The sequence below is a fragment of the Chenopodium quinoa genome, unplaced genomic scaffold (assembly GCF_001683475.1).
Source record: "Chenopodium quinoa cultivar QQ74 unplaced genomic scaffold, ASM168347v1, whole genome shotgun sequence".
NCBI classification, from domain to species: domain Eukaryota; kingdom Viridiplantae; phylum Streptophyta; class Magnoliopsida; order Caryophyllales; family Amaranthaceae; genus Chenopodium; species Chenopodium quinoa.
Genome location: NW_018743722.1, coordinates 1,688,442 through 1,760,530, shown reverse-complemented (window position 1 = coordinate 1,760,530; position 72,089 = coordinate 1,688,442). Strand labels below are relative to the sequence as shown.

The window sequence follows — 72,089 nt, the reverse complement described above, 5'->3', positions numbered from 1 at the left end:
TTTCTTGATTCTTCGACCCTCTTTTTTCCTTACAAATAGAGGTTATATCTACCCTTTTTCAATCATCAACAAGCTTGATCATCAAATCATTCTCTTCTTCCTCTTTAGCCTAAACACTAGCCTCCCTATTCTCTCAAAATACATCCCCTAAGCACTCCAAGGAGTCCATACAGTACCCAAAGTTCTATACTTTAACCAAGGCGTGAAAGGTATAATTAACTGAATTGTATTCATGCGATTGTCACATAGGCATATGCTTTTTAGGTTACTTATTTTGCCACAATAGTACGTGTTCTACGTATGTGGCTAGCCCGGGGGATTTAAGTTATATCAACCCGAAAACGCTCATGGCAATAAGGGTTCATCCGAGTTCGATTTCATCACGAAATTGCAGAGCCGCCCATTGGCATACACCCTCAAGGGAGGCTTCCTTGCTAACGCGTCCAAACTCTTAACCATGGTAACCTTTGACACCCAAATAAGCTTGACCATAGTCAAACATAGAACTTAACTTTAGGTTGCGAACTTCATTGCATCATGCGTGACAATGTGCTTATGTGTGCATTTATTTTTACTTTTCATTTATTTATTTATATTTTTCTCGTATCAAAGTCCATTTTTTTATTAGAGTCGAGCCATAGTTTTTTTTTTTTTTTTTTTTTTCGAGTCACCCGGATTTTTATTCCCGTGTACTGCACAAGAGTCAACTTGTTTTTGTCATATCCAGAGTTCTAGAATAAGTTACATGTCGTTCAACCTATGGATCTGTAGCCCCGAGTTTTATCTTTCATTTGGAGTTGGTTTCGTCCCAATCAGGATCATAGATAAAACGTTATAGCCGATATACTACAGCCTGTCCACTTTAGGTGTCTTTTTAGCGTCAACTTTCTTTTTTAAAATTTTTTTTTATATCTTTTCGTGTCAAGCTAGTCTTAGCCAAGTCCTTTAATCTGTTTCAACTCATATAACATAGGATTGTAGATTTTTATTTATTTATTTTTTTTTTATATAAACATGAGTCCTAACTGTTCTAGAGTTTTAGTCCTCTTCCTAGTTTCTTGTGATCGATTCTTGTGCTAACTTTAACATGTGTTCTTTGTCTTTGATTGTGGATGATCTTATTTATGACTAACGATTGCCAATACACCGTATTCACCTAGTAAATAGCATAAACATTAAAATTGGACAAAATTAATCAAGTTAGTTTGTCTTTTAGTCTTCCGTGCTACTTGGTCATTGGGTCTTTTGTTTTTCACAACTTCCTCATGTCTAGCCATGCGATCATACCACGAGTCTTAATCAACTCACCTTATCACACATATTGAGTCATTTCACACACTTTGTCTTTGAGTAATCCACTATATTGTTTATGATCGTATACTAGGACCATGCATGCATCGCTTTCCGTCGTAATAGGAATGAGTGGAGTATTTCCCATCAGTTTTCAAAATTGTTTCATACACTCTTCCTTTCCAATCCGAGTATTGAGCCAATGTATTAGATGAGTTCATCATTACACAGTACTTGAGTCTAAAATCACTAGGCAATAGTTGGAAGAATATGGGGAATGTCACTCCTTCCTTCTTTCCTTCCAATCAAAGCATCAACAACAATAAACATTTTTCCTCAGCAGGCGGCAAGAAGTAACTCATAAACAGCCATGAAGACAAAGCACGATGCAAGCTTCTCACTAAGATTTCATGTTTTCTTCTTCTTTTGTTTTAAACCCTTTCCCCTAAAAAGTCTAGCATAGGTTCTCCTTATATCCATGTGTCTATGTGTCACATTTCTTACCTTCTTCATAAATGAGCATCTCTATCTTACATATGATTAGAAAAAAAAAACAATTACCGAACTAAACACAAGGTACACCAATTACATGAGGCACCTTTGCAACCCTGTCATTCCTTGTTAACCATTCAATCACATATCCCATTCTTCATCAACCACTTTGAGCCTCGTCTAACGTTTGGCCTTCATTTCTTCAACCCACATTTACTTAACCCTGGGATTGGAAGATGTGTAATTGTATAACATTCAAAAATCAAGTAAAAAAAAGCAGCAAAGCAACAATAAAACAATGTCTAAAGGCAAGTATTCCAATATCTTTGATACGAACACGTCTCGAATTGCGTCTCTCATCGAGTGCTTGGTACCGTGCCTAAGAAACATGAATGCTAAGTGAGTGATGGACCGTATGATCTGAGATTTCCTGCATTGATTCAAAAGAATAAAAAAAATTAAAAAAAAAAACCAAAAAAAAAAAAGGAAAATAAACTTGCAAAATTAAAAATTTTCAAATTCACAATTACACATCTTGGGGATTCCCTCGGGTCTTGAGCCTTGTACCCTTTTCTTCTTTAAACCATCAAATTAACCATATTACAACCCTTGAAAGACCTCTTTGAGGTGTACATACACTTGTGCAAAGTTTGGTTAGAGCTACCTTCGGCCTGATTCCTAACGGATACGTAGGCACATTAAGGTGCGGCCACATTCATATTCATATCCATGCTTGATCGAGTCAAAGAATATCCAATGCTTATCCCTACACATTTAGAGCTAGACTTAGGGGCCTGAACCCACATCATTTAGCCTACCCAGCCTAATGAGTCATCATCTTTGACTCTTCTCACATCTCTTTCCATCACCATAACCCTTGCAGCCAGCCTTAGTATCACATTCACACACTTCACTCACACATCCATATCCATATCAATCATCCTTCCCTTTAAGAGCCCTTTATCATGAATTAGAAGAAACATTGTATACTTGCTTAGCTTCCTGGCCTGAGAAATATTCATTATTTCATGCATCGCATAATGTGCTGAGAACATTTATATATCAATGATTTTTAATCATACAAAGCATATCGTGCTTATCCCCTTGACCTAAGCAGCGTTAATTATGCAATAATCACTTCATCTGTATACGTGCTTAGCTTCAAGACCTAAGTGACGTTAAAGATCGTTTCTTTACACCATATATGATGCTTAGCTCCATGACCTAAGTTCATTCATCTATCGTGTCACATGATGTAATTGTCCTTAGCCTCCTGGCCTAGGAACATGCATCATGCATACATTATTTTAGGACAAGCAATTCAATCCATACGATTCATTTCGTATTGCTTAAGGAGGAAGTTCAAAACTTCTTCCCTTTTTCATTATTTTCTTTGGGGAAGTTCAAAAACTTTTTCAAAATTTTTATCGAGGGAAGTTCGAAAACAAAACTTCATTTTTCACGTCTTTCTTTTTCGGGATAAAGTCAGTACCTTCCACTCGTCTCATGACAAAAATGACGGAAAATTTTTGCTTTTGCATTTTCTGTTGCTTGTGTTTGCACACACACAACCACAAGTTATACACATGTCATGTCATTTCATGTCAGGCTTGGTCAATTTAGTTGGTCAAGTCAATCATAGTCTATACGAGTCCCTTGGCAAATTTTTTTTTGCAGGTCACAATTACAACCCACGTCCGGGAACAAGCGGACCATCTACAGCCCACGTTCGGGGATAAGCGAACCATTTACAGCCTACGTTCGGGGATAAGAGAACCATTTACATCCCATGTCCGGGGACAAGCGGACCATCTACAGCCCACGTTCGAGGACAAGCGAATCATTTACAGCCCACGTTCGAGGACAAGCAGACCATCTACAGCCCACGTCCGGGGACAAGCGGACCATCTACATCCCACGTCCGGGGACAAGCGGACCATTTACAGCCCACATTCGGGGATAAGAGAACCAACTACAACCCACGTTCGGGGACAATCGAACCACCATCATTTCATGACGCAATCTCATCATATGTCGACTTTCCTCAAGCATGGAAAGCATTATCGGTGGATTTCTTCAAGCATAGAAAAACGCCAAAATCATATGTCGACTTTCCTCAAGCATGGAAAGTGTCATCCGGTAGGTTTCTTCAGGCTTAGAAAGCTACTAAACTCATCTGTCGGTTGTCCTCAAGCATGGAAAGCATTTCAACAAACGTCGTCCGGTGGATTCCTTCAAGCATAGGAAGCAACCAAACTCATTTGTCACTAATACACTGGTGTCAGATAAGCGTTTGATCCCTTTACTCTTTTATCTGTAGAACTAATATTTTTCTACAGGTATCGGCGTATACAGAGTGATTTAGGATCGCAGAAAGTCTTAAATCATTCTCCATCCCTATCGACTGCTTTGACTATCGTTTTTGAAACTAACGTTTCTACAAACTCAGTCAAAGTGGGGGCTTCTGTAAACACCTAAAAATATCTCCCCAAAATCAAACCCGATGATGAATAATCTTTCACCGGCATTATTGGTCGGGTTGAGTATTTAATCTTGGAGTGCTTAAATCCATATTTCCATTTCATAAACCAACCCAACTTCTGGCCCATTTCCTCAAACCATAAATATTTTTCCTCTTTTCGTGCCTTTAAACCCAAAATAATTCATTTCGTGTCCCTTAAAATCATTCATTTCATGTTCTTTTTATAAAAACATTTAATCTAGTAGATTTTGGTTCATAATATGGGTCCAATGAATTTATAATTGGTTGGGGTTTGAAAAGATCTTTCCAACGATGTATTATAAGCCCAAATCCGAGTTATAACGAATAAGTTATGACCAAAATATTAAACTAAGCTCAAACCGAACCTAAGCTCACCTTACCTACGACCCAATGATCATGTGGAGAGTCCAAATTATTTAATCCCATTCCCAAATAAATTAGTATTAATTGGAAGCTTCTAAAATTTTCTAAAATATCTTAATTATCCTTTTTGAAAAGATAAGATTAAAGAGTTTGAAATTGAGTAAAACTTTTCTTTTTGAAAACCCTATTTCTATCCGAATTGAAACACGTTCAAAGATAGACAGCTATTATTTTCGTGCCTCATATTTTTTATCCAAATATTTTATGTTTGGATATCCTTTGAAATTATATTTTCTAATGATATATTATAATATCAATTCCGAGCTATAACGGGAAAGATATGAATAAAATGTCAAACTCTATCCAAAACTGACACTGTCTCACTATTTTGGCCATATATTTTATTCTATAAAATATTTTAATCTGATTCCAATTGGTTAAAAAATTATATTTCAAGATATTTCCAACGACATATTATTAATCTTATTCCGATTTCCGGATCAAAAGATATGATAAAAAAAAAACCGCAAAAATTGTTGTCTATCGCAAGAGTTTTATCCGATTCGAATTCTTATCTTTTCTTGATTCTTCGACCCTTTTTTTTCCTTATAAATAGAGGTCATATCTCCCCTTTTTCAATCATCAACAAGCTTGATCATCAAATCATTCTCTTCTTCCTCTTTAGCCTAAACACTAGCCTCCCTATTCTCTAAAAATACTTCCCTAAGCACTCCAAAGATTTCATACAATACCCAAAGTTCTATCCTTTAAGCAAGGCGTGAAAGGTATAATTAACTGAGGGTTTGGACCAAATCAAATCTACATTTATTTAATTTAATTTCCATTTGATTTACATTTTTATTGAAGTTACTAACAGTTTATTCATGATGTAGCAATTCAAGGAAACGCGGAAAGTGAGTAATTGATTCACTTAATTACTCTTATTTTTATTCTTATTGCTAGTATCATGATTAGGTTTATTATTTGATTTGAGATTCGCCTAATAGAAAGAATCACTTTTTCACTATAAGAATCGAGTACAGGCCAATACGGGCGAATATGACTCCTTCACTTACTTCGTACCATCATCCCCGATCCTCCTTTCGTGGTTCCAAACCATATGGAGTTAGTAATCTCATGGATTATGAATGGGGTGTAACCTTCACGGGTCAATCGTTGTTGCCTATCGTTGTTCCTTTATCGTGGTTGCCTTTTATGATCCGTGAACGGTTTACAAGTTCCTTACAAACTTGTTGGCGGCTCCTTACTTTCCTTGTCCCTAATCGTATTATGTCAATTCCCACTTCCTATGAGTGCCAAGCATATACACTACATTCTTAACGTAGGTGCACTTCGAACGATGCCTACAATAAGCATTCTCCACTTCAATCTAACACGAAGATGGTTTTATTTATCATCATTGCACTTCTTGTCGGGACAGGAGGCTAAAAGTAGATGTCTAAAAGTTAGCGTCACTAGCCTTAGATACGGGTGTTTGCACATCTTCCTCTCCAGCCATGGTGATTTATTAACTAGTCCCTTGCTTAGCTGGTGAACCTCAGGTTAGATGATCCTTCTCCTCCTTCTAGCGCCAATTGTTCCAAGTGTGGATCCTAGGGTTCTCCTGGCACGAGCTGGGTCCCGTTGATGACCTGCGTAACGTAACACACGTGAACTACCCTTGGGGGTGTCTCTAGGATCCCCCCTCCGATGCTTAAGTTAGAATGTATTTTAGAGAGAGAAATTGTACTTAGAGAGATATAGAGAGTGTAATAACTTGTGTGTCTAACCTCTTTTCCGTTGTACTTTTTCCTCTATTTATAGGTGTACGATCTCCTTTGTGGAGAGTCTAACTAGGTCACTCCTGCAGGCTGACTCTACTGAGCTGGTGAGCCCCTCTAATTGTTCTTTCATTGATGAGTGCGCACCCTTGGAGCCGGATAATAGTTCAGCGAAAGCTACCCTATACAGTTATGTATGGTCGTTAGATAAGTGGCCGAACGACGTATCAGTTTGCCAAATTTTTGGCATTTGTCACATTTGTTTACCAAAGCCATAGCATCTTCCTCAAGAGTGGGCCAGAAGTAGTCCTCCCGCCTTGCCCTTTCTGTTAGAGACCTGCGGCCTATATGTGAGTCACAGAATCCCCATGAAAATCCTCCAGAATCTAATGCCCCCTGTTCTGAGGTGGTGCATTTCAAGAGAGTTTGTAGAAACCCTTTCTCAAAAAGCTCTCCCTTGTGAATCTCAAAGTTGTCTGCACGTTTTTTCAATGCGGCTACTTTGGGAGCTAAATTTGGCAGCGTTTCGTCTAGCACATATCCCCAGATGTTATCCATCAAGGTAAAGGTTCGGTCAAGTACTCCAATGGAATCTTTTTCAAGATTATCCTTTCCATAAGTTCCCAGAAGACAGACCGGGGTGTATCACATGAGGTGGATGATGTCAGCTTAGAAAAAGCATCTGCCTGATTATTTATAGACCGGGGCACTAGACACAGATTGAGTTCTTCAGGTGTCCCGGCCTCAACTTTGACCGCCTGAAGATATTTGATCATAGCCAAATGGATGGCCTCATAGTCACCATGGTATTGGCTAACGACCAACAGAGAATTAAAGAAGGCATCAATTTTATTTGCCTTTGCCGCCTTGCACATGCGGATACCGGGTAGCAGGGCTTCATATTCTACCTCATTTTTTTAGGCTTGGAACTTAAACTGTAATGCATACTTGTAATTATCTCCTTCGGTAGACTGATATATAACCCCTACACCATAGTCGTTCATAGTGGAGATCCCGTCCATATACACTTTCCAAACCTGATCAGTGTTTTCCAGCACAGCGGCCTTGTCATTTTGACAATAAAGTCGGCCAATGCCTGTCCCTTTATTGTCTTCCTTGGTTCATAAGTGATTTCCAGACTTTGAATTTCAATGGCCCATTTGAGCATTCGGCCCGATGTTTCCAGGGTTGTCATTGGCCGCTTGATCGGTTAGTTAGTATAGACCACTACCGGATGTGACAAGAAGTAGGGTTTCAATTTTTTAACAGCCATAAAAAGAGCGAGGCGAAATTTTTCAACCATGGTGTACCGAAGCTCCGCATTTCTAAGAACATGGCTAATTAAATAGACAGGGATCTGGGTGCTGTCTCTTTTGGCAAGGACAACAGAACTGAGGGCATGATTTAAGACAGCCAAGTACATATAGAGCGTCTCTTTATGCAGAGGCTGACTAGCCTTGGCAAATAGTGAAAATGTTTCTTTAACCTTTGGAAGGCCACCTTTGCATCATCCTCCCATTCAAGCATAGTCTTCTTCCATATTTCTTAGAAGAAGTAAAGGCATTTGTCGCCTGACCGGCTGAGGAATCTCCTTAGGGCCTCTAGGCAACTTGTTAATTTCTGCACTTCTTTAACATTGCGGGATGACTTCATGTCAATTACCGCCTGTATTTTTTCAAGGTTGGCCTCTATCCCCCTCTTGTTAATTAGGAATCCGAGAAACTTCCCAGACTCAACACCAAAGACGCACTTCTTAGGATTGAGCATGACCTTGTGCCGCTTGAGTGTGGTGAATGTTTCTCGTAGGTCAGATCGGTGATCCGCCTGCTGCTTGGATTTGACTATCATGTCACTGATGTATGCCTCTACATTCCTCCTAATCTAATTAATGAAGATTGTATTAATTATACATTGGAAAGTAGAATTCGCATTCTTCAAGCCAAACGGCATCATAGTATAACAGTATAACCCCTGATCAATGACGAATGTCATCTTCTCTTGATCCTTTTTTCACAGGGGAATATGATGAAATCCTGAGTAGGCGTCCATGAAACTCATTAGATCATGTCTGGCTGTAGATTTAACCAAACTGTCAATCTATAAAGCGGATAACTGTCCTTCGAACATGCTCTGTTAAGTTAGTGTAATCAACACACATGCGCCACGTACCATTCGGCTTCTTTACGAGCACAACGTTCGCAACCCAATCAGGGAAGTTACATGGCCAAATAAACCTGGCGTCTAACAGCTTTTTAACCTCGGCAGCTGCCGACTGACTTCTCTCCTTGCCGTGATTTATTTTCTTTTGCCGGATGGGCTTCTTTTTTGGATCCATGGCGAGTTTGTGGACAGCAAGATCCAGGCTGATGCCTGGCATCTCTTCCACTTCAAAGTAAAAATTGTCCTTGAATTCCATCAGCAAAAGGTATAAGTCTGCACCCAACTTTACAAAAGCACCCGTCCCCACCTTTATAGTACACTCTGGACGGTTGTCGTCTAGGGCAATATCAATGTGGTCTCCAGCTAACTGGGGACAGAGGTTGTTTGACCGTTCCGCGTATTGTGATTGCTATTGCTTTTTCTTTTTAACCACCACTTGCTGATCAGTTTTTCTTTTCTTTGCGGCTGGTGGGGCCGGATCAGGATCTGTGACATCGTCAAGGTCTATTGGCTCCTTCTCCGGTACAGCTGATGTGGCCGTGGGTTTAACATATGAGAGATAGTACTCTGTAGTCGTCTTCTAATCCCCATTTAGGGAGCCAATAAAGCCATCATCCCTTTCATATTTCCACAACATGAGAGCTCGGATGATGACGGCCTTGCACTTATTTTGAGTAGTGGAGCGACTTAGTGTAAGTTTATAGGCGGTCAGCTCTTCAACCACCAAAAACCAGACAAGCTTATGGCTCCCAATCTGTTAGTTGAGACGATTAATATAAGAGGGGGGTGAATTGTATTGAGTTCCTAATGACTACTTTTTGCGGATTAATAAACAATGCATATAGGAACTTGCTAGAACACACAGATTTTAGGAGGAAACCTTCCAGGGCCCAACTGGAAGTAAAACCTCGACCCTGCCTTAGGGATTTCAAACACACAAACTTCACTATAATAGGGCAAGCACCAAGTTACAACCTATAAGACACGGACCTTTATTTACACAAGATCCTCACTGTACTTGCTACTTGATAGGACCCTATCCTACCCAATCTAAGCACCACACTTAGATTCACTCGTACCACCAAAGTAGTACACGTACTGCCAAATTACAACTACTTGTACCACCTAAGTTCAAAACTCTCAGCCTCATCTAGAAGCTAACAAAACTGTATTTAAAACAAACAATAAACTCACCCAAATAACCCAACCCAATACAAGTGTACGACACATAGTATGATAGGTAAGCAATGCACGAAATCCGAAACTAATATGACAAGTTAGAAGCTTGGTAAACTTACACAATTATAGCACAGTGATTTCTCCATGCATAAATTCACAAAAACCTAAAACCATTTTGCTCTCTACTATTTATACAAGTATCACTCGTATAGAAAGTAGGTTTTCTAAAAGATAAATAAGTTAACATAACTTATCTTTAAACACGGTTTTATGTAAATCAAGTGGAATAAAATCTTTTCCGGAAAATAAGATTAAAAAGATATTTGTTAAAAAAATTTATCTTTTTAACAAACTGATTTAAAGAAAATAATATTTTTAGAAAATCTTTTCCTAAAATCTATATTTTATAATTTTCCGTATTATTTTATTTACCAAGCCAACTTGTCATGCTTCTAATAAATTACGTGCAATAACCTACTTATCATATTAACAATAATCTAGAAGATAAAAACCTTAACTAAATATAATTGCTGCGCCGCGCTTTTAATCAGGTAGATTACTTGGGCTCCAAGCTTATTAAGTTCCACTAAAGAACTTAAGCTCGTTGTCTTCAAGTTTCTGTTAGGGAACTCAGTTCTTGTTAGAGAACTCTTCTTCTGATTTGTTTAACTTCTTCAATAAAGATCTTTTCATGTCTTCTTAGTTCCAGCTACTTCTTCCATCACCACGATCAACTTCACCTAAACTAATCAAACACTTGAAAACCTTTATTAGTTGAGTTTGATTTAGTTTAAGTTCCTCATCATCAAAACCTTTATGCTTCAACAATTTCCCCCTTTTTGATGATGACAAACTTAAGCAAACTCTATAAACAAGTTAAACAAAATAGAAGGTCGTATTTTTGTGTTTTTTGTTTATTGACTGAAAGTAAACACACACTGAAATAAAAACAGAAAGCAAACAAAACAGAAATAAACTAAACTACTACAGCATCATATCAGAGAAATTTCTAATACTTTCTCAACTAGAACGCAAAACAACTTTAGCCTCCAAGTTTGCTTCTTCTTTTACCCCTTTTGGCATTATCAAAAAGTCTTGTTTTTCAAGTTATTGAGCATCTAGCCACAGCCCCACAAGCAATTCATCGAGTGTGGAAAACTGAAGGCAGCGCTGCTAAGTTACCTTAAGCAAGTTTAACTTTCCTGCATAAGTGTTCATTACATACATATACACACAAGTATAAGCAAAGTTCCAATTATTCATTAAAACCAAAAGATTTATCATCCTGTTGAACAATTTTAGAAAATTTACAACCAAAATCAATTGTTCAAACACTAAAACAGAAATTAAAATTGTTCATGACTGAGATAGAGAAACAGAAAATAGGCTAGGCTTGGATATAGGCTGGAAAGGGTATAATAGGCTAGGTTTCAAGGAACTCCAGAATTTTCTTGTAGTCCTCCTTTGTTTGTTGTGAAGAAGCTTCCAGGTTATCTTCAAGACTCTTGAGTTTCAGAAGAAACTCCTCCTTTTGTTCCTATAGAGCCTTGTCATGTTCTTGCTGAAACTTCTTTTGCTCTTGAAGTTCCTTGTCCTGTTTCAGCACCAACTTCTTGGGCTCTTTTAACTCCTTTCCTTGCTCCTGCACTAGCTTTTACAGAGTTAACAGCTGAAGTTTTCTAGCAGAATTCTTCATTTGCTTCTCAACCCTTTCCATCCTGTCCACCAATTCTGCAACTTGCCCTTTGAGGATACCCTCCTCAACATCCAACTCTAGAGGTTGTTCCATGCTTGTCTAAGGAACAGAACTGGCAGAGATCCTCCTGCTCTTCCATACAGGTTGCTCAGACACCTCTTTCTCTTTTCTCTTCCCTGTCACCTTTTCTTTCTTTTTCTCTCCCTACTCTATTCTTTGAATTTTTCCTTTTACTACCTCCAAACTCAGTCCAGCTAGTGTTTCCTCATTTAGCACATTCTCTGGTTTCTCATCCAGAGCACCATACCTACCCTTCAGAACCACTCCAGCATTTTCAAACACAGTTGACAAAATGGCTCCATAGCCCACTATTGTCCTACTTAGAACACAATGTGCTAAATGCTGATACATCAACGCAGGGAAATTAACTTTAATTTTCTTAGACAGACAGAAAATTACAGCCATATCCATCAAGCATGCCTCTCCCTTCTTTGCAGTTCTTGGCAAGATGGTTTTCTTAACTAAGTTGAACTACAACTTGTTGAACGGGTTCAAATCATTGTGACTCATGATCTTCTTCCCTCTTTGACCACCTAAGGATTCAACAATGTCACCAGTCAAATAATTTCCTACTTTAACACTAGCTTTTCCCATAATGTTTGTTTCATACCCCTCAGTCGGAGTTTTCAGAATTTTACCTAGGGTTTCAACATTTAATTCAATTTTTACACCATCAACTACACTAGAAATTACCCCCAATTTTGCTTGAAAATTTTGACAGAACTCGGTCATAGCAATTGGATACAAATAGTTTGCTGAAACTTTTGATAACAAGTATTCCCAGCCTTGAAACTTAATCAAATCAAGAAACTCTAGGAATCTAGCTTTCCTACACCAATCTAGATCAATACGATGTCCTACAACATACCTCCCTGCCTATGACTCAAGTTCGGCCTGATCAGTTACCTCCTCTTCTTCATCTTCCTTCTCTGATTCTTCCTTTTCTGAAATGTTGGGATCTTCTTTGTCTTCCTCTCCCTCATTCATCTCTCCTCCTTCTTCGTCATCTTATTTGGTCTCTTCTAAATGTTTCTCTTGAGCAAACTCGTGAACTTCTTCAATTTGCTCCTCAAGAGACTTCTCTCTTTGTTTCTTTTCTTTCCACTCTTTCAGCCTTTGAAGGACACTTGAAACAGATGACTCTTCTTGATCATTCTTACTTTCAACTTCTTTAGGTTTTGGAGATGAGGTTTTAGGATTCTCAGGGGTTTTGGTTGAAGTTGAGGAAGTTTTGTAGTTCACCATGGCTAAAGGCGATGTTTCCTCTTGAATGGTGTTTTCGAAGCTTTGAGAGTTTTCTGATGAGACGATTTCAGCAATGATGACCATTGTTGTTCTAGAGATGATTTTAAAATTCAAGAGGAATTTTTACTAGAAAGGGGTTAATTGATTTGACAGTGAGGTGAAAGAGGTAGGTGAAATCAGCTTTTATAATTAATGAAGCGGTGTGAGGGATTTTAAAAGATTTCACTATTCAGTCATTAATTGAACAAATTCAATTAATTTTTCCAATTTTAAATTCACGGGATGAATTTGCCAAAATACTTTTCTTTCCAAATTCATTTAATTTAAAAGAAACTTTCTATAAATACACAATTGGAACACGCTTTTTACATATGTGCAATGTACATATTTAATAACTTACACAGTTAAGCAATTTAATGAACTTACCTTTAGTAATTAACAACGGTGACACTTCAGCTATGTTTAGCACAGCATAATTGTGCTAAATGCTCTTTTTGCTCTATTTCCATTATTTTCGACTTTGCCATATCTTGGAACTTCAGAAGCAATCAATTCAGCTTGATCATCCCAAGTTCCAGTCTCAATTTCTCAAATCTTTCTCTGTTCAAGGGTTTGGTCAAAATATCTGCAAGTTGATATTCCGTATTACAAAATTCCAATTTAATATTCCCTTGTTCCACATTATCTTTTAAAAAGTGATGCCTAATGTGGATGTGTTTTACCTTAGAGTGCTGAACTGGATCCTTAGACATACATATAGCACTTGTGTTATCACAGTAAATGGGAACACATTCAAAAATAAGACCAAAATCTCTAACATGTTGCTTTATCTAGAGTACCTGTGAACAACATGATGCGGCTGCCACGTACTCAGCTTCAGCTGTAGATAATGCAACTGTGTTTTGCTTCTTGGAACCCTAAGAAACTAAACAAGGTCCTAAAAACTGTACCATACCTGAAGTGCTTTTCCTATTGACCAAATCACCTGCATAGTCAGCATCAGTAAAGCCATTTAAATCAAACGAGTCACTTCTAGGATAGAAGAGACACAAGTCATCAGTTCCTTTCAAGTATCTAAGGATTCTCTTTACTGCTTTCAGGTGAGACTCCTTTGGGTTTACTTGGAACCTAGCACACAAACCTACACTAAAAGATATGTCAGGTCTACTAGCTGTTAGGTAAAGTAAGGATCCTATCACACCTCGATACATAGGTTGATCAACACAAGTTCTAGATGGATCTTCATCCAATCTGGTTGCTATACCCATTGGAGTATTATTGGTCTTAGCATTTTCAAGCTTGTATTTCTTGATCAGTTCCTTGATATACTTTTGTTGATGGATCATGATTCCTTTTTCAGGTTTCTTGATTTGCAATCCGAGGAAGAAATTTAATTCTCCCATCATGCTCATTTCAAACTCTCCACTCATAAGGTCAGCAAAATACTTGCACAAATATTCATTAGTTGCACCAAATAAAATATCATCAACATAAATTTGTACAACTAAGATGTCAATTCCATTTGAGTTTAAAAACAAAGTTTTATCTATTTTACCACGTTTAAAACCATTTTGTAATAGGAACTTTGACAGTCTTTCATCCCATGCTCTAGGAGCTTGCTTTAGCCCATACAGAGCTTTGTCAAGCTTGTAGACATGGTTTGGGAACTCTAGATTTTCAAATCCAGGAGGTTGTTCCACATAGAACTCTTCACTTAGAAATCCATTTAAAATTGCACATTTAACATCCCTCTGGAACAACATGAATCCCATATAAGCAGCAAAAGCAATAAGTAAACGAATAACCTGTAACCTGGCTACTGGAGAAAATGTTTCTTCATAGTCTATACCTTCTTGTTGATTGAAACCTTGTACAACAAGTTTTGCTTTGTTTCTGACAATAATCCCATGCTCATCTAGCTTATTTCTGAACACCCACTTCAAACCTATAGTCTTCTTATTCTTGGGTCTAGGTTCCAGATGCCAGACTTTATTTCTTTCAAACTCATTTAGTTCAGCTTGCATAGCATTAATCCAGTCTGCGTCAGTTAAAGCTTCAACATAGTTCTTTGGTTCCATAGAACAGAGGAAATGCATATAATGCACAGAAGTTTCTAAGCTGAGATCTGATCTGAGTTCCTTTTGAGATATCACTCATAATTGTATCTACAGGATGTGACTTCTGATATTTCCATCGCTTAGGTGTAAAGTCCTTTACTAGATACAATCTTTCCTGATCATTGTTGACTGGTTCTTTTGTCGGAACTCGTTCTTGAGTCTCAGTTGGAACTTCAACATGATCTTCCTCATTCTGATTTTGATTTTGTTCTTGAGGAGGATTTCCTGGTGCATTCTCAATTTCTTGATCTTCATTTGCTTTAGGATTCGTTTACTCAGCAATTTTAACTTGCTGCTTCTGCAATGATGTTGATTCTTATTCTGGATCTGTCTTGCGTACAAGTCCAATTTCAAAATCATCATCACAATCTTGTACATCATTCAATTGTTCAGTCTCATCGAATATGATATGTACATATTCCTCAACACACATTGTCCTTTTATGTAACACCCTAGAAATTCCTTTATTTTAAAATACCTGTTTTTCCCTGTATAAAACTTCGAATAGGAATATCTAAGACATTACCGCCACCGTGAAAACGGTTAAGGAAAATATCAAAGATACACAACGGAAGACTAAATTTAAAAACCTTTCCAAAACAAACCAGCTTGAAAAGCTAACCAAACGAAAGTAAAGTTAAAACCAAAATGAGCAAAGTAAAATGAAAATCAACCTACAACTTGGAACCATTAAAGGCCCTTATTAAAAACCAAACCAAATCCAAACTTGATGTTAGCTTCACATATAAATATTAGCATAAATAATTAAAGTAGAAACACATTGTAACTAATATAAACTAGCATGATTCGCTCTTCACTCGTGCCCCATCATGAATATGCCTCATCACCTGAAAACCTCCTCTCTACTTGTCCCCACTACTCGCCATTAGAAAATCGGTCGTCGTAGGGCCAAAGTAAAGACATGGCCAAACACACAAACACACACAATCAGCAAAGCTGAGTACATAAGGGTAATTAAACACACTAACATGCTTTCACCTATCAACACACACTTACCTCATTGCACCTGTTCATAAACACAACAATCAACACAACAAAATGACTAGACCCTAATTAATTCATTTTGCATTGATTACGCATCGAACGGGTTTCCACCTATTAACCTCCCCCAAATAAATTTGAGGTTAACTGGCACGGGAGCTAACCGTGCCAGCGACAAGCCACACAAAGGTGGCGGAATTCCTGCGCATAATAAATAATAAAAAGGAATATACAGCGTCCTGTACTCCATTGGAAGTTATGGTTAAATATAAAACCCCATAACCCCCCCCCCCATTGTTCATACTTAAGGTATATACGTTCCAAGAGTTTTGGTGCGTAATCTCTTTCACTTTACGTTATTTACATATTATTAGACTTGGTGATGACTCTCAAAGTATAATAAATCAATCAACAATAATTATTCAATCAAACAAACATACCAATTTAATTCTTGAATAATTAGTGACCACATATTATTTAATGTTGAACCCTTTTTAATTCTACCTCAGTGTCAAAGACACCTTAAACGCATAATGCGCCAAAAATCCTATCCCTCGATGTTAAAAACACCTTAAGTGCACAAAGGCACCAACATACAATTTATTCCTTGTGTACCTAGACACTTATATAGCTCCTTCCTCAGGCTTAAGGCATCAATAAAAATTATTTGAACCATAATAAAAATTCATTTTCAATATTCCAAACATAATTAAACATGTAGTTTAATTAATCATGCCTTCTAACATGCCATAAATAAAAATGTGGTTCAAACACAACATGCCAAAATACAATTTTCCAATCCATAAATCATCACAAATAATTCATGCTTCACCATTCAATCACAAACACCATAAACTCACAATTCAATACATAAACCTTAGCATGATTCTACTTATAATCAATTACAAACAAACCTAGCATGATTCTACATCACCAAATTATGCTAAGTACGCGTACGTACCTCAAATAAGCTCTTAAAATAACCGAGTACTCTACAACAATTCTCGAACCAAGTCTCCTACATAAAGGGACAGTAATACTATATTAATTACCCTTGTATACAAAATTTCAAGCAACTTAAACTCACCTTAAATAACTTATAATAATCTGAAACTTATTTAAAAACCCCTAATTAAACTCCTTTATAATGGATAATCACACCCTTTTATTAAAATCACAATTATACTACTTTAAATAAAATTCCAACATTTTAAACTAATCAAAAATCCTTTAAAACTTCATCAAAATACATCTTTATACTTAAATTATCCATAGAAACATTAAATTATCTCTTACCCCTTTTAAACTCAAAGATAAAATTTAAAGCATAAAAAAAAACTTCGTTAAAAATCAAAAAACGCCCGAAATTCATATTTATAAGCTGAATTTGGCCACGAGAGGGTGGTTCTTACTACCAAAGGCAGTAAGTCTTTCTTAAAACGTTGTTTACACTCGAAAAACACTACTTTTTTTATCAAAATCGGAGGAGTTTAGAACCTGATCGGGATTAAAACGAGATTAATATTAACGAACGGAAATCTAATTATTAAAACATGAATTTGCGAGTTCAAAAATCTGAAATTAAGTTAAACTAATAAGTAGTTGTAATCACCAAAATTTCAAAACATCATTACTATAAAAAGCCCTAAATCAATTATTCATAAAAACCCTAAAAATCAACACTTTAATAATTAAAACCCTAACTTATAATTTTATGAAATCTGAAAATAAAACACTTTATTATTTAAAATTTACAATCTTTAATCATCAAAACATAATTATAATACTAATCAACATACTTTGAATAATTAAAACCAAAACCCATAAATAAAATCATCAAAATAGCTAGAATGAAAAGAGGAGAGAAAAGGGAAGAAAGAGGTGACCCGTGGTGGTGGTCGGCTGGTCGCCGGCGGCTGCTTGGCGGCCGAAGGTGGCTGACGGCGGCTAGGGTCGGTGCCGGCAAGGTGGTGGCAGCAAGTGGCTGAAACTTGGGTGGGTTTATGTCACCCAAAACCCACGTAAATGCAAGAATAAAAGAAAGAATAAGAAAAGGAAAAAGGAAAAGAAGAAAGAAAGAAAGAATAAAAATAAAAAGAAAATAGCTTACCTTGACCATTTGACCTTTTTGGGTGGTAAAATTTTGGGGATTAGTAGAGTTATTATAGTGTAGAGTAGGTTAGGGTAGGTTTGGGCTTCATAATGATAATGGACTTAAATGATGAAGTAGGTGGCCCAAAAGTAAAAATAAGATGATTGGGTTCAATAAAGATGGGCTACGTTTGGATTGAATACTTATTGACCCAAATATAAATACTTGCTTTATTTATAATTCAATAATTAAAATATTTTGACCCAAAATATATTTTATAATTAAATAAATAATTTATAAAATACATTAAAAATACAGGGTATTACAGTCTACCCCCCTTAAGAGAAGTTTCGTCCCCGAAACTTTGGTACGGAAACAAGAAAAAGCTTGCTTGAAAACGAATAAATGTTTGTAAAATCTGAAAATTTCCTTAATATTTTTAGTTGTTGTACTTTTGTGATACTTCCTTTCTACCTCATATATTCATTCACACACAAACTAGTGTGTAAAGTAACCAACTTGCTGACCTTCTTACACAAAATAATGTGTAAGATAACAACTTTACTAACAAACTTACCCAAAATAATGTGTAAACTATTAGACTCTTTAACAAACTCACACTAACATTAGTGTAAGAATCAACTTTGGTAATAAACTTACACATCTTAGTGTGTGAAATAATCAAACTTATCAACTAAAACAGTGTAAAACTGACGAAAAAGCACTTTAAAATGCCAAAATTAAGGAAAAAGCGCGTAATTCTATCGCACTCTACCCCCCTTAAAGAAAACGAGTTACGCCCCCGTAACTCCACTTAACTCAACTTTAGAATCATGTTGATCTTTTCTCATTCCATCTTTGGTAAGGTCATAACACTTCTCTGTATGCATTCTTTGTTGCGAACAAAAATTCTTATTAATTCCTTACTCATTATACCAAAAACAATCAATTTCCATCTATACTATCTTTCACCCATCCTCTAGTAAAAGTATGAAGCACTTTGATATTCGAAACTTTGATTTGTCCAGCTTTTTCATGATCAAATTGGCCGAACTCAATAGATCTCTTTGCAACTCATACCTTTAGTTAATGTTCTTTCACAATGACTTATGAAAATTGTCTTATACTTTACCAAGATCCGATAATATGCCAAGTTATTTGCCACTTTACCAATTCTATGCAAATTCATATATATTTCTATATACTTTGGCTCAAATTTCTTTCTTACCAAAATTCATCTTTTGTCTTATGGGTTACACTTTCAATAACACTTGTGCCTTGTCCGTTGTTTAACTTGCACTACTCAGATCAAATCCATTCATGTATGCTTTTCTTGCTTCGGTCACTAATGTTTCCCAACATAGTGAACTTTCATGGTTCTTTTATTCCAACCTCAAAATGTTGTCATATCAATGCTGGCTTGTATGGTGACTTGTTACATCCTTTTTTGAAATTGAATACGCTTTTTTTCTGCATAAATTCCCCTGTCAAATACTATTTCGCTATTATACCAATGGGTGGAGGTTGTAATCGTCTCCAATGTATTACCAAAGTTCTCCTGTATACCTCCTTCTAGGATTTTGAAAGAAACTAGGAATTTTTATTTGACATGATATTTTCAGGAACTCCATGTAATCTCACAACGAATTTGATGTAAGCCTTTGCAAGTTGCTCCATCTTTGAAGTCTCCTTCATCGGGTTTTAAACATTGCGGATTTAGAAAATCTATCCACCACAATCCGAATAAATTTATCACTTTGAACCCTCAATACACCTTTACAAAATCATTTTTGTAGCTTGTCCTTTCCTGGTTGTATTACGTTTCCTTCCGTTATATTTCCTTTAAACTTCTTACTCTTACAAAGTATACTCAAGCGTTTATCTCCATGAATATTAAAGTGACATATCCTCTTATAAATTTGATCAAATTCACACTCTCTACTTGATTTTTTTTTTCTTCATTACCTCGAATATTTTTGGTCTCATGTTGTCGTTACCCCAACATTTTTTTTAGCTTTCCTTTTTCCAACACTTTCGAGGAGATTAATGTCCTTATTCCCCCTTAACTTTAACATTATTAGCAACGCATTTTCCCAATACATTGCTTCCCTTTCAATGACATTGAATGCCTCTTCCACGGTCCTTTATCAACTCCAATAATTTATTGTGACATTTTTAAATCCTTATGTGAGAGAGTCTATCTCAAACTTTAAACTTTAAAATTCATTCGCAAATAATCATTAATTTATACAAAGTTATTTCACACTGATTACTTTCCATGAACTTCCAATTACTCTTCGCCAGGGCATTCACTGGTTAATAATCCTTTCGAATCTATCAAAATCTTCCACACCGTTGTCCAACTTAAACCTCAACTACAATTGTTTTATCACGGAGTCCATAATTCACCGCTTCTATCCCTGTGACATCAACTTTTCCTCTTATTGCGAGGTTTCCCAAAATGGTCCTTTCTCAATCACAACTCACACTCGAGAAAAACTTGCGTGCATTTTCTTCTCTCGAAGAATCAACACGTTTTATTACAGATGTTCACATCGTTCTTTCCTTTCCATTCGTAGAATTCACAAAAATACTTTCAACGAAAATACTGAATTTCATAAGTCCATGGAAATTTTTTTATAATCCCAAAAGGCAAAAATGTAAACTCGAATCGTCCAAACCTTGTCATAAGCGCCAAATTCTAAATATCCTTTTTCGAATATTTTTACTTAGTAGTTCTATCCTCAAGTCTAACCTCGAAATTATATGTGCTCCTTTCATTTGATCAAACAAATCGTCGCTTTAAGGCAAAGGATAATTATACTTCTTTTGCACATTGATCAATCCCCCATAGGCACTTTACAAACACTTCCATCCCTTTCTTAACAATTACATGCGCTCTCCAGGGTGATGTAACCTTCTTTCAATGACTTCAATAGTATCTTTCAACCCCCTTTAAGCAATGCAACATTAACCCTTTCTCCACACGCAAATATGTTCATATAATACCTCCAACTTCACTTAACCTTTATATCCTTGCTTATATTTCCCATGCTTAAATCTTTCCTCCAATTAAACCCATAATCTTTCTTCTAGCATCCCTTGAATAAATCTCGTGACCCCTAAATAATCTCAACTTCAATCACCTCATATACAATCCTTACTCAAGTTATTTCAACACACCTCAATCAAATTCATAAATCTTGTCATAAACTCTTTCTCCTTTATGACATTTTTATATCCTTAGTTCAATATTCTCGACACTTTCAAGTATACAGCGTCTTCATAATTCAAATTCCTTAAGTTTCAAGAGTTATATAAAACTTATCTTTATTTTTTATCTCACCTTTCATTTAGCTAATAAATGAATTGATTATTTATAATTCAATTCAATCAAACTCCCAAAGACTTTATGTCTTGAAAACCACTCTTAAAGTCATAGTTCGCCATCCTACAACTCATTCCCTTAAGTTTAAAGCAACATCATTTCCTTGAATACCGAGAGGTCTTAACAACTTGGAGTACTTCTCGAAACCAAGTAATCTTTTCATTTCCACTTAATTAAACCTCATTATCTTTTCTTTCTATCTGCATGAAAAACTGGTAAAACTTATTTCGGGTTTGTTATCTCAAACATCTCCAAGTAAGATCGGATGTATTCACAACTTGTTCGTTCCCACTGACATGGTAAAAAAAATCAACTCTCTCCAGTACTTACCATACAAACTTTTATTCACTCTCAAATTCTCAAGACACAAATTGTTTTTAAACAACTTGTATAACTCTTTAACTCAACCGTCAAAACTTCAGGAATTGATCTCCCTTTGGTATATATATAGTTTTCACTTCTTAACACCATCTTGTTTCACCCTTTTCCCACTATGGGATTGTTGGTGGTTATATCCTCCTTGCCTCCTTGGCAATCTGTTAAGCTTGCCTGACTACCTTGTTCAAATAATTCCATTATTAAAATTGCTTCTTGTTACCATACTTTCTTGATGATAAAACTGGTTGTTATATAGGTTGGGTTGAAACACTTAGCTTCCTCCTATTCTAATCAACTAACACCAACCACTAAATTAAACTCAATCAAGAAACAATTATCATTTAATTCGAATTAAGGTTTGAGGTAAAAAAAAAAAATTATGTCCTCATTCCCAATAATTCAAATACATAAAATCTTGATTGATAAACAACCAAAATTCATATACTTAAACAAACAATCATAAATAATAAAAAAAAAATATCCCCACTAACTGCTACTCACAAAAGGAAGAAAAGAAATGAGTAGCACTTGGAAAACAAAATAAATCATAAGGTTGTTGAACAACTCTACAAGATTAGGTGAATAAATTCAAGAATTTTCTCCAAAATGATAGCATTGCTACCCATAATGACTCCTTGAAGTAAAATAATTATCCTCATATCCCAAATGAAAGAATAAATACTCATAACTCCTAAATAACATATGTCAATATTCTCAAGGTTGAACATGTGACAATGTATTTAAGGTCCAACATAACAAGAGTCCTCAATTTTCCAACAAGATCATAACTTCTCAAAACTCCAACCATATATTAAAATATATATGCTCAATTCTCCATCCCAAATTAAATAACTTTAATCATAAGAAATGATAAGTCACTAAGCATAAAATGTCAAACTTCAATTGATTCGCATTGAGTATCCCTCAACTCGTATAATAACTTTCATCATTACTCATCTCTAATCAATTCCTATGCTCATCTCATTTGGGCTCTTGTTCAATTTCGATTCCAATTCAAACTCATACTCAAAGACAAAACATATTCCTCAAAATAGATAATATCCCAAATGATTTCATCCTTAAGCTCCTTAACCATATGCATTAAAATCAATCTCTTTATCCTTATAACTTGGTGTCTCCATACACAAGTGTACAAAACTCAAATTACTCATATTTAATACCTAGAAAACGTATCTTATCAACAAATTATCCCAAAAACAATACTCACATTCATGTGATGAGGTGCATCCAAAATTTCTTCAAAAATACATCTCAAATAAGGCCATTGAAGCGAACCATCCTAACATAAGCAATTGAAATCCCAAAATCCTTAACATTCCTCAAAATTCTCATCATAGAAACTCACAGGGTAGAGGTTTAGGGATCCTACAAGAAAACGGGATTAACTACCAATAGCAAACCCTTCCTATAATCATATAATACAGTTCTTGCAGAAAACTAAGTTCGATGTTCAATCAAACAATCTTGATAGCTCACATATAATGATTCACATATTACATGTTGTCATCAATAAACATTTAGTCATACAACATGCTTGAACACCTCTAAAAAAATACCTATATATATGCACATAGGAAAAAAATTAAATTCAAGCCTATATTCCCTTTCTTCTCCTACCCAAGTTCACCAACATGGTTATAAAGGCTTTTAACACATATTTCTTACCTCGATCCTTACTTTCCTGCAACATGAACAAACTAAAACTATTTTTGACTCCTTTTTTTTGTTTTTTTTTAAAGAAATTCAAAAATAAGCTTTGAAAAAGACTGAAAAATTTTCGGCTTTCTTAAAAAAAAATCGTACATCCTTAATAAAAAAAAATTCGGATGTTCTTCATAAAAAAAAATTTGGTCATTCCAAAAATAAAACAAAAATAAAATTCAAAACAATTTAGTTTAGGAAAAATTCATGGGAATAATCCCACCTTTGGGCCGTTTGTTTTTAATAATCCCACCTTTGGATTATTTTTTAATAATCCGACCTTTACCCCCTATTCTTTTTTAATGGTCCCAACCGGTCATGTAACCTGTTATAACAGGTTACATGACACGTGGCGGCCTATGATTGGTCAAAAAAAAATTTAAAAAAATCAAATTTATTTAAAGAAAAAATAATAATGAAAAAAAATAAATTACAAACCCACCCACCAGTTCAGCCACCACCCTTTCCAGCCGGAAACCACCATCTCCTTCCCCTACCCGACTGAAAACCGCCGAACAACCACCACAGCTCCATCCCCTTCATATGAAACCACCGCAACCCCACTCTCCCTTCACCTGAAACCACCCCCTTTTCCTCTTTCTTCTTCCCTTCTTTAACCCACCATAACTTCCAGCCAATTAACCCACCAGCCACCCACCTACGTCAAAACACAACAACACAAATCAATGTAATAAAACGATACAACAACATCAAAACAAACCCACATTTCACTAAAAAACGAATCTGAAAATCAAAATAAATGAAAAAAAACCTTAGGATCTCTGACATGAGAATTCTTTCAGATCTGAAAAGCAATGGTGGAGCGAAGCTGAGAGATGGTGGCAACATCGTCGAGATTGTAGATATCCATGACAGTAGGAAGTGCTCGGCAGGCCAATTTGAAGAAGTCAAAAACTCTTTTACGAGCTTCTTCGAGATTCGCTGAGTTTGGGGTATCTTTGCTCTCCAAATCGCCGCCATTTTTGGAGCTTGAAAACAACAATGTCGGAGGAGAGAGAAAGAGAGAGAAGAAGAAGAAATGGCTTGAGGAGGTTGCGAGTTACAGCGATCAAACCCTTGCGGAGACCGTCTGGTGGGCTGGTGGTGGGATGGGGGAGGGGAGCTGCGTCAAGGGGAGGAGAGGGAATGGTGGCAGCCTGGCATTGGTGGTGGGGATTATTTTTTTCTGTTTTTTTTTCATTTTTTTTTAAAATTATCAAAATTTAAAAATTAAAAAAAAAAATTTCTTTTTTTAATTTAAAATTTAGACAAATTGCATAGTGACACGTGTATTTAAAACAAAAAAAAAACAAAATTTGACCGGTTTAACCGGTTTCTAGTCAAATGGGACCATTAAAAAAGAATAGGGGGTAAAGGTCGGATTATTAAAAAATAATCCAAAGGTGGGATTATTTAAAACGAACGGCGAAAAGGTGGGATTATTCCCATGAATTTTTCCTTTTGTTTAACGCCGTTTAATTAAATAAGCACTTGACAAGTTTTAAAAACAAAACACTTTAAAATACAATTTTTTTTTTTTGTTTTAGTGGTAATAAAATCTCAACCGGGCTCTAATACCACTTTGTAACACCCTAGAAATTCCTTTATTTTAAAATACCTGTTTTGCCCTGTATAAAACTTCGAATAGGAATATCTAAGACATTACCGCCACCGTGAAAACGGTTAAGGTAAATATCAAAGATACACAGCGGAAGACTAAATTAAAAAACCTTTCCAAAACAAACCAACTTGAAAAGCTAACCAAACGAAAATAAAGTTAAAACCAAAATGAGCGAAGTAAAATGAAAATCAACCTACAACTCGGAACCATTAAAAGCCCTTATTAAAAACCAAACCAAATCCAAACTTAATGTTAGCTTCACATATAAATATTAGCATAAATAATTAAAGTAGAAACATATTGTAACTAATATAAACTAGCATGATTCGCTCTTCACTCGTGCCCCATCATGAATATGCCTCATCACCTGAAAACCTCCTCTCTACTTGTCCCCACTACTCGCCATTAGAAAATGGGTCGTCGTAGGGCCAAAGTAAAGACATGGCCAAACACACAAACACACACAATCAGCAAAGCAGAGTACATAAGCGTAATTAAACACACTAACATGCTTTCACCTATCAACACACACTTACCTCATTGCACCTGTTCACAAACACACCAATCAACACAACAAAATGACTAGACCCTAATTAATTCATTTTGCATTGATTACGCATCGAACGGGTTTCCACCTATTAACCTCCCCCAAATAAATTTGAGGTTAACTAGCACGGGAGCTAACCGTGCCAGCAACAATCCACACAAAGGTGGCGGAATTCCTACGCATAATAAATAATAAAAAGGAATATACAGCGTCCTGTACTCCATTGGAAGTTATGGTTAAATATAAAACCCCATAACCCCCCCCCATTGTTCATACTTAAGGTATATACGTTCCAAGAGTTTTGGTGCGTAATCTCTTTCACTTTACGTTATTTACATATTATTAGACTTGGTGATGACTCTCAAAGTATAATAAATCAATCAACAATAATTATTCAATCAAACAAACATACCAATTTAATTCTTGAATAATTAGTGACCACATATTATTTAATGTTGAACCCTTTTTAATTCTACCTCAGTGACAAAGACACCTTAAACGCATAATGCGCCAAAAATCCTATCCCTCGGTGTTAAAAACACCTTAAGTGCACAAAGGCACCAACATACAATTTATTCCTTGTGTACCTAGACACTTATATAGCTCCTTCCTCATGCTTAAAGCATCAATAAAAATTATTTGAACCATAATAAAATTCTTTTTCAATATTCCAAACATAATTAAACATGTACTTTAATTAATCATGCCTTCTAACATGCCATAAATAAAAATGTGGTTCAAATAAAACATGCCAAAAATACAATTTTCCAATCCATAAACCATCACAAATAATTCATGCTTCACCATTCAATCACAAACACCATAAACTCACAATTTCATACATAAACCTTAGCATGATTCTACTTATAATCAATTACAAACAAACCTAGCATGATTCTACATCACCAAATTATGCTAAGTACGCGTACGTACCTCAAATAAGCTCTTAAAATAACCGAGTACTCTACAACAATTCTCGAACCAAGTCTCCTACATAAAGGGACAATAATACTACTATTATTAACACATTTCAAACTAAACACTTTAAATAACTTATAATAATCTGAAAATTATTTAAAAACCCCTAATTAAACTCCTTTTTAATGGATAATCACACCCTTTTATTAAAATCACAATTATACTACTTTAAATAAAATTCCAATATTTTAAACTAATCAAAAATCCTTTAAAACTTCATCAAAATACATCTTTATACTTAAATTATCCATAGAAACATTAAATTATCTCTTACCCCTTTTAAACTCAAAGATAAAATTTAAAGCATAAAAAAAAACTTCGTTAAAAATCAAAAACCGCCCGAAATTCATATTTATAAGCTGAATTTGGCCACGAGGGAGTGGTTCTTACTACCAAAGGTAGTAAGTCTTTCTTAAAACGTTGTTTACACTCGAAAAACACTACTTTTTTATCAAAATCGGAGGCGTTTAGAACCTGATCGGGATTAAAACGAGATTAATATTAACGAACGGAAATCTAATTATTAAAACATGAATTTGCGAGTTCAAAAATCTGAAATTAAGTTAAACTAATAAGTAGTTGTAATCACCAAAATTTCAAAACATCATTACTATAAAAAGCCCTAAATCAATTATTCATAAAAACCCTAAAAATCAACACTTTAATAATTAAAACCCTAACTTATAATTTTATGAAATCTGAAAATAAAACACTTTATTATTTAAAATTTACAATCTTTAATCATCAAAACATAATTATAATACTAATCAACATACTTTGAATAATTAAAACCAAAACCCATAAATAAAATCATCAAAATAGCTAGAATGAAAAGAGGAGAGAAAAGGGAAGAAGGAGGTGACCCGTAGTGGTGGTCGGCTGGTCGCCGGCGGCTGCTGGGCGGCCGGAGTGGCTGACGGCGGCTGGGGTCGGTGCCGGCAAGGTGGTGGCAACAAGTGGCTGAAACTTGGGTGGGTTTATGTCACCCAAAACCCACGTAAATGCAAGAATAAAAGAAAGAATAAGAAAAGGAAAAAGGAAAAGAAGAAAGAAAGAATAAAAATAAAAAGAAAATAGCTTACCTTGACCATTTGACCTTTTTGGGTGGTAAAATTTTGGGGATTAGTAGAGTATTTATAGTGTAGAGTAGGTTAGGGTAGGTTTGGGCTTCATAAAGATAATGGACTTAAATGATGAAGTAGGTGGCCCAAAAGTAAAAATAAGATGATTGGGTTCAATAAAGATGGGCTACGTTTGGATTGAATACTTATTGACCAAAATATAAATACTTGCTTTATTTATAATTCAATAATTAAAATAGTTTGACCCAAAATATATTTTATAATTAAATAAATAATTTATAAAATACATTAAAAATACGGGGTATTACATTTTATTATAAACTCTATATGCTTTACTATTAGAGGCATATCCTAAGAATACTGCCTCATCACTACATTCATCAAGCTTTCCTAAGTTTCTTTTACCATTGTTATGAACAAAGCATTTACAACCAAAAGATCTAAAGTAAGAAATATTAGGATTTCTCCCTTTGATTAGCTCATAAGGAGTTTTTTTGGTGATGGCTTTAACTGATACTCTATTAAAATTTTGCATGTTGTATTCACTGCTTCTGCCTAGAAGTTCCTAGGCAAATTGCTTGAGATCAGCATTGTTCTAGCCATGTCTTCAAGGCTTCTGTTCTTGCGTTCCACACTCCATTTTGTTGTGGGGTTCTTGGGGCAGAGAAGTTGTGATCCATTCCATGCTTAGTGCAAAATTCATCAAATTTTGAATTTTCAAATTCAGTTCCATGATCTGATCTGAGGTGAATCAGTGGATTACCTGTTCTTCTCTGTTCTTTCTTTACAAAAGCTAAAAATTCATCAAACGTTTCATATTTATTAACAAGAAAGAAAAGCCAAATAAACCTTGAAAAGTCATCAACAATAACCATAACATATCTCTTACCACTTCTGCTTTGGATTCTCATAGGATCACATAGATCCATATGAACAACTTCCAAAGGTATTTTGGTGCTTACCGTTTTCTTAGATTTAAAAGAAACTCGAGTCTGTTTTCCTCTAACACAAGCATCACACACTTTGTCATACAGGAACTTAATGCAAGGAAGTCCTTCCATTAGTTCCTTAGATCTCAATTTATCAAGTAAAGTAAAGCTTGCATGGCCAAATCTCTTGTGCCATAATAGAGTATCATTCTCAATGACACTAAAACAAGCTAAACTGCTATTAGGAACCTCGTTAAGATCCACAACATATGTGTTCTCTTTCCGAGTTCCTTCCAAAATAATGTTCCCAGTGTCATTGTGAATGATTCTACACTTATTGGAAGTAAAGCTTACAGAGTTACCTTTGTCACAAAATTGTGAAATGCTTAACAAGTTGTGCTTGTAGCCCTCGACAAAAAATACAATATCAATTGCATGGGAACTTGACCTTCCTACTTTGCCAATAGAAACTATTTCTCCTGTCATGTTATCACCAAAGGTCATAGTTCCCCCATAGTAGGCGTCCAGTGAGAGAAATCTAGATTTGTCTCCAGTCATGTGCTTAGAACAACCACTGTTGAGGTACCAACTGTTGTTCCCCTCACTGGAACCTGCTTGAGAAATCAAATGTTAGTTTCAGGAACCCAGGTTTCCTTGGGTCCTGTGTAACAGCAGCAGGTTCATCATTCTTCTTGATCCAAATCTATTCTACATGTTTTTCATTTTTCTGTGTACTCTTTTCTTTCTTAGGACACTTAACCTGTTTGTGTCCAGAATTGCCACAGAAATAACAAACAATACTACTAGGCAGGTTAACATACTTATTTTCCTTTTGGAACTTCTTTTTGAAAACCAAACCTACTGTTCTTTTGGTTTGAGCTTTGGTGATCCAATATGGAACTCTGTATTCTACAGGTTGTTTTCCTTTCCTGGATTTCTCAAGTTCCCCCTCAAGTCTTGCCTTATCCGCTTTTATATCTTCCAAATCAGATTTTAGTTTTTCAAAATTCGGATATTGAGCAAGTGGAGGAACTTCAGAATCAGGAGTATCAAGACAGAGTTTCATTAAGGATAGTTCCACATTTAACATTATGTTATCATGTTTCAACCTGTCTACAATTTCTTTCAAATAATTATTATCATCAAATAGACTAAAGAATCTATATTGAATATCAAATTTCATATTATCAACCCACTCACTGTTTTCTTTAAAAGTTACCAAAGCTTCATCACTTTGTTGTTTAGCTCTATGCAATTATTTCAATTCTTCTTGAATATCTAAAACAGCAAATATTAAGTTTTCTTTAGAGAAATGTCTAAGTTCTTTTTAAGAAAACCATACCTCAGATTCAAGTTCCTTTAGTTTTGCTTTTTCATCAGTTTTTTCCATCAAGCATAGATGCGCAGTTTCCTCTAACAGTTGATCTTCCTCTTCTTCTGAATCCAAATCTGCCCAAGCAGCTAGCATGGCTTTCTTCACATTGTCCTTGGTGAAGTAAGGCTTATAGAATCTTGACTCTTTGGATTGCTCCTTGCCCTTTGTCTTTCCTTTCTCACCATCTGGTAATGGACAATCTTTGATGAAGTGATCTTTAGACCCACATTTAAAACAAATTGTATTTCTGGAACTTGCATACTTCTCGTTCCTATCAGCCTTCTAGTAGTTCATCATCCTTTTGAACTTTCTAACTAGCATTGCCATTTCTTCCTCATCAGCTTCCGATTCCTCTGAGCCTTGAGCCTTAAGAGCAAGACTCTTGCTCTTGGAACTTTCAGTATTGGAACTCAGATGAAGTTCATGAGTCATCAATGATCCAGCTAGTTGTTCCATGTTAAACTTCGTGAAGTCCTTGGCTTCTTGCATGGCAGTAACCTTAGATCTCCATCGCTCATCTTGTGGTAGGCTCCTTAAGATCTTTCTTGCCTGTTCATCAATAGGAATGTGTCTGCCAAGGGAATTCAATTCATTAATAATATCATTGAACCTAGTAAACATTTCCTCTATATATTCCTTTGATTGCATATCAAACCTTTCATATCTAGACATAAATAAATCAATCTTAGAACATTTTACCTCATTAGTACCTTCATGAGTTACCTCTAGTAGATCTCAAATCTGTTTAGCAGACTTGCATCCCATGATATGATTATGTTCATGAGGTCCAAGTCCACAGTGCAAATACTTTATAGCTAAAGCATTTAATTCAAGTTTCTGATAATCTTCCTTATCATAATCAGAAATAATATTAGGAACTACTTGTTCTTATCATTGTTGCAGTTATTTCAAAATCACCAGTTTCAATAACACGCCAAACCTGGTAATTTTCAGCCTTGATAAAGGTCTCCATCCTGTTCTTCCAGTAGGTGTAAAACTTACCATTGAACATGGGTGGACGTTGGGTGGAATACCCTTCTTCAAGTTTCTCCTTGTACTTCATCTCTCCAGGAACTTACTCAACAAAGTTATCTGCTTACACGTGAGAACCTCGCTCTGATACCAATTATGAGTTGAGACGATTAATACAAGAGGGGGGTGAATTGTATTGGTTTCCTAATGACTACTTTTTGCGGATTAACAAACAATGCATATAGGAACTTGCTAGAACACACAGATTTTACGAGGAAACCTTCCAGGACCCAACTGGAAGTAAAACCTCGACCCTGCCTTAGGGATTTCAAACACCCAAACTTCACTATAATAGGGCAAACACCAAGTTACAACCTATTAGACACGGACCTTTATTTTCACAAGATCCTCACTGGACTTGCTACTTGATAGGACCCTATCCTACCAAATCTAAGCACCACACTTAGATTCACTCGTACCACCAAAGTACTACACGTACTGCCAAAGTACAACTACTTGTACCACCTAAGTACAAAATTCTCAGCCTCACCTAGAAGCTTACAAAACTGTATGTAAAACAAACAATAAACTCACCCAAATAACCAACCCAATACAAGTGTACGACACCTAGTATGATAGGCAAACTTAAACAATTATAGCACAGTGATTTTTCTCCACGCATAAACTCACAGAAACCTAAAACCATTTTGCTCTCTACTATTTATACAAGTATCACTCGTATAGAAATTAGGTTTTCTAAAAGATAAATAAGTTAACTTAACTTATCTTTAAACACGGTTTTATGTAAATCAAGTGGAATAAAATATTTTCCAGAAAATAAGATTAAAAAGATATTTGTTAAAAAGATTTATCTTTTTAACAAACTGATTTAAAGAAAATATTCTTTTTAGAAAATCTCTTCCTAAAATCTATCTTTTATAATTTTCCGTATTATTTTATTTACCAAGCCAACTTGTCACGCTTCTAATAAATTTCGTGCACTAACCTACTTATCATATTAACAATAATCTAGAAGATAAAAACCTTAACTAAATATAATTGCTGCGCCGCGCTTTTAATCAGGTAGATTACTTGGGCTCCAAGCTTATTAAGTTCCACCAAAGAACTTAAGCTTGTTGTCTTCAAGTTCCTGTTAGGGAACGTTCCTGTTAGGGAACTTAGTTCTTGTTAGAGAACTAATTCTTGTTAGAGAATTCTTCTTCTGATTTGTTTAACTTCTTTAATAAAGATCTTTTCATGTCTTCTTAGTTCCAGCTACTTCTTCCATCACCACGATCAACTTCACCTAAACTAATCAAACACTTAAAAACCTTTGTTAGTTGAGTTTACTTTAGTTTAAGTTCCTCATCATCAAAACCTTTATGCTTCAACATTTTCCCTTTCTCCCTCAGCCTGATGGGCAGGTCAATTTGCCTGACTGGGTACACGATTCCTCTCCCAAAACCAACGAGAGGGTGGGAGACGATGCCAACCAGTTGGTTGGCGACCTTACATTCAATAACCACTGGATCGTCGTGTGGCGACAGACCTTTCCCCCACCTCGTTCGGTGATGACGACCTATTGGAAGGTTCTGTTGGCAGACGCCTGCTCCTCATCAACAGCATTGAATGTAAGGTAGTGCAGGCGGCCTGTATAATGGCTAGGACGCAAACTGAGCCGAATTAATTACATTAGGACCCGTGTGGAAGGAAGGACCGCTTGACGGAGTTCCATGTATAGATTGTGAATTCCTTACTAAGGTATTCTTGAAGCTATGTGGGTAAGTCAATGTAGAAGCCTACTTGGACAGTTGTTGATTCTTCTTTTTCTCGATGTAAACCCTCGAGCATCAGACAAAGTCTTTTTACAGTCGCCTGGCTAAACATGCCGGATGGCTTTTCTCTTTGTCGTTTTGGGGAAACAGAACATAGAAAGATCAATCGAGGTTTGAGCCTTCTCCTTGTTTGTACGGTAGGGAGTAGGCTGTCGATCTTAAACTAACTAAGCTCTCTCAGATTGAGCTGGTTTTTTTGCCAACTGCTCTTTACTAGGAGCAAGCGTCTTTTTGGTGATCAAGTCCTTGATTTCACCCTTGAAACTAGTCAACAATTTCATGATCTCATCTCGGGTGACTAGGGCAGATCCTGTCGTCTAAGTCTGAACAGACGGCTATCCAGGGGGCTTGTTGGTACCCACCTGGTCATTGTTGCGTTCTAATTTGTCCTTGGGACAACTGCATTAAGAGATGAGTGACCCATCAGGAGCCACATAGGATTTGACTACCTAATTGTTGTTAGAGTCATGGTCTATAAAGACCTCTCCATCAACCGGAGGCCAATTGGTTTTTGGAGGTGGTAAAGGTTCATGTGAAACCATCTTTGAGGTACTCTCCCCCATAGACGACGCTAAATGTTTTGGGGTTTTTTATGTCCCTTGGGAGAGTTACACCTCACAGACTAGATCCAAGCCGCCTGTACTTACAAAACAACGGAACTTTGGGTGTTCGGAGGTGTGCCTCCGACGGTTAAGTTAATACATAATCGGAGTCAAAACGTGCAGAAAATATTTATCCACTCGGATTCCGAGATCAGTTGTTTTCTCTATTTTTGAGAATAATAAATGTTGTAATGATTATAAAAGTTAGGTGCCCCAATAATTGGGATAATCTCCCTATTTATAGGGTCCTAGAAAGGTGTGCCATGCTCTAGGGTTTGATGACCTAGGAATTTGGGCTACGCCATTTTGCGGCTACCTCGGGAATTAGGCCTTAAAGGCTGCCAATTCCTAAGGGCTTAGCTTCTTGACACATGTTATTCCATGTGAGGTCAACTTGGAGACCTTTTCTACTAACACAAGTCGAGCTCTCATTGGGCCATGTGGCGGGGTAGAAATACCCAAATCACCTTGTGCTTAGTCTGGCGTGGAATTTTTTTTTATGCAATGTAAAGATCATATGCAAGGAAATAAATACTCATTTTTTTAAAGGGAAAAAAGAAAAACCTATGGAATAAATCTAAGAAAGGCAAAGGATGCCTATGCTAGACTTATTAAGGGGAGGGGAAATCAAAATGGAAAAGGGAGAAAAAATATCATGGAATCTTATCGTTGAAGCCCACCTCGTGTCTTGCACTTATTATCACTTTGTCTTCTTGCCAGTTGGAGGGAATGGGAGATTGTTTGCATCAATGAGATCTTGAATACGATTTTGTAGCTTGCAACATTGCTTTAATGGTACTTGCAATAGAAGTCTGGGTTCCATTCAGGTGTTCTCCTTTCAAGAAAAGGATCTTGCATAGGCCCAATTGGATTGATGAGTCTCTTAGCAAGGAGTCAATCAAGGGAAATATTGTAGCTCATCCTAATTAGAGTAAACTTTCTTTCTGGTTCTTTGGCCTTTAAAGTGTTTTTATCGATGCAACTTCCATTTTTACATGAAGAAGCGGAAGAAGGATTGTCTTTCTTCCTGCTCTTTCCATCATTGTTATTGATTTTGATATTCTTGTCGCTCGAAGGAACACGAAGGCAATTTGAATTAATAAGGTATTGAATTCAATCTTTGAGGGTGAAGCAATTTTCAGTGGTGTGACCATGGCCTCTATGATATTTGTAATAGGAGCTTGGATCCCAATTGGGAGATCGTTTCTCATGTACTGGATTTTGGATTGGACCAATGGGATAAATGAGACCTCGACCATGAAAATAGTCGAAAGCTTCATTATAAGTCATTCCTATTGGTACGTGTGTATTCGTCAATGGTCTATTTTTCCCGTGGCTTAGGAGCATTGAGTTTTTCTTTGTGTTCTTGACGAGAAAAAGAAGAAGAAAGGTGGTCGATATTTTCTTTCTTCCAGTCCTGGTGATGATATCATTGTTTGATGCTGACATCCGATTTGTTAAGCCTTCCACCATATTCAAGAGCATGGCAATGACATCCTGCAGTTTGTGAACGTCTTCTTTTAGACTAGTTGAGTTTTCCTTGGTATCATCACAAAAAACTCCTTCATCCTCCTTAATCATGGTCACTTCATCGATAGAGGTTATATAGACTGCCTCGATCATGAGCTCACCTACAGGTGTAATAAGGAGAGAAGGATCAAAGGATATTTGATCTTTCGCGATGGCTAGAATCTCAACTGTTTTATTGTCATTGATCAGGTCTTGAATAGATTCTTTGAGTTTCCAGCACTCCTTAGCATTGGGACCCCTTCCCTAGTGTTATTTGCAGTGTTTATTAGGATCCCACTTAGGTGGTCTTGCTTTTGGAACTAGGTCTTTGATTCCTATGGGCATGACTAGGATTTTGTGGTGTAGCTTTTCAAAGGTTGTCTCGTAACACATACCAAGTGGAGTTAACACCCTTTTGGACCTTTGCATTTGTTGTTTAGAGGTGTTTGTAGCATGTACTTTATTAATGGGAGAGGAAGAAAAAGGATGGTCGTTCTTCTTTTCTTTCGCATTATCAACTTTTAAAAGGTCATCTTCAATATCAATGCCTATGTTGTAAACATCTTTGAAGGTGTTTAAATTACAATGATATTTCAAGTGCTTTTGGTATTTGTCTTGGAGATTCTTAATGAACATCCTCACATATTCTTTTTCACTGGGGACCTCGACCATTTTAGCAAAAGTTTCCCTCCACTTAATAAAAATAAAGGTGAACCCTTCGTTTTCTTTTTGCTTCAACATCTTGAGTTCTCTATGGTCAGTTTCCACTTGGATATTGCACTTGTACCTTTCTATAAAAGCTTTCTATAAAAGTGTTTGTAATGGTTTCCCAAGAAAAATCTTCTCCTTGTCTTGGGGAAAAAAACCATTGTTGACAAATGGTTTCAAGAGATAGTGAGAACAATGAAGGGAAGACCTTCTTATCAATTGCCTTAATCTTCATTATTGTCTCGAAATCTCTAAAGAAAAAGTAAGGGTTATCAGTTGGTTTGAACTTAGGGATGTCGTTGGCATTAAACTTCTGCAAAAGAAGTTCCTTGTCCACTAAAACCCGTTGTGAGCTAATTCCTTGATACTTATAATCGTTGGAAATTTTTTTTAAGGCTTTCTTCCATGCGCTCGAGCTGTTGTTGCTTACTAGGATCGTTGACTTAAAGAACGAGAGTCTTCAACATCTCAGTCAGACTGTTCTTGTTTTTCCTTAACTCATCAACTTCTTGTTGGGAACCCATTAGTACAAACTTTTTCCTGTGTCTGATGGGTTTATCGAAGAGTAGAACTTAAACGAATGTGTTGTCCTTAAATAAGCGCCCTTCTCTCCTTGACTAAGTGTTGTGGAAAGGGAAGTCATGAGTACATATTGTTAATTGTTTGACTCAAACTCGATTCAACATGCATATATGAGGAAGGATCATGGATTATAAGGGGAATGATATATATGGAGAAAGCATTTGGAGAGTGGGAAGATTATGTAGATGGGGAGACATGGAGGAAATTAGATATAGAGTGGACCTCCAACTCAAATGACGAAAAAAGACGACTCATTCATGCATGGACCTAAGACATGGTCATGGTGTGAAAAGAAAAGGTGTGTACAAAGTGTGTGCTAAGACTTTTGATTGAAAGTGATAAGTTTAAGACTCGTGTCATGACCATGTGAGTAGACTATGTGACTCGACTCGGACAAAGATTAAGTTAAGACCTCATGCATATACATTAAACTGGATAGGCTGTAGTATTTCAGCCATAACTTTTGATTTGTGACTCTGACTAGGACGAAACCAACGGCTAATGAATGATAAAACTCGGGGCTAAACCAATGCCTAATGACTCTGACTAGGACAAAACCAACGCCTAATGAATTACTACTACATGTAGTATTATGCAATCTTGTTGTTAATTCAAGTTACACTATGAATAATTCAACAGTTGGCAAAGTGATTGCTAGTCAGCTAATATATAGCTCAACCATGCTAAACACAACGACTAATTATTGTTAGCCATATAGAGTTTTTAGAAATTCTAGAATAGACCAGTTATTGTGCACCCAACCAGCCATCTAATATAGAGTTTTTAGAAATTCTAGAGTGCACCCAACCATCTAATATGTCATTTGAAATGTGATTATATCATTCGAAATATGATTATATCATTTGAAAAATGATTGCATCATCCAGAAACTGATTGTATAAATGTATTATTCAAAAAGTGAATTTCTCATTAAAAAAAAGTATCAAACAGTAATTATATCATTCGTAAGATAATTATATCTATCATTTAACTAAACTGTTTAAAATACGACTATATCATTCAAAATATGACTCACAAAAAGTTAATTATATTATCAATGTTAAAAGAGTTTCTTCGTCAGTGTTATAGGGGTTATTCGGTCAGTATTACAAGCGTTATTTGGTCATTGTTATAGGAGTTACTTTGTTATTTTATAAGTTGCCACACAATAAGGTCAATCACAAACAAGACGGGCTGCACAATAATACCCATTTATTGCATCTAAAAACTAAAAGAGGTAATTTCTCCGTTCCCTCTTGCTTTGACATTTGGAATTATGCGCGATAATTACAAATTTAATTAAAAAAAATGAATATTATACATGTGAGGTAAATAAAGAAGGAAGAAAGTAGAAGAGAGATGAGAGAGAAAGTAATACGTAGTAGTACAATTATAAAAGGTATAATTGCACATGAAAAGTGAAGAGCAATTGAGTATTTAAATTCTAAAGCAAGAATAAGGAAGAGTAAGGTCATGTTCTCTTCACCTTATTTTTGCTTAACTGACATTATTTTTACTAAAAAAAAATTATATTTGCTGGATTTAAATTATTTTTACTGAAGTTAAATTAATTTTACTGAACTGAAATTATTTTTGCTGAACCGAAAATATTTTTACTGATTTTCTATTATAATTCTTCTTTTAAAAAAACTAAATTTTACTGAACTGAACTTATTTTTACTTAACTTATTTCTATTGAACTTGAATTATTTTTACTTAATATTATTTTTTAAAGGTGAAGAGAACATGACCTAAGTTTGTTCAAAATTAATGAATAAAAACAAAATACTCTATTTAAAAAAATAATAAATAAATAAATTCCTAAATGAAAACGTAAAGAACATATATAGAAACGGAGAGAATAATATTTATTTTTTGAGATAGAAATATAGCAAGTGTGGTACCCAAATGAAACGCAAGATGAGGAACATGGTTAGCAATCTAATAAAATTTGTTTTATGTAGTCAACCCCATTTTTGGAATTAAGGTTGTGATTATTTTAGTATTTGAAGCTGACACACTTCATCAATACTAAAGCAAAAGCCCAATAGATTTCCCTGTATAGCCGAAATCTCAGATACACTTTATTACTAAGTATTTGCAAATATATATTTTTTTTTATAAAAGGTAAAAATATTTCATTTATTAAAAGTCATACGGTATCTACAATAGATATTCGACGTTAAGAAATACATAAGATATTGAATCAAATAAAATTTTCCTTCATAAAATCTACGATGGTCGAGTATATCTTGCACTGTGGAAAATCTCCCGCTTATATCGTTGAAAAATACAACCTTGTTGGAGAGACAATCTAACGATCCTTTGTACTCCTCCGTTTTTAAATACTTGCTCCATTTCTATTTTTTGCACTATTCATTTATCCTACTATGACTAATGTTTATGATTTATACATAAGAAAAAATATAGTTGTGTGGGTACTTGTTGGAATCATCTCAATAAATAGATTATTAATTTTTCAATCGTTAGAAGTTATACCTATTGATAGTTAAAGATATTAGTGATCAAAGATTAGCATCGGCATGCGTGTCCAAGAGAATTGGAGCAAGTATTTAAAAACGGAGGGAGTAGTCATCGGGATGTTTTCCTTCTAATTCATCTGTCTGTATTCAAAAACTTGATAAGTTTTTCACCAACGAAATAATTTCACGACAATCCATTAGATCTAATAACATGGATTCAAAACTAAGAAATTTCTCCCACGAAAAGAGGAGATAAACCTAGTCTTTCAAATGAGGTCGAAAAACTCTTGTTTTTCAAAGGAGATCGAAAACTCTTTCTTTCGAGGGAGAAAAGTTCCTCCTAAAAGTTGATTTCCTACATATAAACCTATTTTTTAATCACTTTAATTCTTTGTTACATAAATTAAGTTGATTTCCATTAAATGTTATAATTATTTCCTCATCCATGTTTTAATCACTTTGACTCTTTGTTACATAAATTAAGTTGATTTCCATTATGCATATCCCAATCACTCTCAAAATTATAATACCAATTAGATTATTAAAAATAAATAGATAAATAAAATTTAAAACAAATCCATTTTGTACATAATAGTGTTGCACAAATTATAGGAAAATTTATAGGGTGGGAGCCTAATTAACGGAGAATATTATGTACTACGAAGTACTAAGTAATATAAAGTAGTTAGTGTAGATATATGTAATTGTTAGCATGAGATAATAAATAATAAAAAAAGTAGTATAAGTAGAATTGGTCGGAGAGAGAATTAATATTACAGTATTGAGTTCTTACAAAAAAAAAAAAAAAGAATTATTGCAATTATTATGAAACGAACATATTAAAAAAGTGTTATGATTAATACAAAACGGAGGGAGTACAAATTTAGACGAATTTAACAAATCCTACATATAAACCTATTTTTTTTCTTTCCGTATAAAGTACTATATAATGTCATAAGAAAGAGTATGTATAATGTCAAAACTTTAATGTTACAAGTAAAATTGGAGGAATAGATCGGTATAATAGAGTAACTAAATATATTTGTATTATGATATAAATTATGTAGTAAATTTTTTTTTTTTTGAATTTAGTCTAATATATTGCAAGAGATTACCCTAGGCCTGAGGTCCTTTTACTTATGCAAGGAGAAGGCCCAAGGCAAAGCAGGTTGTTGATGCTTGAGGATGAGCTGGACACAGTTTCTTATGCTTGAGGGCAGGAGTGTCATTTTGGAAATAAGTTTGTTATTATGTTTAGCTGTAATAATTGGGTTTGTTATGGATAATTAAGATTATAGATACTGTTAAGGGGATAGGGGGAAGGTATCTAGAAAATTATTGCTAAGTTGCTTGGGAGAGAACCTTCCTCTCGAAAGAAGGCCATTGTATTGTGATTGATCTGATTGCAGTACAAATATTTGGGTTTGCTATTCTTTTATCTTTGATTAGCTTGAATTCTCTCTGTTTTTCATACTAAATCCTAGCAAATTTGGTATTAGAGCAGTGACAATTCTTGCCGGAGAAGACAATGGCTTGTCCAAACCATGGACAGAGGCTGGATTTGCTGGAACAGGAAATTGTTGGGCTGCCCTCGCGCGTTACTCGAGAAATTTCCACATCCATGGCAGCCTTCAAAAGGGATTTATCCGACCAGATAATTGCTGGACAGGAGAAAATCTGATCGGAGGCGCGCTCCACTCTAGCAACTGGGCCGCAATCGGTGGAACCCGGCGGTTACCAATGGGATAACCCATTTTCTTCGCAACCTCACTTGGATCATGGTGATGGTGGATTCCAGGCGGGTCAGTCTAATTGGAAGTTAAGAATGCTTGACTTGCCAAGTTTTGATGGAGTGAACCCTGATGGATGGATTCTCAGAGCTAAACGGTTCTTCCATTTCTACTGGTTGTCGGAGGAAGACCATCTGGAGGCGGCGATTGTCACTCTTGACGAAGATGCTCTGCTCTGGTATCAGTGGGAGAATAGGAGACATACCGTGGCAAGTTGGGAAACCTTGAAGAAGCTCCTTCTCCGCCAATTCAGATCCACCGCGACGGGGTCGGTCCATGAGTAGTGGCTCGCTCATCAGCAAACCGGCAAGGTGGCTGAGTATTGTCGCCGGTTTATCAAACTTTTGGCCCAGATTGATGGAGTTCCAAAAGAAATCTCGAAGGGGCAGTATATAAATAGCCTGAAGGAGGATATTCGGGTCAAGGTCCGAATCCAAAACCCGCCCACGCCGGATCTTGCCATGGACCTCTCTAAGCGGATCAAGGAGAAGATTAAACTAAGACCAAAGCCCAAAGCCCACATTACACCCTTGCCCAGTTGGAGAACCTAGTACCAAAATACATGACCCAACCCTAATACCTCCCTAACCTTGAACCCAAACGCTTCCCAAACCACAAGGCAACATCACAACCAAATCAACCCAACCAAGCATTACACCAACCGCTTTCCTAACCCAAAACCCACCGGAGAATTGCGCCGGTTGACCGAAAAGGAGCTGCAACAGAAACGAGAGCAGGCTCTCTATTTCTGTTGCGACGGGAAATGGGAACTGAACCACCGCTGTCAGCACCGCGGCTTGAGTGTGTTGCTGACGGTGGATGATGAGGACGGAGAAGACATTGGCGAGCTTTCCGTGGATAAAACCACCCTAGAACCACCTATCACCCCGTCTACCCTCACGGATTCGCCACCCCTTATGGATACCCAGGTCTCACTGAGCTCAGTATTGGGTCTCACCAGCCCGACGACCATGCTTTTGGCTGGAGTAATTAATGGAAGCTCTGTGGTGGCGATGGTCGACCTGGGAGCGACTCATAACTTCATTTCTTCCACCGCCGCGTAAAAATTACAGGTAACACTGATCTACCCTAAGAATTTTGGAGTTACTTTGGGTACGGGAGAAATTGTTCAAGGAGAGGGGGAGTGTAAGGGGGTAGTGCTGGACCTCCAAGGGGTGACAACTGTTGAGGATTTCCTCATATTACCCCTAGACATCATCCTTAGCATTCAGTGGTTAGAAAAATTGGGTAATACAACCACTAATTGGAAAACTCAGACGCTTAAGTTCCAAGTGGGAGGTGAACCGTGACCTTAAAAGGGGACCCACAGCTGGGAAGGACGGGAATCTCGCTTAAAGCTATGTTAAAGAATTTTCAGAAAGAGGGACATGGGTACTTGCTTGAATTCAATTGAATGGAGCAAGTGGAGAAAGTTGAAGCACCCTTGGTTCTAGTAGCTTTCCAGCCTTTGGTGCAGGAATTTCATCAGGTTTTTGATATGCCTCAGGGGTTGCCACCGCAACGACAAATAGAACATGCTATTGTACTTCGCAGTGGCGCTGACCCGATCAGCGTCAGGCCCTACAGGTACCCTCAGTCTCAGAAAGATGAGATTGAAAAGTTGGTGACGGATATGTTAAGTGCTGGCATCATACGATCCTCTACAAGCGCCTATTCGAGTCCGGTGCTTTAAGTTAAGAAAAAAGATGGCTCATGGCGTTTCTGTGTGGATTACAAGGCTTTGAATAAAGAGACAATCTCGGATAAATTTTCTATTCCAATCATCGAAGAGCTATTGGATGAGTTGGGAGGCACGTCCATCTTTACAAAACTCGACCTAAAATCGGGATATCACCAAATTAGGGTGAAGGCTGAGGATGTGCACAAGACTGCCTTTAGGACCCACGAGGGTCACTATGAATTCTTGGTTATGCCCTTTGGGCTAACCAACGCGCCAGCCACTTTTCAGTCCTTAATGAACGAGGTCTTCCGACCATTTCTCCGGAAATTCGTCCTGGTATTTTTTGATGACATTCTCGTGTACAACACTTCTAAGGAGTCCCTTTTGCATCATCTCCGACAGGTTGTGGAAACTATAGCTACACACGAATTGTATGCTAATTACAAGAAGTGTGAGATAGGCAAAACTCGAGTGGCATATCTCGGGCATATGATTTCTGCAGATGGGGTTAAGGTGGATGCCACAAAAATACAAGCCATGGTAGATTAGCCTCCTCCTTTGAATTTGAGGGAGTTGAGAGGTTTTCTTGGTCTCACGGGATATTACCGCAAATTCATCAAGGGCTATGCTCTCATAGCTAGGCCTCTCACTGATCAGCTTGGTAAAGATAATTTTTGTTGGACAAGGGAAGCTACTGTCGCCTTAGAAACTGGGGGTAATAGAAAGGAAAAGAGAGATGGGCACATAGAACCAGTTTTAAATGTACCACTAAAAGCTTGTATAATATCATTGAATATGTAGTGATAATATTTTTACACGTAGTTAGTACCACTAAATGAATATACAATACCATTAAATGAATTTATAGTACCTCTGAATGTTCAATGATACTATTTGATCATCTAGTGATACTATAAATCACCTAGTGGTACACTCTAAATCTAGCACATGGGGGTGAGAGAAAGGAGGATAGAGATGGATAAGTGGGGATCATTTTTAAATGTACCATTGAAAGCTTAGATAATATCATTGACTATGTAGTGATATTATATCTACACATAGTGAGTACTGCTGAATAAATATATAATACCACTACATATATACATAATACCACTGAATGTTCAATGATACTACTTGATCATCCGGTGATACAATTGATAACCCAATGGTATTATTCTAAATTCAGAAATGCATTTACGTGAAATAACCCCAACACCCCTCCTTATGTATTTATTCATACATCACAAACCTCCCTTTGGAAGGTCTCTACTCTCCACAAAGTTTTAACAAATTTTACCTTGCAAAAATTTAAAAGAATGGCTCCTAAATTGCAGGACTCTGCTTTGTATCCAAACAACAAAAAGTGCGATGCAGTATTCAAAAGAAAAAAGAAAAAAGCTAAGTCAAATCAGCAACCCTCAGCTCCTGCCTCTTCCTCCGTTTTTATCAATCAATTCAACACAGAACACTCCTTAGCTGGGCTCGGGTGGAACAAGTTTCAGACTACGCATCCACTCGCAGAAGCTTGGATCATCGAAGTGAATAAAACTGCTTTTCAACTTAGCTCTTTGGTCTGAGTTCAACGTTCGAAGCTGTGGGAATCTTGCTTCCTGCATCCAGTGTTCAAGAATCACAAATTTATGAACATAAGAGGGTAAAGGTAAACGGTCATAACTACAATAGTACAATGTAAATCTATTCAGGAGTATAATTATTGAAGCGTGTCGCACGGTTAATCTTTAACAGTATAAATCACTTCAAGGATGCTAAGGTAAGAAAGACAAGGTGAAGGCACACACATCACGTACTTCAGAATGTGACACGCATCACAGATATTCGTTTTTCAGAAGGCCTTTTGGATCCTTCAGACTTCATTTTTTGCCACATTAACTCACTCAAAATTCCATAACTATCATTAATCGTTCACATTCTCCATCTTTATACAAATATGCTTTAATTAGGAATTCTTACTTGAAGATGCCGTCATTAAGGGTAGACCTTTGAAAGTCTTTCAAAGTGGCTCACCCTCATGATTGCAGGAGGGTGAGTAAAGTTGGAAAAGTTCAAATTTTAACTTGCTAGATTTAGAAAGTAACTTGGTATGAACTTATTTAGCATATTATAATTTTGGGACGAAGTGAATATTGTTGATGAGTAGTAGTTTTGAAGAAGCATTAGCAACAGAAGGGAGTGAGAAAAACCTAAAAAATTAAACAGAATGAAGTGGGGAGTGCCTACCTGTTCATAAGCTGGATCCTTGTGAGCAGGTATTAATCGGGAAACAAAATAACGAGCTTGAGAAGTTCCTTCCTGTGGAGGATAAATATATGTTAGCATTTCACCTTATCTCTATAGGTGGGAGGGAGATCTAGAAGAGTAAAAACTGAAAAGAAGTGAAGATCAGAAGCAGAAGAGAAAATGTAACCTTAAATGCAAGGATACGTGGAGCTGGAAACCTTGATTCACTAAGCTCCTCTGCCAGTGTTCTACAAGCTGCTAAGGCTGCAGCACAGTTTATCTCTTGAGCAGAAAGCTCAGCACCCTGGAAATAAAAATTAAACAGGACAATATTTATTAGGAAGCTACTGACAAGGATGTGTGTTATGTAAATTATGAATTATCCGGGGGAGGGGGGGAGGGGGGAGAGGGATAATATATTATAAAAGCAGGCAGTAGCATTCAGCAGGACATGAACAAAAGTCACCAAGAGAGAGAGAGAGAGAGAGATGCCTGTGCCACAGTCTGCAAAGGTCATAAGCAAGTAGGTAGATTCAACAAAAATGAATGAATTGCACGAGGGAAATTGAATATAACCCAAAACATACCCACCACTCCTCCCTCATCTTCCAAAACAAAGTAAAATAAGACACCTCAAATGGAAAAGAATACAAAAAAATTCTCATTGTACCCAATCCAAAATAAAAGTTGTTTAGGTCAATACCTTTTTATCCAAAATTTAAGCCATTCAACATTACTACAGCAATATAAAATCCAATTTTACTATATCAATACAAAATTCTACATGTTCAGTTAAATGAAGGAAGTATTAAAGTGGTAATTCAAATGAAGTTTCAATGTCCATGCAATGTTATTTCCTAGGAAATGCCAAAATATGTTTGTTTGGACGTAGGACTTTTGATTTCCCATGAGAGATTCCACTGCCATGGGGTAAGGGATCTAGGTAAGTAAAATCTTCCATTTTGTGGGAAGTAGAACTCCCTATGTTATTGTAATTTGTAACAAAACAAGTGTACAATACATCTATTACCTAGGAAAATCAATTATTTGCCAACCAAAAGACAACTATGTCATTTTATTAATCTCAATAATATATTAATAGCTAGTAGCTACCCTACAATAAATAAAAAAAATAAAAATATAAAAAGGAATTCTAACTAGAATTAATTTTTGATAAGTATGACCTGTTTATTTGGTAGTAAATAATACGAGATTCACATTTGTGCTCTCTAGCTAGCAATAAAATGCTTTCATTTTTAGCCATACTCCTCGAACAAAATTCTCTAGTATACAGCACGAACATGTGAAGGCTAAAATTATGCTAAACATACCTCTCAAGGGCTTATCTTACAGTAAAGCACCAGTGAAGAAAGTGAAAAACTTACCAACCAAATGAAGATATCTGTTCCATGATCTAGAACAACAGCGGTATCTGACTGCATGGATAGATCATAAGCTGGCAGCTCCTCAAAGGTGCCTCCTTCCCTATTCATTAAACATCGAGGCGCCACCATTCGCAAAGAAAGATCAAAAGATGCATTTAGAAATAGATTTCTCAACACAGATCTCTCATCTTCATGACCAACGATGCTTCCCAGCAGCAGACCTCTTCTAAGATGGAACAAGTGCTCTGGCAACGAAGAAAGCTCTTTTGGGAACTTATAGAGCTTAGATTTTGGAACTTGTGAACCAAACTTCAAAGCTATATCTTTCACTCTTTCATCTATTGTAGAACGCAAGCTAACTGCCTCAGGCGCAGATTTAGCTCGCAAAAGAGTCTTCTTGGCAATAAGAACTGCAGCGACGTCATCTTGAACACTGTCAAGATAGGCTGACACACTATCAACAGTAGGCAATCTTATTGTGATAACCCTAGTAATATCAGCTGCGTAAACATTTGAATATTGCATAGAAAATTGAAAGTATACATGTTCGTGTTTTATGTCTCTTTTGGTGTCCATGAAAACTGAAAAGCTTTGTGTTTCTTCCACACTTAGCATCTGAACCGAGACAGAAGCATTATTTTTAAAATTTTCATGTGAATCCAAGTGAGCTTCCTCACCTGGACCAACAACTTGAGTGACAAGAAAGTCCTCGGGAACACGTATCTCAAGCAAACCATGGGAACCTGCTGCCCTACTAGATGCCCTCTGCAAATTAACACCAAAAACCTCCCCAAAGTCGTCATGAAGGATAAGAACACCACCAGAGGCTCTTGAGAGCGGCTGCAGAACAGGAACTCTGACAGGGCACGTTCCAGCACAGAAAATATCTACAACAGTTTGCTGTCTATGAGCCTCCTGACCCAAGTGTTCCATCCACTTCATTGCAGTTTTTTCAAGATAAGGATAGTTTGGGTGGCTAAATGAATGTGGAAGTGCTCCAGGACCAAATGTATTAGGTCCACCAGCACAAACTAATAGCCTACTCTTACCCCCTGGCCTTTTCACCACTCCTCGGGACAAATCAGCAGATGGCCCTTGTATAATTGCCAGAGCAACTTCCACTGCGGTACACAAGCAGCGGTCTCTAGCAGTCTCAGCAATGTTGGCCTTGAAGGGCCTGAATGAGGAAAATATGGTGTGTGCTACAGGAAGCGAAGCATGCACAGGAGACAAGTATACACCAGTCCCATAAATTAGTGCTCTTAAACTTTCCTCACTAGGTGACTTATCCCCTGATAGCACATCAGCAGATGCAGTAGAATCCTCAGAAAAATCATATACAGATACTGTTCGACCATATGAAACGATACCTATTCTAGTTGTTGGCGGGAGTGAGTCAACAAAAGCATGAAGAGAACTTTGCAAATGCTGAAGGTGTGGTTCATCTAAACATTCATCAATGACAAGGATAATGGGAGCAGAGGTTCTCGAATCCGAAACAGGAACAAAACCTGATAATCGGCTTCCAGTTTGGACATAATCAACCACAAAAGAGGATAATTCAGGAAAGCTACGCAACTCTGCCTTGCTCGATGCTACATATTCACCGTCACTCCCATTCAAGTTACGACAAACAATACATTGCCACTGCCCTGAAGTCGGTATAACATTACAATACGGATTTGGATAAGCACCACAACTTTGGCAACGATGAGAATCACGCTGAATTACTTGAGGACCTTGGGGAACCTCTCTTCCAGGCGAAACCACTACTCCAAACCCCAAACTTGGGACATTTGCTTGCTTTTTCTGCTTCAATATCTGCCATAAACCAAAATGACAACACTAACATCAAGAAAACAACCAAATGCTATACCTCGACCAACAGTCAAGAACAAAGTATAGATGGCAATTAGATTAGTTTGTTAAAGACATTCGAGGACCTGATATAGACTGCTATAATATGCACAATGAAAGCACCCAAACCTCGAAACAAACTAAAACAACAAGAAGTTGTACTTGTATTAAATTAGCCTGTTAAAGTCATTCGAGGACTCGAGATAGACTACCATTACACGTACAATGACAGATCAAATAGCACCCAAACCTCGAAACAATCGAAAACAAACAAAAGTAGTAATAAAGCTTGAAAATTTCAGGAAAAAAAAATCAAACAGATCAAAACAAATACCAATTCAATTACAATGCACCAATACAAGAAAACAGAAATCAATCAAGAAAGAAAAAGAGGGAAGAAAGAAATTACCTTGTGAGCAGAAAAGTGAACAAGGGGAGCAATGGATTCAAAGGGTGAAAGAGAAGAATGATCAAAAGAAACATTTTGAGAAGAATAACTTGGAGGAGAAGAAGGGGGTAAAGTAGAAGAAGGAAAAGACGGGGTTGTTGTAATTGGAGGTGGGAAAGCAACCGCAACCGGTTGCGGCGAAGCAGGGGATGTTCGGAACGGCACTGCAGCCGGTCTCAGCGGCGAGGTGAACACGGGCGGCCCGGGCGGTGTACTCAATTGCGGCGAATTCGCAGACGAAGACGACGCAGTCCCTGCCTGATGCTGCTGCACCATTAATGTGGGAGGAAATCTTGGTGGTGTAGCTAATAATTTCTCTGATTTGGGAGCTGATTCTGGTAAAGTCGCCATTGTTGGATGCTTAATTTCAGCAATTACAGCCAAAATTATTAACAAGAAGTGAACCCCTTTTGGAGGAGATTTCGCATTCGCCCCTTTATTCTGAATCGAAAAAGGTTAAGCATTAAGCAGTTTGTTCGAATTAGATCGGAGTATTCTGAATTTTGGATCAGGAAGAACCTTAATTTTTCAAAATTTGATGGGTGAAATTATGATAATCATCCAAGATCTTGTTGTATTGGAGATCAGATGCTTAATTGGGAAAATCCGATCTCAATTGAAGTAAATGTTGGGCGATCAAACCGAAATTGAGTGTAACTTTGAATAAAATGGGAAAATTGTAATAATCATGATAATAATGGAAACTTGGGAAGAATTGAATTGAAGGGCTGCTTGTGAAGCTCTGTAGTGAGAACCGGGAAACTATGGAAGGAGAAGTCAGCCAAGTGGTGTAAAGAAAGTCAAGGGAACTTAAAAATGGTGAAAGACATAAAATCACAAGTTTGTGAAGTGGATCAAAACCTTGTCTGTCTATAGTTGATGTCTTGACTCTTGAGGAGTGATTTGCTAGTTGGGCGTGGGGCTTTATGGGCTGGGTCATGGTGTAATACCCCGATTTCTAGAAACTATATACTGTGGCTAATTGCCTAGTTTGGAGGTCAATTGACCACAATTGATATAAATATTAGGAAAAATTACAAATAATAATACTTCCTCCGTTTTTTTAATATTGCACCACTTATCTTTTAAGGAAGTTTCACATTTATTGCACCATATTCATTTTAGGAAAAGAAATTTATGTGTTCACACTATAAATACCTACTATACCCTTGCTTTTCAACCCGTACTTTTATTTTGTGCATACAATCACATGGGCAACTTGGTATTTCTACCTTTCTCTCTCATCCTTTTTTCCACTTATCAAAAAATTTGTGTCAAACCCTTATGGTGCAATAATAAAAGAACGGAGGAAGTACAACATTTGGCAGTTTCTTTTTAAATAATACAATCTTTGAATTACATTTTAATATTACAAATTTTGGGGGTGTCCACTTTTAACAGGCAAAAATCGGTTGGTACTCTGTTTTTACCATGTCATGTGTCGTGTTTTATTGATTTAGTCCATTTAACTTGTATGAAACCCGTGCAATTTCACTGTTTTAAAAGTTCAAATACTAAATTTTATAAAATTTAAATAGTAATTAAATTAATTCACAATATTGAAAACTTATACAGCATTATAGATCGCAATAAATGCAACCATTAATCACAATAATTACTTGATATTTTCAATTTATTGTTTTGCAAAAATAAAGACATACTAAAGATATGAATGGTTTATGGGCTTTATATATTTAGGTTATATTATACCTTTTAATCAGAATGATTTATATATGTTTATTTACATGTCTCATAATATATTACTAGGGATGGCAGTGGATCCGGACCCGACCTGGATCCGTGGATCCAGATCCGATTTCAAACTTTTGGACCTATCGGATCCGTGTCGAATCTGGGACCTGCTGAAAAAAGGATCTGGACCTGTCGGACCCCTAGACCCAGACCCAAAACCGTTTACCCGTTTTTTTAATTTTCCTATTAAAAAATCTCTAAAACTTTTTGTTTCTTTATTTAAAATGTTGATGATGTTAGTACTGATAAAAATCGGTCCTTTTAAAAGACGAATTTTAGATGCTCATATCGGATACATCATTGTTGTTTTTTCACTTGCTCATTTGTAACATCGTACTTTTTTGTTGTTTAAAATTTAATTTTAAAATATAAGTATATAAGTTGGTTATTTATTTTGTGTTTATAGATTAGTTGTATAACTTTAATTTAGGTTGAACTTAATAACCCGACAAAAGTTTGAAATGTATTTTTTTACCCAAACATTACATTTATTGCAAAAACTAGGCAAGATATATTAGAATCGTTTTGGACTCGAATCCAGAACCGGATCCATTGGACCCATCGAATATGGATCCGGGTCTCCATTTCCAAGACCCAACGGATCTGAGTCGGATCTGGATCCTTGTTCCAAAAACGGATTTAGATCGGGTCCATCTGGACCCGGTCCAGATTCGACCCGTTGCCATCCCTATGTATTACCCATTATGTGTATATATATTTAAATCAAACTAGTAAAACATACTCTCTTTGTCCCATCAGGTTGTCATATTTTTAAAAAAATCCAAAATACAAACGTCCAAACTATACATCACAAATTTTTGTATGCGGTCTGATGTACCATGCAGCAGGGATTACTTGAGTTACTCGGTTAGGGGTTGTAGACACCCAAATGTGTCTCTCCAAAACCAAACCCGGTGATGAATACCTTTTGCGTCGAATCATAACGAATAAAGTGAAAGTGTGGAAAGTCTAGTGTTGCGATTAGTTTTTATTAAAATTCTCTTATTTCTGTTTTCGAAAACCTATTCTATTTTATGAAAATAGCCAATCCAGTTTATTTTGGTACATGACAAGGGTCCAATAATAGTGTAGTTGGATAGGGATCGAAAAGTGTTTTCCAACGATATATTATAAGCCCAATTCCGATGAATAATGAGGAAGTTATGGCCAAAATACTAAGTTGGGCCCGATTTGGTGTTTATACACGGCCCAATGATCTAGAGGAGGGCCTTTATGAATCAAAACCTTTTGTGTGCCCCGGGTGTACAGTAATTTATTGTACATCAGCAATTCTCACACGTGTGCCACTAATAAATTCATTATCCCCAATACTCTGTATTATTCTCTCTCCTCTCTCTCTTCCAACAAACTACCAAATTTACGACCACATTCAACCTCAAATTACAATAAGGTTGTTGTTAGGATGATCTCTCATAGAGTTTCGCTTCCTTTGATCTATATTTCTCAGTCTGCAATTGATTTTTCGTTTTATCAAATTTCGAACCCTAACATTCTTAAATTTTTTTTTTGGTGCTACATTCTTAAATTGTGATATTTCGCTCTCAAATTTTTCTGATTTAGGTTTCTAATTGATATTCCGATCAAATTTCCGAGCCTTCATAACTTTGGATTTAGAGAACGAGTGATGTATCAGTCGAAAAATCAGGTATTTATTTCCATTTTAAAATCAAATTTTCATTTTTATGTATAAAAATTACCCTTTTTACCCACAAAAGTTACCCTTTTTATCTATAAAAGTTACCCTTTTACCCACAAAAGTTACCCTTTTTATGTATAAAAGTTACCCTTTTATCTATAAAAGTTACCCTTTTTACCCACAAAAGTTACCCTTTTCGTGCATAAAAGTTACATTTTCTACCCACAAAAGTTACCCTTTTTACCCACAAAAGTTACCCTTTTTACCCTCAAAAGTTACCATTTTTATCTATAAAAGTTACCCTTTTTACCCACAAAAGTTACCCTTTTCGTGCATAAAAGTTACCTTTTCTACCCACAAAAGGTACCCTTTTTATACATAAAAGTTACCCTTTTACCCATGGAAGGTACCCTTTTCATGCATAAAAGTTACCCTTTTTTTTTCTTCTGCTTCCTTTGCAACGTTTCTTCTTTCCTCAGCTTCTTTTTCTTTGCAATTGCAGCCTTTTTTCAATTGCATTAACATAATCAACATTTTGAAAAAATCATGAAAAAATTAATAAAACACACCTTCATCTTATGACGACTTCTTTGTACTCTTCTTCTTCACCATTGTAGAATTAAATAAAAAACAAAGAACCAAAACAAAATAAAAAAACCTAAAAATCGAAGAATCAAAACAACTAAAACAAACAAAAATCTCATAAAATTAAGTAAACAAACTTAAATTTGCAAATAACAACTTCATAAGTGAAAGAGAAGAGAGATAATCGTTGTTGAAGAAACATAAACCAGGTTGAATAGAGATAGAATTGCCAATTGAGGAAGAAAGAAGAGAGAGAAATAAGAGAGAGAAAGAACTTCCTGAATGAATGAGAAAGAGAGAGAAAATATTGGTTTTTATTTGTAGGCAATGAAGCTTGGCATGTGTGAATCAAGATCGAAACAAAATTGTTTATGTTTAGAGAGCCGATTTACACTAATTTAGTGTAAATCGAATGTTATTAAACATTTGTGTATATGAATTATCATTCCTAATGCAATTAGGATTGATTATAATCTTCTAGAAGGTTCTTTTGAATCCTAATGTGATTAGGATTGATAATTAAATTTTATGAGTTTTATTTGGAATAAAAGAAGTGTTTTAAATGAAATTATGATTTTACCCCTCATACGGACTTTTGCGATTTAATTTTGTTAAAAAACTAGAAAACTTGTGGGAAAATCTCCTACAGCGCCGAACGCCAGGCTGTCGCCTAGCGACAGACTTGTCGCGCGGCGACAGACCCTGTCGCGCCGACAACGACGTGTTTTATTCCTTTTCAAACTCCGATTCTTTTTTTTTCTAATCCGGACTATTTTCATTATAAATAGCGTCCTTAGACGTCCATTTTTAATCACCAACTCTCATCAAGAATTTCTTGATTTTCTCTCTCTCTTTTTCTAAACCAACCTTTTTACAAACAAAATTCCACATTCACAAGATCACACACCTAGCATAATTCGAAGTTGCCTTCGCCCTAGACGTGAAAGGTTTGGTATTTCTGAGGGTTTGGTCCCAAATCCCTATTTCAACTATTTAATTTAATTGTTTAATTTTATATTTTCCTTGAACTTACTAACGTGTGTATTTTGTATATGGGACTAACAAATTGAAATATAGAGAGTATTATCTTATTTGTAATTATGACTATATATTGTAGTCGGACTATAATTATGTAGTCATAATCTAACAAATATAGTTATACAATAAATATAGTAAAGAACGAACTATAATTATGACTACAAGCTGGGTTATATTCGAGGAACTGATTTCGTAAGTATATATTTTATAAAATAATCTAATATCTATTTTTACATATTTTTCTATATGAATATATTATATTAGATTATTTTGTAAAGTTATTATGTAAATATAATGAATATATTACACTATATTTTTCCTTGCAAGAATTATTTTTTTTAGTTATATGAATATACATATTTATAGTATATTGCGATATCACAATTTTACTTGATATATTTAGAGGTGGAAAAATGAGCGGGAAAATTTTTAAGCATAGAGTGACACGTGACAAGGTGTAACTTGAGTTCCCTATGTTTTAGTATAGTTATAAATTTGATTTTTTTTGAATTTATTTAATTTTGTTCATTTTTAAAATATAAAAATAATAAAAAATTACTTTTATTATTATAATCAATATAAAAAAAATAAAAATTAAACAAAAAAACCACCACCCCTACCACCATCTTCCCCAACATCCATGATCCTGCCACCATTCCCTCTCCCCCCCCCCCTTACATAGCTTCCCTCTCCCCCAGCCCAAAAACCGATCGACCGACCACCGCAGCCACGATCCACCTCTTTCCAACCACCGCAGCCCCCCTCTCCCCTCTCCTCATACAAACGAAACCGCAAGCAACCTTTGCCTTCCCAGACAACCACAACCTAGAAACGAACCCCTCCCCAATTTTTCGACCCCCATAAACCCTATTCCCTACCCAAAACCACCAAAATCCGTTTTAACTAGAAATCCCAAAACCTTAGAAAATGGGCTCTGGGTTAATCGACTTTTCTAGGTTAAACAAGTTTACGGTGGGGGTTTTGGTTTATGAGGTGCGAGAATGGGTGTTATTTATAGGGTCAGCCGGCGATAGGGAAGTTTGATCACTGGCGGCTGGCCGCCAGGGTGGGGAAGGGGAGTTGTCGATGGTTGATTATTGAAAAAGAAAATTTATTTGTTAAATATAAGATAATTTAAAACTCAATTAGAATTTAATTAAAATTAAATAACTTTGACAATATAAAATCAAAAATATTAAGACCAATTACATGACAACACGTGTCATGGGTAACTTGTTTAACAAGTTATAAGTTTTTATGCTTGTTAAAAATGGACACCTCCAAAGGTTGTAATATTAATTATTAAGGTATAATCCAAATGTTGTACTATTAAAAAAAAAACCGGCCAATGGTTGTATTATTATTTACAATTTTTCCTAAAGGTGATCATGTTTGTAATATATCTATAAAATTCTAAAATGAAAATTCATGGGTTGGTTTGTATTTCTATAATAACATCTTTTCATTTAATTCCATTTGAGTCCTTTATTATTATTTTTTTGGTAGTATATGTGGAAGTATTTTCATTTGATTTGTAGATAAGTATCACTTTCTTTGTTCTTGTCCATTTAACATGGTAAATTTATTACGTTTGTCAACACAATACATCAATTTAATCACCTAAATTATAAATTCGTAATAAGTAAAAATCATAAAATAATTAATTTTATAATAGAACTTATTGAGATGGTTCAAACAAGATCTCATATAATTATGTTTTTTGTTAAGTATGAATTTTAGAAGATCATCAAATGTAAATATGTGAATAGTGCAAAAGTTAAACTAGGTCAAGTATGTGAAAAATAACAAAGAGTGCCTGTTTACAGATAGCTATAGGTATAGCATAAACTGGAAACTCAATGCGTTGGCTTTTTTTGGTTTTTAATCGGATATATAAACATACTATATCCTTCGTTCTTTTTAAATTACAACGTTTGAGAATATTTTTTAAAACAAATTTTTGAGATTTTATATTCCGAATTATTTATACACGTTCCTTTGACTGTAATTTGTATTTTATACATACGTTATAAAAAATATATACTCATGTGAGGTTTGCCTAGAATTCTACACTAAAGTACAAAAAGAAAATCAATGGTTGGAATTAAATGTTATAATTATTTCCTCATCCATGTTTTAATCACTTTGACTCTTTGTTACATAAATTAAGTTGATTTCCATTATGCATATCCCAATCACTCTCAAAATTATAATACCAATTAGATTATTAAAAATAAATAGATAAATAAAATTTAAAACAAATCCATTTTGTACATAATAGTGTTGCACAAATTATAGGAAAATTTATAGGGTGGGAGCCTAATTAACGGAGAATATTATGTACTACGAAGTACTAAGTAATATAAAGTAGTTAGTGTAGATATATGTAATTGTTAGCATGAGATAATAAATAATAAAAAAAGTAGTATAAGTAGAGTTGGTCGGAGAGAGAATTAATATTACAGTATTGAGTTCTTACAAAAAAAAAAAGAATTATTGCAATTATTATGAAACGAACATATTAAAAAAGTGTTATGATTAATACAAAACGGAGGGAGTACAAATTTAGACGAATTTAACAAATCCTACATATAAACCTATTTTTTTTCTTTCCGTATAAAGTACTATATAATGTCATAAGAAAGAGTATGTATAATGTCAAAACTTTAATGTTACAAGTAAAATTGGAGGAATAGATCGGTATAATAGAGTAACTAAATATATTTGTATTATGATATAAATTATGTAGTAAATTTTTTTTTTTTTTGAATTTAGTCTAATATATTGCAAGAGATTACCCTAGGCCTGAGGTCCTTTTACTTATGCAAGGAGAAGGCCCAAGGCAAAGCAGGTTGTTGATGCTTGAGGATGAGCTGGACACAGTTTCTTATGCTTGAGGGCAGGAGTGTCATTTTGGAAATAAGTTTGTTATTATGTTTAGCTGTAATAATTGGGTTTGTTATGGATAATTAAGATTATAGATACTGTTAAGGGGATAGGGGGAAGGTATCTAGAAAATTATTGCTAAGTTGCTTGGGAGAGAACCTTCCTCTCGAAAGAAGGCCATTGTATTGTGATTGATCTGATTGCAGTACAAATATTTGGGTTTGCTATTCTTTTATCTTTGATTAGCTTGAATTCTCTCTGTTTTTCATACTAAATCCTAGCAAATTTGGTATTAGAGCAGTGACAATTCTTGCCGGAGAAGACAATGGCTTGTCCGAACCATGGACAGAGGCTGGATTTGCTGGAACAGGAAATTGTTGGGCTGCCCTCGCGCGTTACTCGAGAAATTTCCACATCCATGGCAGCCTTCAAAAGGGATTTATCCGACCAGATAATTGCTGGACAGGAGAAAATCCGATCGGAGGCGCGCTCCACTCTAGCAACTGGGCCGCAATCGGTGGAACCCGGCGGTTACCAATGGGATAACCCATTTTCTTCGCAACCTCACTTGGATCATGGTGATGGTGGATTCCAGGCGGGTCAGTCTAATTGGAAGTTAAGAATGCTTGACTTGCCAAGTTTTGATGGAGTGAACCCTGATGGATGGATTCTCAGAGCTAAACGGTTCTTCCATTTCTACTGGTTGTCGGAGGAAGACCATCTGGAGGCGGCGATTGTCACTCTTGACGAAGATGCTCTGCTCTGGTATCAGTGGGAGAATAGGAGACATACCGTGGCAAGTTGGGAAACCTTGAAGAAGCTCCTTCTCCGCCAATTCAGATCCACCGCGACGGGGTCGGTCCATGAGTAGTGGCTCGCTCATCAGCAAACCGGCAAGGTGGCTGAGTATTGTCGCCGGTTTATCAAACTTTTGGCCCAGATTGATGGAGTTCCAAAAGAAATCTCGAAGGGGCAGTATATAAATAGCCTGAAGGAGGATATTCGGGTCAAGGTCCGAATCCAAAACCCGCCCACGCCGGATCTTGCCATGGACCTCTCTAAGCGGATCAAGGAGAAGATTAAACTAAGACCAAAGCCCAAAGCCCACATTACACCCTTGCCCAGTTGGAGAACCTAGTACCAAAATACATGACCCAACCCTAATACCTCCCTAACCTTGAACCCAAACGCTTCCCAAACCACAAGGCAACATCACAACCAAATCAACCCAACCAAGCATTACACCAACCGCTTTCCTAACCCAAAACCCGCCGGAGAATTGCGCCGGTTGACCGAAAAGGAGCTGCAACAGAAACGAGAGCAGGCTCTCTATTTCTGTTGCGACGGGAAATGGGAACTGAACCACCGCTGTCAGCACCGCGGCTTGAGTGTGTTGCTGACGGTGGATGATGAGGACGGAGAAGACATTGGCGAGCTTTCCGTGGATAAAACCACCCTAGAACCACCTATCACCCCGTCTACCCTCACGGATTCGCCACCCCTTATGGATACCCAGGTCTCACTGAGCTCAGTATTGGGTCTCACCAGCCCGACGACCATGCTTTTGGCTGGAGTAATTAATGGAAGCTCTGTGGTGGCGATGGTCGACCTGGGAGCGACTCATAACTTCATTTCTTCCACCGCCGCGTAAAAATTACAGGTAACACTGATCTACCCTAAGAATTTTGGAGTTACTTTGGGTACGGGAGAAATTGTTCAAGGAGAGGGGGAGTGTAAGGGGGTAGTGCTGGACCTCCAAGGGGTGACAATTGTTGAGGATTTCCTCATATTACCCCTAGACATCATCCTTAGCATTCAGTGGTTAGAAAAATTGGGTAATACAACCACTAATTGGAAAACTCAGACGCTTAAGTTCCAAGTGGGAGGTGAACCGTGACCTTAAAAGGGGACCCACAGCTGGGAAGGACGGGAATCTCGCTTAAAGCTATGTTAAAGAATTTTCAGAAAGAGGGACATGGGTACTTGCTTGAATTCAATTGAATGGAGCAAGTGGAGAAAGTTGAAGCACCCTTGGTTCTAGTAGCTTTCCAGCCTTTGGTGCAGGAATTTCATCGGGTTTTTGATATGCCTCAGGGGTTGCCACCGCAACGACAAATAGAACATGCTATTGTACTTCGCAGTGGCGCTGACCCGATCAGCGTCAGGCCCTACAGGTACCCTCAGTCTCAGAAAGATGAGATTGAAAAGTTGGTGACGGATATGTTAAGTGCTGGCATCATACGATCCTCTACAAGCGCCTATTCGAGTCTGGTGCTTTAAGTTAAGAAAAAAGATGGCTCATGGCGTTTCTGTGTGGATTACAAGGCTTTGAATAAAGAGACAATCTCGGATAAATTTTCTATTCCAATCATCGAAGAGCTATTGGATGAGTTGGGAGGCACGTCCATCTTTACAAAACTCGACCTAAAATCGGGATATCACCAGATTAGGGTGAAGGCTGAGGATGTGCACAAGACTGCCTTTAGGACCCACGAGGGTCACTATGAATTCTTGGTTATGCCCTTTGGGCTAACCAACGCGCCAGCCACTTTTCAGTCCTTAATGAACGAGGTCTTCCGACCATTTCTCCGGAAATTCGTCCTTGTATTTTTTGATGACATTCTCGTGTACAACACTTCTAAGGAGTCCCTTTTGCATCATCTCCGACAGGTTGTGGAAACTATAGCTACACACGAATTGTATGCTAATTACAAGAAGTGTGAGATAGGCAAAACTCGAGTGGCATATCTCGGGCATATGATTTCTGCAGATGGGGTTAAGGTGGATGCCACAAAAATACAAGCCATGGTAGATTAGCCTCCTCCTTTGAATTTGAGGGAGTTGAGAGGTTTTCTTGGTCTCACGGGATATTACCGCAAATTCATCAAGGGCTATGCTCTCATAGCTAGGCCTCTCACTGATCAGCTTGGTAAAGATAATTTTTGTTGGACAAGGGAAGCTACTGTCGCCTTAGAAACTGGGGGTAAGAGAAAGGAAAAGAGAGATGGGCACATAGAACCAGTTTTAAATGTACCACTAAAAGCTTGTATAATATCATTGAATATGTAGTGATAATATTTTTACACGTAGTTAGTACCACTAAATGAATATACAATACCATTAAATGAATTTATAGTACCTCTGAATGTTCAATGATACTATTTGATCATCTAGTGATACTATAAATCACCTAGTGGTACACTCTAAATCTAGCACATGGGGGTGAGAGAAAGGAGGATAGAGATGGATAAGTGGGGATCATTTTTAAATGTACCATTGAAAGCTTAGATAATATCATTGACTATGTAGTGATATTATATCTACACATAGTGAGTACTGCTGAATAAATATATAATACCACTACATATATACATAATACCACTGAATGTTCAATGATACTACTTGATCATCCGGTGATACAATTGATAACCCAATGGTATTATTCTAAATTCAGAAATGCATTTACGTGAAATAACCCCAACACCCCTCCTTATGTATTTATTCATACATCACAAACCTCCCTTTGGAAGGTCTCTACTCTCCACAAAGTTTTAACAAATTTTACCTTGCAAAAATTTGAAAGAATGGCTCCTAAATTGCAGGACTCTGCTTTGTATCCAAACAACAAAAAGTGCGATGCAGTATTCAAAAGAAAAAAGAAAAAAGCTAAGTCAAATCAGCAACCCTCAGCTCCTGCCTCTTCCTCCGTTTTTATCAATCAATTCAACACAGAACACTCCTTAGCTGGGCTCGGGTGGAACAAGTTTCAGACTACGCATCCACTCGCAGAAGCTTGGATCATCGAAGTGAATAAAACTGCTTTTCAACTTAGCTCTTTGGTCTGAGTTCAACGTTCGAAGCTGTGGGAATCTTGCTTCCTGCATCCAGTGTTCAAGAATCACAAATTTATGAACATAAGAGGGTAAAGGTAAACGGTCATAACTACAATAGTACAATGTAAATCTATTCAGGAGTATAATTATTGAAGCGTGTCACACGGTTAATCTTTAACAGTATAAATCACTTCAAGGATGCTAAGGTAAGAAAGACAAGGTGAAGGCACACACATCACGTACTTCAGAATGTGACACGCATCACAGATATTCGTTTTTCAGAAGGCCTTTTGGATCCTTCAGACTTCATTTTTTGCCACATTAACTCACTCAAAATTCCATAACTATCATTAATCGTTCACATTCTCCATCTTTATACAAATATGCTTTAATTAGGAATTCTTACTTGAAGATGCCGTCATTAAGGGTAGACCTTTGAAAGTCTTTCAAAGTGGCTCACCCTCATGATTGCAGGAGGGTGAGTAAAGTTGGAAAAGTTCAAATTTTAACTTGCTAGATTTAGAAAGTAACTTGGTATGAACTTATTTAGCATATTATAATTTTGGGACGAAGTGAATATTGTTGATGAGTAGTAGTTTTGAAGAAGCATTAGCAACAGAAGGGAGTGAGAAAAACCTAAAAAATTAAACAGAATGAAGTGGGGAGTGCCTACCTGTTCATAAGCTGGATCCTTGTGAGCAGGTATTAATCGGGAAACAAAATAACGAGCTTGAGAAGTTCCTTCCTGTGGAGGATAAATATATGTTAGCATTTCACCTTATCTCTATAGGTGGGAGGGAGATCTAGAAGAGTAAAAACTGAAAAGAAGTGAAGATCAGAAGCAGAAGAGAAAATGTAACCTTAAATGCAAGGATACGTGGAGCTGGAAACCTTGATTCACTAAGCTCCTCTGCCAGTGTTCTACAAGCTGCTAAGGCTGCAGCACAGTTTATCTCTTGAGCAGAAAGCTCAGCACCCTGGAAATAAAAATTAAACAGGACAATATTTATTAGGAAGCTACTGACAAGGATGTGTGTTATGTAAATTATGAATTATCCGGGGGAGGGGGGGAGGGGGGAGAGGGATAATATATTATAAAAGCAGGCAGTAGCATTCAGCAGGACATGAACAAAAGTCACCAAGAGAGAGAGAGAGAGAGAGATGCCTGTGCCACAGTCTGCAAAGGTCATAAGCAAGTAGGTAGATTCAACAAAAATGAATGAATTGCACGAGGGAAATTGAATATAACCCAAAACATACCCACCACTCCTCCCTCATCTTCCAAAACAAAGTAAAATAAGACACCTCAAATGGAAAAGAATACAAAAAAATTCTCATTGTACCCAATCCAAAATAAAAGTTGTTTAGGTCAATACCTTTTTATCCAAAATTTAAGCCATTCAACATTACTACAGCAATATAAAATCCAATTTTACTATATCAATACAAAATTCTACATGTTCAGTTAAATGAAGGAAGTATTAAAGTGGTAATTCAAATGAAGTTTCAATGTCCATGCAATGTTATTTCCTAGGAAATGCCAAAATATGTTTGTTTGGACGTAGGACTTTTGATTTCCCATGAGAGATTCCACTGCCATGGGGTAAGGGATCTAGGTAAGTAAAATCTTCCATTTTGTGGGAAAGTAGAACTCCCTATGTTATTGTAATTTGTAACAAAACAAGTGTACAATACATCTATTACCTAGGAAAATCAATTATTTGCCAACCAAAAGACAACTATGTCATTTTATTAATCTCAATAATATATTAATAGCTAGTAGCTACCCTACAATAAATAAAAAAAATAAAAATATAAAAAGGAATTCTAACTAGAATTAATTTTTGATAAGTATGACCTGTTTATTTGGTAGTAAATAATACGAGATTCACATTTGTGCTCTCTAGCTAACAATAAAATGCTTTCATTTTTAGCCATACTCCTCGAACAAAATTCTCTAGTATACAGCACGAACATGTGAAGGCTAAAATTATGCTAAACATACCTCTCAAGGGCTTATCTTACAGTAAAGCACCAGTGAAGAAAGTGAAAAACTTACCAACCAAATGAAGATATCTGTTCCATGATCTAGAACAACAGCGGTATCTGACTGCATGGATAGATCATAAGCTGGCAGCTCCTCAAAGGTGCCTCCTTCCCTATTCATTAAACATCGAGGCGCCACCATTCGCAAAGAAAGATCAAAAGATGCATTTAGAAATAGATTTCTCAACACAGATCTCTCATCTTCATGACCAACGATGCTTCCCAGCAGCAGACCTCTTCTAAGATGGAACAAGTGCTCTGGCAACGAAGAAAGCTCTTTTGGGAACTTATAGAGCTTAGATTTTGGAACTTGTGAACCAAACTTCAAAGCTATATCTTTCACTCTTTCATCTATTGTAGAACGCAAGCTAACTGCCTCAGGCGCAGATTTAGCTCGCAAAAGAGTCTTCTTGGCAATAAGAACTGCAGCGACGTCATCTTGAACACTGTCAAGATAGGCTGACACACTATCAACAGTAGGCAATCTTATTGTGATAACCCTAGTAATATCAGCTGCGTAAACATTTGAATATTGCATAGAAAATTGAAAGTATACATGTTCGTGTTTTATGTCTCTTTTGGTGTCCATGAAAACTGAAAAGCTTTGTGTTTCTTCCACACTTAGCATCTGAACCGAGACAGAAGCATTATTTTTAAAATTTTCATGTGAATCCAAGTGAGCTTCCTCACCTGGACCAACAACTTGAGTGACAAGAAAGTCCTCGGGAACACGTATCTCAAGCAAACCATGGGAACCTGCTGCCCTACTAGATGCCCTCTGCAAATTAACACCAAAAACCTCCCCAAAGTCGTCATGAAGGATAAGAACACCACCAGAGGCTCTTGAGAGCGGCTGCAGAACAGGAACTCTGACAGGGCACGTTCCAGCACAGAAAATATCTACAACAGTTTGCTGTCTATGAGCCTCCTGACCCAAGTGTTCCATCCACTTCATTGCAGTTTTTTCAAGATAAGGATAGTTTGGGTGGCTAAATGAATGTGGAAGTGCTCCAGGACCAAATGTATTAGGTCCACCAGCACAAACTAATAGCCTACTCTTACCCCCTGGCCTTTTCACCACTCCTCGGGACAAATCAGCAGATGGCCCTTGTATAATTGCCAGAGCAACTTCCACTGCGGTACACAAGCAGCGGTCTCTAGCAGTCTCAGCAATGTTGGCCTTGAAGGGCCTGAATGAGGAAAATATGGTGTGTGCTACAGGAAGCGAAGCATGCACAGGAGACAAGTATACACCAGTCCCATAAATTAGTGCTCTTAAACTTTCCTCACTAGGTGACTTATCCCCTGATAGCACATCAGCAGATGCAGTAGAATCCTCAGAAAAATCATATACAGATACTGTTCGACCATATGAAACGATACCTATTCTAGTTGTTGGCGGGAGTGAGTCAACAAAAGCATGAAGAGAACTTTGCAAATGCTGAAGGTGTGGTTCATCTAAACATTCATCAATGACAAGGATAATGGGAGCAGAGGTTCTCGAATCCGAAACAGGAACAAAACCTGATAATCGGCTTCCAGTTTGGACATAATCAACCACAAAAGAGGATAATTCAGGAAAGCTACGCAACTCTGCCTTGCTCGATGCTACATATTCACCGTCACTCCCATTCAAGTTACGACAAACAATACATTGCCACTGCCCTGAAGTCGGTATAACATTACAATACGGATTTGGATAAGCACCACAACTTTGGCAACGATGAGAATCACGCTGAATTACTTGAGGACCTTGGGGAACCTCTCTTCCAGGCGAAACCACTACTCCAAACCCCAAACTTGGGACATTTGCTTGCTTTTTCTGCTTCAATATCTGCCATAAACCAAAATGACAACACTAACATCAAGAAAACAACCAAATGCTATACCTCGACCAACAGTCAAGAACAAAGTATAGATGGCAATTAGATTAGTTTGTTAAAGACATTCGAGGACCTGATATAGACTGCTATAATACGCACAATGAAAGCACCCAAACCTCGAAACAAACTAAAACAACAAGAAGTTGTACTTGTATTAAATTAGCCTGTTAAAGTCATTCGAGGACTCGAGATAGACTACCATTACACGTACAATGACAGATCAAATAGCACCCAAACCTCGAAACAATCGAAAACAAACAAAAGTAGTAATAAAGCTTGAAAATTTCAGGAAAAAAAAAAAATCAAACAGATCAAAACAAATACCAATTCAATTACAATGCACCAATACAAGAAAACAGAAATCAATCAAGAAAGAAAAAGAGGGAAGAAAGAAATTACCTTGTGAGCAGAAAAGTGAACAAGGGGAGCAATGGATTCAAAGGGTGAAAGAGAAGAATGATCAAAAGAAACATTTTGAGAAGAATAACTTGGAGGAGAAGAAGGGGGTAAAGTAGAAGAAGGAAAAGACGGGGTTGTTGTAATTGGAGGTGGGAAAGCAACCGCAACCGGTTGCGGCGAAGCAGGGGATGTTCGGAACGGCACTGCAGCCGGTCTCAGCGGCGAGGTGAACACGGGCGGCCCGGGCGGTGTACTCAATTGCGGCGAATTCGCAGACGAAGACGACGCAGTCCCTGCCTGATGCTGCTGCACCATTAATGTGGGAGGAAATCTTGGTGGTGTAGCTAATAATTTCTCTGATTTGGGAGCTGATTCTGGTAAAGTCGCCATTGTTGGATGCTTAATTTCAGCAATTACAGCCAAAATTATTAACAAGAAGTGAACCCCTTTTGGAGGAGATTTCGCATTCGCCCCTTTATTCTGAATCGAAAAAGGTTAAGCATTAAGCAGTTTGTTCGAATTAGATCGGAGTATTCTGAATTTTGGATCAGGAAGAACCTTAATTTTTCAAAATTTGATGGGTGAAATTATGATAATCATCCAAGATCTTGTTGTACTGGAGATCAGATGCTTAATTGGGAAAATCCGATCTCAATTGAAGTAAATGTTGGGCGATCAAACCGAAATTGAGTGTAACTTTGAATAAAATGGGAAAATTGTAATAATCATGATAATGGAAACTTGGGAAGAATTGAATTGAAGGGCTGCTTGTGAAGCTCTGTAGTGAGAACCGGGAAACTATGGAAGGAGAAGTCAGCCAAGTGGTGCAAAGAAAGTCAAGGGAACTTAAAAATGGTGAAAGACATAAACTCACAAGTTTGTGAAGTGGATCAAAACCTTGTCTGTCTATAGTTGATGTCTTGACTCTTGAGGAGTGATTTGCTAGTTGGGCGTGGGGCTTTATGGGCTGGGTCATGGTGTAATACCCCGATTTCTAGAAACTATATACTGTGGCTAATTGCCTAGTTGGAGGTCAATTGACCACAATTGATATAAATATTAGGAAAAATTACAAATAATAATACTTCCTCCGTTTTTTTAATATTGCACCACTTATCTTTTAAGGAAGTTTCACATTTATTGCACCATATTCATTTTAGGAAAAGAAATTTATGTGTTCACACTATAAATACCTACTATACCCTTGCTTTTCAACCCGTACTTTTATTTTGTGCATACAATCACATGGGCAACTTGGTATTTCTACCTTTCTCTCTCATCCTTTTTTCCACTATCAAAAAATTTGTGCCAAACCCTTATGGTGCAATAATAAAAGAACGGAGGAAGTACAACATTTGGCAGTTTCTTTTTAAATAATACAATCTTTGAATTACATTTTAATATTACAAATTTTGGGGGTGTCCACTTTTAACAGGCAAAAATCGGTTGGTACTCTGTTTTTACCATGTCATGTGTCGTGTTTTATTGATTTAGTCCATTTAACTTGTATGAAACCCGTGCAATTTCACTGTTTTAAAAGTTCAAATACTAAATTTTATAAAATTTAAATAGTAATTAAATTAATTCACAATATTGAAAACTTATACAGCATTATAGATCGCAATAAATGCAACCATTAATCACAATAATTACTTGATATTTTCAATTTATTGTTTTGCAAAAATAAAGACATACTAAAGATATGAATGGTTTATGGGCTTTATATATTTAGGTTATATTATACCTTTTAATCAGAATGATTTATATATGTTTATTTACATGTCTCATAATATATTACTAGGGATGGCAGTGGATCCGGACTCGACCTGGATCCGTGGATCCAGATCCGATTTCAAACTTTTGGACCTATCGGATCCGTGTCGAATCCGGGACCTGCTGAATAAAGGATCTGGACCTGTCGGACCCCTAGACCCAGACCCAAAACCGTTTACCCGTTTTTTTAATTTTCCTATTAAAAAATCTCTAAAACTTTTTGTTTCTTTATTTAAAATGTTGATGATGTTAGTACTGATAAAAATCGGTCCTTTTAAAAGATGAATTTTAGATGCTCATATCGGATACATCATTGTAGTTTTTTCACTTGCTCATTTGTAACATCGTACTTTTTTGTTGTTTAAAATTTAATTTTAAAATATAAGTATATAAGTTGGTTATTTATTTTGTGTTTATAGATTAGTTGTATAACTTTAATTTAGGTTGAACTTAATAACCCGACAAAAGTTTGAAATGTATTTTTTTACCCAAACATTACATTTATTGCAAAAACTAGGCAAGATATATTAGAATCGTTTTGGACCCGAATCCAGACCCGGATCCATTGGACCCATCGAATATGGATCCGGGTCGCCATTTTCAAGACCCAACGGATCTGAGTCGGATCTGGATCCTTGTTCCAAAAACGGATTTAGATCGGGTCCATCTGGACCCGATCCAGATTCGACCCGTTGCCATCCCTATGTATTACCCATTATGTGTATATATATTTAAATCAAACTAGTAAAACATACTCTCTTTGTCCCATCAGGTTGTCATATTTTTAAAAAAATCCAAAATACAAACGTCCAAACTATACATCACAAAATTTTGTATGCGGTCTGATGTACCATGCAGCAGGGATTACTTGAGTTACTCGGTTAGGGGTTGTAGACACCCAAATGTGTCTCTCCAAAACCAAACCCGGTGATGAATACCTTTTGCGTCGAATCATAACGAATAAAGTGAAAGTGTGGAAAGTCTAGTGTTGCGATTAGTTTTTATTAAAATTCTCTTATTTCTGTTTTCGAAAACCTATTCTATTTTATGAAAATAGCCAATACAGTTTATTTTGGTACATGAAAAGGGTCCAATAATAGTGTAGTTGGATAGGGATCGAAAAGTGTTTTCCAACGATATATTATAAGCCCAATTCCGATGAATAATGAGGAAGTTATGGCCAAAATACTAAGTTGGGCCCGATTTGGTGTTTATACACGGCCCAATGATCTAGAGGAGGGCCTTTATGAATCAAAACCTTTTGTGTGCCCCGGGTGTACAGTAATTTATTGTACATCAGCAATTCTCACACGTGTGCCACTAATAAATTCATTATCCCCAATACTCTGTATTATTCTCTCTCCTCTCTCTCTTCCAACAAACTACCAAATTTACAAACACATTCAACCTCAAATTACAATAAGGTTGTTGTTAGGATGATCTCTCATAGAGTTTTGCTTCCTTTGATCTATATTTCTCAGTCTGCAATTGATTTTTCGTTTTATCAAATTTCGAACCCTAACATTCTTAAATTTTTTTTTTTGGTGCTACATTCTTAAATTGTGATATTTCGCTCTCAAATTTTTCTGATTTAGGTTTCTAATTGATATTCCGATCAAATTTCCGAGCCTTCATAACTTTGGATTTAGAGAACGAGTGATGTATCAGTCGAAAAATCAGGTATTTATTTCCATTTTAAAATCAAATTTTCATTTTTATGTATAAAAATTACCCTTTTTACCCACAAAAGTTACCCTTTTTATCTATAAAAGTTACCCTTTTTACCCACAAAAGTTACCCTTTTTATGTATAAAAGTTATCCTTTTATCTATAAAAGTTACCCTTTTTACCCACAAAAGTTACCCTTTTCGTGCATAAAAGTTACATTTTCTACCCACAAAAGTTACCCTTTTTACCCACAAAAGTTACCCTTTTTACCCTCAAAAGTTACCATTTTTATCTATAAAAGTTACCCTTTTTACCCACAAAAGTTACCCTTTTCGTGCATAAAAGTTACCTTTTCTACCCACAAAAGGTACCCTTTTTATACATAAAAGTTACCCTTTTACCCATGGAAGGTACCCTTTTCATGCATAAAAGTTACCCTTTTTTTTTCTTCTGCTTCCTTTGCAACGTTTCTTCTTTCCTCAGCTTCTTTTTCTTTGCAATTGCAGCCTTTTTTCAATTGCATTAACATAATCAACATTTTGAAAAAATCATGAAAAAATTAATAAAACACACCTTCATCTTATGACGACTTCTTTGTACTCTTCTTCTTCACCATTGTAGAATTAAATAAAAAACAAAGAACAAAAACAAAATAAAAAAACCTAAAAATCGAAGAATCAAAACAACTAAAACAAACAAAAATCTCATAAAATTAAGTAAACAAACTTAAATTTGCAAATAACAACTTCATAAGTGAAAGAGAAGAGAGATAATCGTTGTTGAAGAAACATAAACCAGGTTGAATAGAGATAGAATTGCCAATTGAGGAAGAAAGAAGAGAGAGAAATAAGAGAGAGAAAGAACTTTCTGAATGAATGAGAAAGAGAGAGAAAATATTGGTTTTTATTTGTAGGCAGTGAAGCTTGGCATGTGTGAATCAAGATCGAAACAAAATTGTTTATTTTTAGAGAGCCGATTTACACTAATTTAGTGTAAATCGAATGTTATTAAACATTTGTGTATATGAATTATCATTCCTAATGCAATTAAGATTGATTATAATCTTCTAGAAGGTTCTTTTGAATCCTAATGTGATTAGGATTGATAATTAAATTTTATGAGTTTTATTTGGAATAAAAGAAGTGTTTTAAATGAAATTATGATTTTACCCCTCATACGGACTTTTGCGATTTAATTTTGTTAAAAAACTAGAAAACTTGTGGGAAAATCTCCTACAGCGCCGAACGCCAGGCTGTCGCCTAGCGACAGACTTGTCGCGCGGCGACAGACCCTGTCGCGCCGACAACGACGTGTTTTATTCCTTTTCAAACTCCGATTCTTTTTTTTTTCTAATCCGGACTATTTTCATTATAAATAGCGTCCTTAGACGTCCATTTTTAATCACCAACTCTCATCAAGAATTTCTTGATTTTCTCTCTCTCTTTTTCTAAACCAACCTTTTTACAAACAAAATTCCACATTCACAAGATCACACACCTAGCATAATTCGAAGTTGCCTTCGCCCTAGACGTGAAAGGTTTGGTATTTCTGAGGGTTTGGTCCCAAATCCCTATTTCAACTATTTAATTTAATTGTTTAATTTTATATTTTCCTTGAACTTACTAACGTGTGTATTTTGTATATGGGACTAACAAATTGAAATATAGAGAGTATTATCTTATTTGTAATTATGACTATATATTGTAGTCGGACTATAATTATGTAGTCATAATCTAACAAATATAGTTATACAATAAATATAGTAAAGAACGAACTATAATTATGACTACAAGCTGGGTTATATTCGAGGAACTGATTTCGTAAGTATATATTTTATAAAATAATCTAATATCTATTTTTACATATTTTTCTATATGAATATATTATATTAGATTATTTTGTAAAGTTATTATGTAAATATAATGAATATATTACACTATATTTTTCCTTGCAAGAATTATTTTTTTTTAGTTATATGAATATACATATTTATAGTATATTGCGATATCACAATTTTACTTGATATATTTAGAGGTGGAAAAATGAGCGGGAAAATTTTTAAGCATAGAGTGACACGTGACAAGGTGTAACTTGAGTTTCCTATGTTTTAGTATAGTTATAAATTTGATTTTGTTTGAATTTATTTAATTTTGTTCATTTTTAAAATATAAAAATAATAAAAAATTACTTTTATTATTATAATCAATATAAAAAAAATAAAAATTAAACAAAAAAACCACCACCCCTACCACCATCTTCCCCAACATCCATGATCCTGCCACCATTCCCTCTCCCCCCCCCCTTACATAGCTTCCCTCTCCCCCAGCCCAAAAACCGATCGGCCGACCACCGCAGCCACGATCCACCTCTTTCCAACCACCGCAGCCCCCCTCTCCCCTCTCCTCATACAAACGAAACAGCAAGCAACCTTTGCCTTCCCAGACAACCACAACCTAGAAACGAACCCCTCCCCAATTTTTCGACCCCCATAAACCCTATTCCCTACCCAAAACCACCAAAATCCGTTTTAACCAGAAATCCCAAAACCTTAGAAAATGGGCTCTGGGTTAATCGACTTTTCTAGGTTAAACAAGTTTACGGTGGGGGTTTTGGTTTATGAGGTGCGAGAATGGGTGTTATTTATAGGGTCAGCCGGCGATAGGGAAGTTTGATCACTGGCAGCTGGCCGCCAGGGTGGGGAAGGGGAGTTGTCGATGGTTGATTATTGAAAAAGAAAATTTATTTGTTAAATATAAGATAATTTAAAACTCAATTAGAATTTAATTAAAACTAAATAACTTTGACAATATAAAATCAAAAATATTAAGACCAATTACATGACAACACGTGTCATGGGTAACTTGTTTAACAAGTTATAAGTTTTTATGCTTGTTAAAAATGGACACCTCCAAAGGTTGTAATATTAATTATTAAGGTATAATCCAAATGTTGTACTATTAAAAAAAAAACCGGCCAATGGTTATATTATTATTTACAATTTTTCCTAAAGATGATCATGTTTGTAATATATCTATAAAATTCTAAAATGAAAATTCATGGTTTGGTTTGTATTTCTATAATAACATCTTTTCATTTAACTCCATTTGAGTCCTTTATTATTATTATTTTGGTAGTATATGTGGAAGTATTTTCATTTGATAAGTATCACTTTCTTTGTTCTTGTCCATTTAACATGGTAAATTTATTACGTTTGTCAACACAATACATCAATTTAATCACCTAAATTATAAATTCGTAATAAGTAAAAATCATAAAATAATTAATTTTATAATAGAACTTATTGAGATGGTTCAAACAAGATCTCATATAATTATGTTTTTTGTTAAGTATGAATTTTAAAAGATCATCAAATGTAAATATGTGAATAGTGCAAAAGTTAAACTAGGTCAAGTATGTGAAAAATAACAAAGATTGCCTGTTTACAGATAGCTATAGGTATAGCATAAACTGGAAACTCAATGCGTTGGCTTTTTTTGGTTTTTAATCGGATATATAAATATACTATATCCTTCGTTCTTTTTAAATTACAACGTTTGAGAATATTTTTTAAAACAAATTTTTGAGATTTTATATTCCGAATTATTTATACACGTTCCTTTGACTGTAATTTGTATTTTATACATACGTTATAAAAAATATATACTCATGTGAGGTTTGCCTAGAATTCTACACTAAAGTACAAAAAGAAAATCAATGGTTGGAATTAAATGTTATAATTATTTCCTCATCCATGTTTTAATCACTTTGACTCTTTGTTACATAAATTAAGTTGATTTCCATTATGCATATCCCAATCACTCTCAAAATTATAATACCAATTAGATTATTAAAAATAAATAGATAAATAAAATTTAAAACAAATCCATTTTGTACATAATAGTGTTGCACAAATTATAGGAAAATTTATAGGGTGGGAGCCTAATTAACGGAGAATATTATGTACTACGAAGTACTAAGTAATATAAAGTAGTTAGTGTAGATATATGTAATTGTTAGCATGAGATAATAAATAATAAAAAAAGTAGTATAAGTAGAGTTGGTCGGAGAGAGAATTAATATTACAGTATTGAGTTCTTACAAAAAAAAAAAAAAGAATTATTGCAATTATTATGAAACGAACATATTAAAAAAGTGTTATGATTAATACAAAACGGAGGGAGTACAAATTTAGACGAATTTAACAAATCCTACATATAAACCTATTTTTTTTCTTTCCGTATAAAGTACTATATAATGTCATAAGAAAGAGTATGTATAATGTCAAAACTTTAATGTTACAAATAAAATTGGAGGAATAGATCGGTATAATAGAGTAACTAAATATATTTGTATTATGATATAAATTATGTAGTAAATTTTTTTTTTTTTGAATTTAGTCTAATATATTGCAAGAGATTACCCTAGGCCTGAGGTCCTTTTACTTATGCAAGGAGAAGGCCCAAGGCAAAGCAGGTTGTT

The 72,089-nt window shown here is 36.1% G+C and overlaps 3 protein-coding genes across 3 annotated transcripts; all 3 read right to left on the bottom strand.

Moving 5' to 3' along the window:
* Positions 1-23,831: 23,831 nt before the first annotated feature.
* On the bottom strand, positions 23,832-24,870 carry LOC110684552. The gene is made up of 2 exons (XM_021860995.1): positions 24,241-24,870; positions 23,832-24,126 (listed from the first exon to the last, which is right to left on the bottom strand). Exons 1-2 carry the CDS (start codon positions 24,447-24,449, stop codon positions 23,919-23,921), a joined length of 417 nt encoding a protein of 138 aa, XP_021716687.1. The 5' UTR covers positions 24,450-24,870; the 3' UTR covers positions 23,832-23,918.
* An 18,358-nt stretch (positions 24,871-43,228) lies between these two features.
* On the bottom strand, positions 43,229-48,989 carry LOC110684571 (protein transport protein SEC23-1-like). Its single transcript, XM_021861014.1, has 5 exons — positions 48,052-48,989; positions 45,786-47,606; positions 44,588-44,704; positions 44,401-44,472; positions 43,229-43,772 (listed from the first exon to the last, which is right to left on the bottom strand). The coding sequence occupies exons 1-5, from the start codon at positions 48,439-48,441 to the stop codon at positions 43,635-43,637; spliced, it is 2,538 nt and encodes an 845-aa protein (XP_021716706.1). The 5' UTR covers positions 48,442-48,989; the 3' UTR covers positions 43,229-43,634.
* A 10,353-nt stretch (positions 48,990-59,342) lies between these two features.
* LOC110684570 (protein transport protein SEC23-1-like) lies at positions 59,343-65,129 on the bottom strand. Its single transcript, XM_021861013.1, has 5 exons — positions 64,170-65,129; positions 61,901-63,721; positions 60,702-60,818; positions 60,515-60,586; positions 59,343-59,886 (listed from the first exon to the last, which is right to left on the bottom strand). Exons 1-5 carry the CDS (start codon positions 64,557-64,559, stop codon positions 59,749-59,751), a joined length of 2,538 nt encoding a protein of 845 aa, XP_021716705.1. The 5' UTR covers positions 64,560-65,129; the 3' UTR covers positions 59,343-59,748.
* Positions 65,130-72,089: the final 6,960 nt, after the last annotated feature.

Coding starts and splice junctions, on each gene's coding strand:
- LOC110684552 (XM_021860995.1), bottom strand. CDS start 24,449: ATGGCGGCGATTTGGAGAGCAAAGATACCCCAAACTCAGCGAATCTCG. Junction 24,127..24,240: donor CTCATGTCAGAGATCCTAAG/GTTTTTTTTCAT, acceptor GTTTTGACGTAG/GTGGGTGGCTGGTGGGTTAA.
- LOC110684571 (XM_021861014.1), bottom strand. CDS start 48,441: ATGGCGACTTTACCAGAATCAGCTCCCAAATCAGAGAAATTATTAGCT. Junction 44,473..44,587: donor CACGTATCCTTGCATTTAAG/GTTACATTTTCT, acceptor TATCCTCCACAG/GAAGGAACTTCTCAAGCTCG. Junction 43,773..44,400: donor AGGATCCAGCTTATGAACAG/GTAGGCACTCCC, acceptor CACTGGATGCAG/GAAGCAAGATTCCCACAGCT.
- LOC110684570 (XM_021861013.1), bottom strand. CDS start 64,559: ATGGCGACTTTACCAGAATCAGCTCCCAAATCAGAGAAATTATTAGCT. Junction 60,819..61,900: donor CAGATATCTTCATTTGGTTG/GTAAGTTTTTCA, acceptor TTTTATTTCCAG/GGTGCTGAGCTTTCTGCTCA. Junction 60,587..60,701: donor CACGTATCCTTGCATTTAAG/GTTACATTTTCT, acceptor TATCCTCCACAG/GAAGGAACTTCTCAAGCTCG.